Raw genomic sequence first — 60,948 nt, forward strand, 5'->3', positions numbered from 1 at the left:
TCTGTCTATTTCTTCTGCACTAGCTTCTATACTACTCCAGCTACTCTGAGAACTTGGCAATGCGATACTGCAGATATTGCTGACTTTTGTTCCTCATTTGTAAGTCGCTTCAGATAAAAGAATCTGATAAATTACTAAAGGTAAATGTAAAATGTTCATGTTCAATCAAACATTTGCTCAGCTTATTATCAGTCAGCACTATAGCTGCTCTAAACAAATACACAGACTGTTTATTTTGGTCCTGTTTTTGAGAAACCAGCAGTGCACTGCAACAGCTAGTGTAAATTCCAATGATTTTTCACAAATTAAAATTATTTACACAATATCTATAATGAGAATAAGATGGGATGAATTTGATGACAACCACCTAAATAAACACAAAAAATCTGACAATCTCCTAATGCAATTATGTGGAGTAAGTACTGTTTACTTGTGAATGGCACACAACACACAAATCTGCCCATCCAATAAACTCGCAAATATTTTTTCCCCCTTGTTTTGCATTTCTTCTAATTCCTCAGACAAAAAGAACTTTGAGACCAATATTTACCTCTCTCCATACACACATATTTGCATTGCAATGTTTTTTTAAATATTTAACTCTCCAAACTTATCCTCCTTTTTTTTTTTTTTTTTTTTTTACATTAATCTGCATCTCTGTAAAGGAGCTTTTGTTTTCCCAATGCCTCACCCCATGCTTTTCTGATTGGGTTTATTTGTCCATCAATGCAGAAAGACATAATGGAAGGCAGACTCTAATCACATCTACGCTTTCTTCAGTGTTTTTGTCTGCTTTCTCTCTCACTCATTATATCAATACTCATCTTCTAGCCTTCCCTAGCCACCCTCTGTGAGTGGAGGACAGGAATGGAGGGTGAGGGTGGGGTGGAGAGGAGCCTGAATGGGTTTATGAAGGGGGCTGGGGTTTGTTGAAGGGTCTTAGGACTAAAGGGTTAGGGTTGTTGCTGCCCCTTTAAAAGAGCCAAATGTACCATTAAGTCTTTGTCGGAGAGCTCTTGTACTATGCAGATTTTCCTTAATTCTATTCACAGCTCTCTTCTCTGCTAGACATTGAATAAGGCTACTGATTTGGGACGCTCTCTCGTGACCCCAAAATTTACCAGTGATTTGTGGTAAAACAAAGATGTTATTTTTCAAAAACTTTGTATTATCATCAGTTATTTGCAGTTGCTATTCATCAGCTAAGCTGGCTGATGGTAATGCTCGCTTAAATGCATCATGGTGATACATACATACTTCTCCATCCTATTTTCAAGGTCATTTACCCTATAAAGCACTGTGTTAGGGTTAGCTTTTCTTTTACTTTCCATTCTCTCTCTCTCTCTCTCTCTCTCTCTCTCTCTCTCTCTCTCTCTCTCTCTCTGTTTTGATGCATATTCCTCTTGCTCAATTAGATTTTTCGGTCTGCACTGAATAAAGTTTGGGGAGCTTAAGGCCCCACCCCTCTTGAAACTGAGCAATAAGTCCACTGTTATGCAAATACTTGTGTTTCAGACTATTAGTTTGTTTGTTCCTGAAATCGAATGTCCTTTTACATGAGCTGAATGTTTTTTTGGTTGAGGGTGTTTTAACTGGCAGTATGCCTTCAACTGTGAGCGCTCTTAACCAATTTATACCTCTGGTCCTGGTGGCTGATTGGTTAGTACAGATTTCCAGCTGTGCAAAAATACACAGTATAGTAACCTGTATATACACCATACCACTACACAGCACTCCTTGCTGATTGATGTTTTTGCCGCATTGCAACATTCCCTTATGCCAGGAACTACAGTATATGTTCTATGCCATTATGATTCTAATTGTGGCTGGACTGTTTTCTAATTCTGGTCTCCATAGGAAGCAATGTAAAAACAACCAATATGAGCATTTCAGATGGATAACAACATCTATTTTAAGTTTTAGTTGGAGTAAAAATGAGTTTAGGCTCAACTTGAACAGTTGTTGGCTGTCACAACCAAAGTAGTTTACGATATCAACGTAACTTACCTCGGTTCATACCTTTACATCATCCACCCACTACTTAAACTTGACGAGGGAGGAACTGTAAAGAAACGATCATTGCAATTCTCTAAATTATCAGGACTATGGAGCCACAATTTATTTTATTTTTTTTACTTTTTTAATACATTAAACATCACATTATCTGCTCAGAACATACGCCAATACTACTGAAAACACTGAAGACCGGAAAACAAAAACAGGCTTTCATTATAAATCATTGAACAGTTCTGCATTCAGAAAACGTGTGTATAGTGGAATGATTGTTAATATATTTTTAATATATGAATCGCTGGAGGGATTGTACTAATGATGCTCTTTAGCCGTGACTATATTCACTAATATTGCAAAGCCTCTCGCATCTTACACTTTAAATGAATACAAATTTATTGGCAAGACTTCCATTTGTTGTTGAAAATGAGAATTTCAAAGTAGCAAAATACACTGAACAAAATTATAAATGCAACACTTTTGTTTTTGCCCCCATTTTTCATGAGCTGAACTCAAAGATCTAAGACTTTTTCTATCTACACAAAAGGACTATTTCTCTCAAATATTGTTCACAAATCTGTCTAAATCTGTGTTAGTGAGCACTTCTCCTTTGCCAAGATACTCCATCCACCTCACAGGTGTGGCATATCAAGATGCTGATTAGACAGCATGATTATTGCACAGGTGTGCCTTAGGCTGGCCACAATAAAAGGCCACTCTAAAATGTGCAGTTTTACTGTATTGGGGGGTCCGGGGGTGGGGGTCCGAAAACCAGTCAGTATCTGGTGTGACCACCATTTGCCTCATGCAGTGCAACACATCTCCTTCGCATAGAGTTGATCAGGTTGTTGATTGTGGCCTGTGGAATGTTGGTCCACTCCTCTTCAATGGCTGTGCGAAGTTGCTGGATATTGGCAGGAACTGGAACGCACTGTCGTATATGCCGATCCAGAGCATCCCAAACATGCTCAATGGGTGACATGTCCAGTGAGTATGCTGGCCATGCAAGAACTGGGATGTTTTCAGCTTTCAGGAATTGTGTACAGATCCTTGCAACATGGGGCCGTGCATTATCATGCTGCAACATGAGGTGATGCTCGTGGATGAATGGCACAACAGTGGGCCTCAGGATCTCGTCACGGTATTTCTGTGCATTCAAAATGCCATCCATAAAATGCACCTGTGTTCATTGTCCATAACATACGCCTGCCCATACCATAACCACACCGCCACCATGGGCCACTCGATCCACAACGTTGACATCAGCAAACCGCTCACCCACACAACGCCATACACGCTGTCTGCCATCTGCCCTGTACAGTGAAAACCGGGATTCATCCGTGAAGAGAACACCTCTCCAAAGTGCCAGACGCCATCGAATGTGAGCATTTGCCCACTCAAGTCGGTTACGACGAACTGCAGTCAGGTCGAGACCCCGATTAGGACGACGAGCATGCAGATGAGCTTCCCTGAGATGGTTTCTGACAGTTTGTGCAGAAATTCTTTGGTTATGCAAACCGATTGTTGCAGCAGCTGTCCGGGTGGCTGGTCTCAGACGATCTTGGAGGTGAAGATGCTAGATGTGGAGGTCCTGGGCTGGTGTGGTTACACGTGGTCTGCGGTTGTGAGGCCGGTTGGATGTACTGCCAAATTCTCTGAAACGCCTTTGGAGACGGCTTATGGTAGAGAAATGAACATTCAATTCACGGGCAACAGCTCTGGTGGACATTCCTGCAGTCAGCATGCCAGTTGCACGCTCCCTCAAAATTTGTGACATCTGTGACATTGTGCTGTGTGATAAAACTGCACATTTTAGAGTGGCCTTTTATTGTGGCCAGCCTAAGGCACACCTGTGCAATAATCATGCTGTCTAATCAGCATCTTGATATGCCACACCTGTGAGGTGGATGGAGTATCTCGGCAAAGGAGAAGTGCTCACTAACACAGATTTAGACAGATTTGTGAAAAATATTTGAGAGAAATAGGCCTTTTGTGTAGATAGAAAAAGTCTTAGATCTTTGAGTTCAGCTCATGAAAAATGGGGACAAAAACAAAAGTGTTGCATTTATAATTTTGTTCAGTGTATATTATTTCTTTGTTTCATTCTTTATTTTCTTACATGCATGATGCATGCAGTGTCATGTAAAGTTCACAAAGTTGTAAGCAAACTGTTGTTAGCTGAAGGGTAACCAAGAGGAGCTGCAGATCAGAACAGTACCGTGCTAGAGAGAGAAAACAAATGACTGAGCTTGAAGTCACCTGTCCATTCCATATTCCATCCACCATTCTCACAGGCAAATTTATTTGCTAAAGTTCCTTGTCCCTGCATCCACAGTGTATAAATATGTAATCTTAAATAACTCTTGCTTTCATTTAGGCCACGTCCACACTAATATGTTTTTGGTTGAAAACTCTGTTTTCTATTAACTAACAACATCATTTTCTACAGTATGCAGAACTACAGAGCATTTTCAAAAGTCTCCACCTAATATAATATAATATAATATAATATAATACACTCACTCAGCACTTTATTAGGAACACCTGTACACCTACTTATTCATGCGATTATCTAATCAGCCAATCGTGTGGCAGCAATACAATACATAACATCATGCGGATATGGGTCAGGAGCTTCAGTTAATGTTCACATCAACCATAAGAATGGGGGAAAAATTTTATCTCAGTGATTTCGACCGTGGCATGATTGTTGGTACCAGACGGGCTGGTTTGAGTATTTCTATAACTGTTGATCTCCTGGGATTTTCACACACAACAGTATCTAGAGTTTACTCAGAATATGCCAAAAACAAAAAACATCCAGTGAGTGTCAGTTCTGAAGACGGAAATGCCTTGTTCATGAGAGAGGTCAATGGAGAATGGCCAGACTGGTTCGAGCTGACAGAAAGGCTACGGTAACTCAGATAACTGCTCTGTACAATTGTAGTGAGCAGAATATAATCTGAGAATGCACAGCATGTCGAACCTTGAGGCGAAAGGGCTACAACAGCAGAAGACCATGTCTGCCATTTTATTAGGACCATAGTGTTTAAATAAAGTTTTCAGTGTGTGTATTATAATATAATATAATATAATGTAGACTGGTAGTTGGAAAATGTTCATAAACATCAATCATGTCCATGCCTTAAAGTCAATTGTTCTACAAAAGTAATAAATTATAATTTTTTTTAAAAATGCAAATATATCAATTTGATGACAGGCCTTTCTTTAAAATAAATTATATATAAATAGAAATGAATCACTAATTATGTGACAAAGATAGTCAGATAAATAACTGCAAAGTCTGCTGCAATTTGTACAGTCATACCACAGCTAATCTACAAGCAATTATGTGCCATTGCATGTCAGCACACTGCAAGAGCAAAGAAGCCTTTCCATGAATAAGACAAACAGCGGTGAATCTATGGAATGCATGTTCAGACATTTGCCCCTGGCTCTGTTGATACTTAAGACAAAAAGTAAACTGTCAAGTAACTGCCCCTTAACATGTTGTCACTCACACTCATATGAGGGTTGGGAATGATGCCTGCACGGCTGTGATGAAGTAGAAGATATGCTGGGGGTGAGAAAGGTAATGTTCTGTGATGGATCCTTTCCACTGGAAAATAAACTCAAATGGCTGGGTTTTTGCATAGGTAACTATCGCTGAAGTTCATAACGCAAGTTTGGGAGGAGCTTGTTCACATAATCCCATTAATCAATCACGTTCAAGTGCTATATAAACTGTAGCTCGCTTACGTCTCCTATAACATTTTTGAGCATCCCCCCTCCTCCCCATCTCCACCTTTAGCCAGTCCATAGTTCCACGTACACGGGGGGAATCTAAGAGCTCTGTTTTGATTCGAGATTCAACTCAAACACGGACAGCACGCCAAATTCGTTTACCATTTTCGCTCTAAGATTATATGATCAAGTAAACTTGTGAAATTATAATTATGGATTTGTCAAGAAGAAGTGAGTTTTGGGCTTGTAAGTCAGCTCTTCTACAAATTCTCTCAGAATCAGGTTCAGAGTGAATTGCCTGAGAGTGTGTGTCATTTAGTGTACATCATTCTTCTTGCAAGACTGAAATGCAAAGTGACAGATCCTGAGGCACTCTTATTCTGTCTCTCGAAAGCGTGCTTGATTCAAGATGAATTCTGACCCTGCCAGGCACAGTTGTACCAGCCTTGTCTCACACTTACAAACCAATGATGGAGAGAAAAGACTGGCATGATTAAAATGTGTCCGTCCGTCCATCCATCCATCCATCCATCATACAATATACTTTATGTAAAATTTGCAAATGTCGATGAATGCTTCTTGTTGTTGTGATTAAAGTAATGTTCCTTGTTCAATACAAGTTAAGCTCAATCGACAGCATTTGTGGCATAATTTTGTTTAAAAAAAAAATTATAAAAATAAAATAAAGAAATAAACAATCTGTGTACAGTGAGGCACTTACAATGTAAGTGAATGGGGCCAATCCATAAACGTTAAAATACTTGCTGTTTCAAAAGTATAGCCACAAGACGTAAACAATATGGTGCCTCACTGTATTGGCAATTTTTTTATTTTTTACAGAAAAGGAGGGACGAGTCTAAATTATTTTTTGTGGTAATCTTCATTATGGCACAAATGCTAATTGAGCTTAACTTTTATGAACCCGGAATATTCCTTTAAACAAAAAGGTAGAAAAATAGCATCCTGTGATTTTACAAAATTGTAATTTCAAAGGTTATCTAAACATGACCTGACTTGTCCTGTACAACGTTCTCCCACTTTTCACTGGACTTGTTCTGGCTTTTACTTTTCTCCTGCATTCATTCTTAGAATGCCTTTAATCTTTTTGAAATATCTTCTGTTAAACTGCATGTAGGTCAGAATATGGCAAAAGAACACCTTGTTCCTTTCACCCAGGACCAGGACAAGACCCCTTTGAGTTGGAAACTGGTTCTGTTTTGAGTCATGCTGTTTGTTTGTGAACACCTTATGAAATCTTCCTATCCCCCTCTGCACAGTGGAGGCAATCCACTAACTGACACACAACTGTATTTCTCCCTAGAACAAGAATTTAAAGCTTCATTTAGCAGTATTATTTTTTAACTGTTCATACAGATATTGATCTCAAACAAACATAGCAGCACAGTTGCTCTGTCTGCACTTGCTCTTTGAATGTCTCTGTGCCAAATACATAAACTATGGGTATTTTCTCAACCACAGAGCCCCAGTTGCAGGGATAAGGCCAAACCACATTTATAAACATAAAATGTTAATTTTAACACTTGTCTTTCATGACAGCATTACACCTATACAGTCATGCTTTGTCGTTTGGGTGCCAAGAGACCTACAGTCTCAAAACAACTTTTGTGGTTCCATTTTTATAGATATTTATTCATATGTTCGTCTTAACGTGAGTTAAGTTTTTTTGTGTGTCATTTATCACATTAATCAGGTACTTCTTTCTCTTATATCGTCGGGCCCCTCTACACTCAGTGGTGGCAGATGGGGTTGGACTTTAAGGCAAAGGGCTTCCTGCTGCGATCCATTCTTACAGTTGAGTTGTGGGATCGTAGAAAGCAAAAAACCCTGCACAGGGTGAAGGACTAAGCGTGCAAAATCCAGATCCTTGTGGGGGCCCACTGACCAGGGGCCATTTGTTCATGTTCACCTTAAAACGCATTGCTTCACATTCCTCCTCCTCTTCATCCTCCTTCTTCATGCTGTCCTTTTGCACTAGTTCTCCATTTTGAGTCTTCATTCATGCTCTAATCGTTTGTACAATGGACTCAGGCTATGCCTCTTGCCATCTTTGATTGAGCTAAGAAATCACATCCTGTCAAATGTAAACCAAAGGCCAGCTCAATGTGTGATAATATGTGGGGCACGAAGGACCATCTGTCCCTCGCAAGAGAGGTAAAAGAACCAGCCTCAGAATAAATCACAGAATAAATCAGTAGTGTCTAATATTGGTATCAAAAACCTGCTCACCAAATGTAATGACTTCATTTATGCTACTTTCAAATAAAATTAAGCAGAAAAATGATATAAAATGGATGAATCTACTGTCAGTAGATTCATCCATTTTATATCATTTTTCTGCTTAATTTTATTTGAAAGTAGCATAAATGAAGTCATTACATTTGGTGAGCAGGTTTTTGATACCAATATTAGACACTTGATTTCAAAGATAATTTTGTTTCTATAAGTTTAAGAGTTTCTGTTAAACTCTCTCTTCATCCCCAATGGGCAATTAGTGAATGAGTTTCGTGGTGGCTCGATCCATGTGTCTAATCCTTGATTTCTTGCATACGTGTGGATTGTGGGGCTCCCAAACTTGTGCATTGTAGTTCCACCTGGGAGGAGTAAGGTTTATGAATGTAGCCTGAATTCTTAGCTGGGCTGCATCTTGTATGTGTATGTTGCTTTCCATCTTGAATGCATTTATACTTGGTCTTTTCATGATAGCTATCTGATCAGTAAAAACGCATGAAGAATACATGCCCCTTAAGCACTTGATTCTTTGATCTTCCATCCAAGTTCAGGTCAAAACAAACCCACATGCCGCATCCACCCTTCTTTCCTTGACAGCCAACACTCTATTTCCCCATCCAATGACACTCTTTCTCTTGCTACTATCTACAGCTCTCCATTTTTGCCCAGTGTGGCCCAGACACCATGCGGTCTGGATGCTGTCTGCTTTGCGCCTGCTTTAAAGGCTCAGTGAATCTGCAGGGTACTGGCTATTGTGCTTCCCTATTGATCCCTGACTGGCCATATTGAGGCCCAGCAGGATTTCAAAGGGACAAAAGCAGTAACTGCATTGTCCTGTCCACTAAATGAAGAAGTCCATCCTCCTACGGAGAACAGTCCCTGGAAATGTCAGCAGAGAGAGGGTCTATGGGGGAGGAAGCAAAGAAGGAAATGGTTAATTATTAATACACCAATACAGCTCTCCAACAATCGCCTTACTCCCTGCTAATTTCTACAATGACTATCGAATCCCTATAGAGTTGCACAGATGTTTGTAAAATAATAAAATATTTGCTCTGAATGAATGAGCCTAGAAAACTGCGTTCGATTTTGGTCTGTTTCTCACTCAAAAACGATCGTATCACTTCAGAAGATATGGATTAAACCACTTGAGTCGTTTGGATTACTTTTATGCTGCCTTTATGTTCTTTTTGGAGCTTGAAAGTTTTGGACCCCATTGACTTGCATTGTATGGACAAAAACACATCATATATCCTTCAAAATATCTTTGATAGTGTTCCACAGAAGAAAGAAGTCATACAAGTTTGAGACGGCATAAGGATGAGTACATGATGAGAGAATTCTCATTTTTCGTGAACTATACCATTTAATGTTGGCTGATATTATTATTTAAATGCTTTCCTTTTTACTTTAGTCCATAAAACCTCAAAATGTGTTTCTGGGACAAAGTGACTTAAAATCACAGTTGTTTAGAGCAAAACAAATGGAGTTTCTTCTGAGCACTGACAATAGTGGTGCATTATTGTGTTTCAATATTTTCAGACAGTAAGTGGAACACTATTTGTAAAGTAAACCTACAAAATAGATAAATAGTGGTAATAGTGAAATAAATAGTTGTATACAGTGGGTGTCATAGTAGAAATTTGAACCAAAATAAAAAATAATTCTCCAATTGTAAGTAGTGGGTGCAAGCAAATACCTATAGTACTGAAATGCACTTACATTGTCACCCTTTTCTTATGAGTGCTATTCCTGTGCCTCTGCTCCTCTAATGAACTCGCTCTCTCCAATAGCCTAATCCCTCCTTTCAGCTGGAGGGTCATTTGGTGCGGATGCACTTCCAAGCCTTTCCAAATTTTAATTAAACATTCCCCAGTTTCAGCCAGACTGCCCTTCTCCCTGCTGGCCTATTCAGGGCATTGTGAAGAGTAATGGCGTCCTTGTTTGGTTTAAACCGGTACCCCGGGCCCTGTGGCTCTTTGGTGAAGAGGATGCTGCACTTCCTCATTGTCAAAAAGTGGTGGGGAGGTTTAATGAGTCTACGAGGCGATGATCTGCCAGGACAATGCAGCTTCATTTATGCTGTGGTGTCACATAACTACACGTGTGCTCATTGTAGAGGTTCATTTAAAACTGCACTCTCTCTCAGCACTACTGGGCATCATTTCAGTACCTTAAGTACTCCAGTAATCAATATGAACAATATCATGATGTGCAGAATGCAGCCCATAAAAATACAGTTGTTGGACATTTACATTTATGCATTTGGCAGACGCTTTTATCCAAAGCGACTTACAGTGCACTTATTACAGGGACAATCCTCCTGGAGCAACCTGGAGTTAAGTGCCTTGCTCAAGGACACAATGGTGATAGCTGTGGGGATTGAACCAGCAACTTTCTGATTACCAGTTATGTGCTTTATCCCACTACGCCACCACCACCACTACCACTACCACTCACTATACATATGACATATTAACACTTAAATGAACAGTATCAACAAATTCACATCATATAAAACGTAAACGTTTTTACGTATGAACAGTTTAAGAGACACAAATCTTTACAAATCCTCAGAAGACTGATCAGAAATGAAATTCCTGGAACCTACAAGAATCCTATTGAAGATGAATGAGTTCAATATGCCGACACAAAACCAAGTGGGACTTTTATTAATCAGAAAATTAAAGATAACCTTTGTCAGAGAAAGACCTTTTTAATTGCATATTCATGTATGAAGAACATCCAGATGGGTCTAATAAAAGTATAATAATTTGCATTCTTTGTATGGCTGAATTTAAAGGGATCGTTCACCCCAAAATAAAAAATATTTTATCATTTACTCACCCTCATGCCATCCCAGATGTGTATGACTTTCTTCTGCTGAACACAAAGTTTTTGAGAAGAATATTTCAGCTCTGTAGTTCCATTCAATGCAAGTGAATGGTGATCAAAATTTTGAAGATCCAAAAAGCACATAAAAGGAGCATAAAAGTAATCCATATGTCTCCAGTGGTTTAATCCATATCTTCATAAGCAATATGATGGGCGTGGGTGAGAAACAGATATATATTTAAGTCATTTTTTTAAGGGAAACTGAAAAGGAGAATTTAACAAAAGAGCTTTCAAGCCAGGACCCCCATGGACAAATCCTGACTTTAATGAGCTTTAAAGGAATATTCCGGGTTCAATACAAGTTGAGTTCAATCGACAGCATTTGTGGCATAATGTTGATTATATGTTGACTCATCCATCCTTTTCTTTAAAACAAGCAAAAATCAAGGTTACATTGAGACAGTTACAAAGGAAGTAAATGAAGCCAGTCTTTGGAGGGTTTAAAGGCAGAAATATGAAGCTTATAAAATGTTGATTTCTTCTGTTTAAGCTTGTGTATTATTTGAGCTGTAAAGTCGTTTAAAGCGTAATTCTTACAGTTGTTTTAGTGTTTACGGTATTACATCGTCATGGCAATGAAGTAAAATTGGCTATAACTTTACACAGAAAGGTTAGTAAGTGATGTTATCACACTTAAATCATGTTAACATGCATATTGTTTATGTCTTCTGGCTACACTTTTGAAACAGTGAATATTTTACGTTTACGTTTACAGATTTGCCCCATTCACTTCTGTTGTAAGCGCTTCACTGTAACCCAGATTTTTGCTTTTTTTAAAGGAGGGATATAGTCAAAATGATTTGTTTGTGGTAATCAACATTATGCCTCAAAAGCTGTCGATTGAGTTTTGCTTGTATTGAACCCGGAATATTCCTTTAATTGGAGAAAAAGTTTAATAATTAAGAGCCTAATGAAAATGTTTGAACATAACCCTACACAAAGTTAGGTGTTAATTAACTTTTTACAGATTTTTTTTGTTGTTAATGTCAGTAAATGTAAATGTAATTCTACATCCCAGATCAAAACCAATGCTATGCAATAGTAATATTATCTGCATATGAGATTAAATCTTGCTAATATTATTGATCCTATTCTTATTTAAAAGCCCTACCACCAGCGATTTTAGTGTAGTCCTCTATCATGTGAATTCAATTCTAATTCATTATCATGTTTTAGTAGTTTTTTATGTATGAATTTTAATGTCTGTACTCTCCTTGCCATCTGCCCATGTTAATTCAATGGCTCACTATTCTAGAGGTGATAAGACTAAAGTCAAGCTTTTGTCCAAATCACTGAAAAGAACAGATTTTTCTTTTATCAATACAATTTCTTATCTCTCTTCACCAGCCGTCGTGCAGTACAGATACAACTTCTCCTTGACCACTTGGAAACTGGTTCTACTTAGAATATTTTTTGTGGGTCACTTGATTCCCTTCACACTGTGTGCTTGCCTTGTTTTCTCTTTAATTCGATTCAATGTGTTTGCTTTTAGTTTTTTTTTTAAAAGTTTTTTTAGGGTGGGGTGGGAGGGCGATAGACACTTTGCAAGGCTTGAATAAAACAACTCGACTGAGTCTCTTGGGGCTTTGCTTGACCGCACAGGTCTGCAAGCATATGGAAAGGGTCGGACAATCAAATTACCTTTGTCATTGTCATTTTCTTTAGGGTAAAGAAATAAAAATGGTCTTTTACACAGGTCTGAAAGGCCAGTGCTGGGGTGAGATTCCATGGGAGCTAATTAGTAAATTAAATAATTGGATCATCTTTCTCACATCTTTCAGAAGTTTCTCAGAGGACGCTTAATAGCAAGGAGTGATGGTATGTCCAAGGGTCGCAGGGGCATTTTCAAGAGAAAAGAATAATACAATAATTTCTCTGCATTATTCGAAACCATTGAATAGGCTCCCAAGCGTTTGATCTTATAGAACCACTGAAAATAATTCACCGAACTCTTTAGCCCTTCATTTATAGGGTACTGCATACCAGATATGGGAATTTAATTTACCATATGAGTAAATGGATATAATTTGGATAACACTAGGAAAAAATATTTATAAATGGCAATTGAGATATGTTTTAAAATACTCTCCTAGCTAGTAGCAAGTTCTCAGCTTGTAAATACCTTCTTTTCCCATTTGGCCTTTAGATGAAAATGTGAAAGGTGAATAGCCAAAGGCCATGGGTGGCCATTTAAAAATGGTAAAGGAAAGGTCTCTTTGTGTAGTTGTCCCCCTACCTAACTCCCCCTTAGCACTTTGTCTATGCATCTTTATAATGCTCATACACCAATAACCCAATTACTACACAAAGAGAGAAGCAGGCAAAAGGCCTGCTGAATGTCCTCTGTTTAGAAAAGTAATATAGTCTTTGACAATTCAAGACCCCAAGAATTCTATTAATGCACTGTTATTTGTATTTTTTGGAGTTTCTTTCGATTGCCTGTATGGAAATAAGAAAAGCTTAATTCCATTGTAGAATACATTTTTATTCTTCTGTATTTGGGTTATAGTGTTATCTCCCCCTTGCCCTAAATAGGATTATGGATTGTATTTCTTTCATTTTGAAATGTTGAAGAAGACAGTATCCCCCGCCCTCCTCCTTTTCTTTTTTTTTTTTTTTTTTTTAAGTTTAAGTAGTTCTTTTAAGGTAATGCCCACAAGCTTGGAGGAAAGTTATGATACAAAACACCATTAGTGATAAACTCTGGTAACATTGCTGATGTTTGTGAAATGAGGCAGATACTTATTTGATAAAGTCTGTAAAAGTACACTGGTTACCAGTGATGTTGAGGTGTTTTTGAGGGGTGAGTTCTGAATGAATAGGCCTGGTGACGTGCTCCCCAAACTACGAATCTTTGTGTCAGCATGGCAGTGGGCTTGACTTTGGGGGGCTCTTTGTTGGACTGGGGACAAAGCTTCCACAGAGCAAATCCCTTCAACTACAAAGAACCTGATTAGCATGAGAAAACGTTTCATTGAGGAACCATAGCCAGGCACGGGATGATGAAGGACTGCGGTTTTTAGCAGTTCTTGCAGGATGGCATCATGCATTGGAACTTGAAAATTCCAGCTCACGGCCACATGTAACCATGCAAGATTACATTATATTTAGGCACACAAACAAACATGCCCCAATGTATTAGGCCATACAAATATTTACAGCATATCAATTACATTTAGTTTATAACAACAAAAAATTAGGAATTGTCGTCTGTTTTTTGCCTTCAATACCACAATATGAACAGTGCATATGCACATTGCAGTGACAAACAGAATTGTGTACAATTACGCAAACATGACAGAACAAGCATCTATTTTGAGTATACACATAGCCATGCAGAATCTATCTTGGATTTAATCTTGATTGCAACAAACCTGTTTTACTTTTCTCCTTCAAATAAAACTCCTGAACAGGATGTTGATTCTCACTCTTTTGTTTTACAACAGAACTAACATTCATGATAAAAAACACAGATTAGTTAATTCTGTAAGTGTAAGTAATTTTAACTGTGCCAAATGACAAACAAATGGCTTTATCACCTTTGTAAAGTGTTTTTAAAGAAATAGTTCACTCAAAAATGAAAATTCTCTCATCATTTACTCACCCTAATGCTATCCCAGATGTGCATGACTTTCTTTCTTCTGCTGAACACAAGTGTAGATATTTAGAATATTTCAGCTCTGTAGGTCCATACAATGCAAGTGAATGGTGGCCAGAACTTTGAAGCTCAAAAAGGCACAAAAAGGCAGCATAAAAGTAATCCATATGACTCCTGTGGTTAAATCCATGTCTTCAGAAGTTATCTGATAGGTGTGGGTGAGAAACAGATCAATATTTAAGTTATTTTTTTACTCTCAATCTACACTTTCACATTCTTCTTTTGTTTTTGGCGATTCTGCATATCGCCACCTACTGGGCTGGGAGGATAATTTATAGTGAAAAAGGACTTAAATATTTAGCTGTTTCTAACCTACACCAATCATATCACTTCTGAAGAGATGGATTTATTACTTGTTGTATGCATTACTTTTATGCTGCCTTTGTGTGCTTTTTGGAACTTCAACATTTTGGTCACCACTCATTTGCATTGTATGGACCTACAGAGCGGAAATATTTTTCTAAAAATCTTTGTTTGTGCTCAACAGAATTAAGAAAGTCATACACATCTGGGATGGAATGAGGGTGAGTAAATGATGAGAGAATTTTAATTTTTGGGTGAAATATCCATTTAATGGAAAATGTGGTACATCAGCAGGGTTGGGAGGGTTACTTTTGAAATGTATTCCACTACAGATTACAGAATACATGCTATAAAATGCAATTTGTAACGTATTTCATTAGATTACTCAAGGTCAGTAACGTATTCTAAATACTTTAGATGACTTCTTCAGCACTGGTAGATTTTTTCACTTGTTTTGACTATAAAAACTCTGCCAGTACAGTAAGACAAAATACACATGTTAAAAATACATTCTCTGAAAAACCTAAATATCTTATGCAGTGTTATTTCTAAAACAAGATAAATCTAATTGATCTTGTTTTAAGGATTTTTAGATATTTTTTACAGGAAAACAATACAAAAATTATTATCAAGAATATGATTTTTGCCCTAATATCAAAGGTCTTACTAGAAAAAAGAAATTATGATCCAACGTGAATTTTCTTGATAAAAAATATGATCATGCTTGGTAACGTGCATGTAAAATGTCTAGAAATAGCATTTTAGCTTAGCGTAAAGCTGACAGTTTACACAAGGTTTATTTCTATTTCTTCTGCTTCAAACTTCTCTGTCTGCTCGTATGAATGTAACACATCATAAGAAAGTGTTTCACCGCTGTTCAAATGCACTTTGGATCACATCATTTATATGTATAAATGTTTTCCATCTGAAAGGACTAAATATTAAATGAAACAAATGACAATAAAATGCAAAGTAATCTCTTCAGTAATCAAAATACCTTTTGAATGTAACTGTATTCTAATTACCAATGATTTAAATTGTAACTGTAGTGGAATACAGTTACTTATATTTTGTATTTTAAATACGTAATCCCGTTACATGTATTCTGTTACTCCCCAAACCTGTACATCAGTATATTTTAAACAGTACATCAAAACACAATAATACACAGTGTTGGGCAAGCTACTCAAAAGATTTAGCAAGGTAAGCTACCAACTACTCAACAGAAAAATTTATTAAGTTAAGCTATAAGCTACATTTCAGAGAGAGTAGCAAGTAACACTACAAGCTACAGCATAGTACAGTATAGTGCAAAACAAGATACAAGTATGCAGTATGGTGCAATATAATATGCATGTAAAAACAAACAAACATGTAAATTCATATTTATTCATGCTACCTATATAAACCCATGCCCATTTGAACATAATTTCCTTTGCACATTCCTGTATAAAAAAATCTGTACATATACTATTTATCTTATCCTGTAATTCTGTGTCTTGCTGTTGTATTTCTGTATGTACTGGACGCTTTTGATTAAAGGCCAAATTTCTTGTGTGTGTGAGCATACCTGGGCAATAACAATGTGGTATCTGATGGTAATGCCATGGTACTTTGAGATATAATTACCATATTTATATTCTATTCTGTATTTATGTGGTGCTACAAAGCACTACAAAGAATACCATGGTACTACCATGGTAATTTGATATATGATTACCACATTCATAGATAATTGAATGTACATGGTGCTTCAAGGTAATTCAAAGAATACCGTGGTACTACTATGGTACTTCACTATATGACTAACTTATTCGTATACCACTGTATTAACATGGTGCTCCCTGGTAATGGTACATGTCCAAAAAACATGCTAATGCCATGGTACTTTTTTGATTATCTGTTTTTGTGTAGGTTATTAAGTCTTTTGATACTCTTTTGGTGGCAAAATATCTTTACCTTCAGTGCCATTCAAGCTGTACACATGTTTAACTTAATAAAGCCCTTTTTCATCACTGGCAAATGATAGAACGCATTTGCAGGTTTGGTTTCCATTGACTATAGATTCACTGCAACCAGCATTATCTTTTTTTTCTGTGTTTTAAAATATTCCGTGAGCATATTGGCAAGTAAATGAGTGCACCAAGTGATTCAGCAGCATACGTGTGAGTCATTTAGATTGAATCGCAAACCAATTCAGACTGTTTTGCTATAACCTGTGACCAATTCATTTGTGAGTCAGACATCTTTAGTTCTCATTCAAAACTGGCAATAGTAAACACCGGGTACAAGGCATGATGTAGCGGTGTAGCTTTTGTCAAAGCTACGCGCTATCTAATAAAAAATATAGCTTCGCTATTGAAAAGCTACTTGATTTAAAAACTAGTGAAGCTACCACCTCGCTGCTCAGAAATGTAGTTGTGCTAATAGCTTTGCTATTTGTAGCGAAGCTACTGCCCATCACTGATAATACATTAAAAGATATTCCTCCTTAGCCCCAAAAACTCAGTCCATTATTTTGTGTCCCTGAGGTTGAAAGGAAGTATCCCAGCAAGACAATTTCTCGGCCTAACATGTTTTTTATCCTACACTCAATACATCCTGTGGTCTTGGTGTGGCTGCCCAGCGAGTAGAGGCTATTGAGGAGTACATTATCCCTTAAGTCCCCTGTGACTCCAATAAGAGGATTCTAAACACTGCTGAGAGAATCCACTGCTCTAAGTTCCTGAGAGGAGGATTTTGGTCCACAAGTCATGTCCCTATAGCATAGCCCTGGGATTAAGTGGGTATATGCCCTGATGTTCCACCTCCTGGCCTGGCCTGTCCAGCATTGAGGGACAAAGGGACTACCTTTTGTCCCTGATGAAGCCCTTCTCAGCTGGGGGAGCGGAGGCTCTTTGTGTGCCCATGGGCAGAAGTGAAAGGGGCCACAACTAATGAGAGATGAGAATTACACGTCTAAAGCCTCTCATCTTTGACAAGCCCACTTGAATCTCTCTCTCATCAGGCCTCAGCGCTCCTGCAATAAGGAGATAATTACACTGCTGTTTGGAGAGAAAGGCACCTTAGGCTTGGCTGGAGGGAAGGAGGTCACAGGGTGACCCTAGCGTGCGGCCAGTGTGACCCCTGACAGTAGGCCGTAGAGATTAGTCTATGGTTTTCAGCACTCTGGAGGGCTGAATTTTCCCCTATAAGGACAGCATGCCACAGATAACATTAACATTAACCGCGCCAGGGGCTACAGGGTCAGTCCTATGCTGACCATTTCAACTGTTCCAGAATCAGTTCACACTTTTAGTGTAGGCTTGTCCTGTTTAGTGGTGAAACTGTCTCAAGACAAGTACATTTTTAGAGTTTGACAGAGATTAAACATAAGTCGGAGCATGGCCTTATGGTTAGCGCGAGTACTCTGACATATTGAGTCAAGCTGTGGTGCTAATGAATGACTCATGTTCGAGTCTGGCCTGGGTCATATTCCCATCTCGTTCCTCTTTCTACTTCTTTATCAAACAAATTTGGCAAAAGCGGATACATTTTTTAATTGAGCTAGATTGTAACAACAGGATGTCGTAAAAAGGAATCTCTTTAACACTTAAGCACATGCACAGGTATCGAATTGACATGCTTGATGCTTAGTTTAGCTGTTAAACAAAGAGGGGTCCATCTCAATGTCACACTTGTATCTGTTATTTTTTAGCCAACCGTCTCCTTAAACTTGTCCGGAATAAAATGCATTCAGAACAAATGACTTCACTAACTACATAAATATTTGGCCATTTCAGTAGTCATTCTATTGTTTGTAACTCCCTGAAGTAATAAAAGACTGACTTCTAATTAATAAAATTCATAAAGGCAGACGGCACGGATGGCGTGAAGCTCTCTGAGCTCTGAAACATCACAGATGCCCTGGCACCTCATTTATTATCATCAGGACCAATGGGCCTTGCTGCATTGTGCGTTCAACTCCAACTGAGCCAGTGCATTTTGCTTAGCAACATGTATCCCTGCAGGCCATTCCAGTTCAATGCATGCCCTGGACTATGACCTCCATCACATACACGTGCGCACGCACACACACACAATAAAATAAAAAATAATAAAATATTATGACTACACCTTCCAGCAGAAGGATGAATATTCACAATATAGTACTGCCTCTCATACCTGACTGTTTAATATAATATTTAAAAATTGGGTTTCTGAACTCCATGATAGCTACAACTCAATTATGATAAGTACTTAAAGTGATAGTTCACCCAAAAATGAAAATTATATCATCATTGTTACTCATCCTTATGTTGTTCCAAACCAGTATGACTGACTTACTTCCATGGAACACAGAAGGATGGGCAGAATTTTAGGTTTAGTCACCATGCACTTGCAAAATACACAGTTGTGCTCAAAAGTTTGCATACCCTGGCAGAAATTGTGAAATTTTGGCATTGATTTTGAAAATATGACTGATCATGCACAACAAATTCTTTTATTTAAAAAGTTTACATTCCCTTGAATGTTTGGCCTTGTTACAGACACACAAGGTGACACACACAGGTTTAAATGGCAATTATAGGTTAATTTTCCACACCTGTGGCTTTTTAAATTGCAATTAGTGTCTGTGTATAAATAGTCAATGAGTTTGTTAGCTCTCACATGGATGCACTGAGCAGGCTAGATACTGAGCCATGGGGAGCAGAAAAGAACTGTCAAAAGACCTGCATAACAAGGTAATGGAACATTCTAAAGATGGGAAAAGATATAAAAAGATATCCAAAGCCTTGAAAATGCCAGTCAGTACTGTTCAATCACTTATTAAGAAGTGGAAAATTCAGGGATCTCTTGATACCAAGCCAAGGTCAGGTAGACCAAGAAAGATTTAAGCCACATCTGCCAGAAGAATTGTTCGGGATACAAAGAAAAACCCACAGGTAACCTCAGGAGAAATACAGGCTGCTCTGGAAAAAGACGGTGTGGTTGTTTCAAGGAGCGCAATATGACGATACTTGAACAAAAATGAGCTGCATGGTCGAGTTGCCAGAAAGAAGCCTTTACTGTGCCAATGCCACAAATGACAACACCTTGACACGCCTCACAGCTTCTGGCACACTGTAATTTGGAGTGACGAGACCAAAATGGAGCTTTATGGTCACAACCATAAGCGCTATGTTTGGAGAGGGGTCAACAAGGCCTATAGTGAAAAGAATACCATCCCCACTGTGAAGCATGGTGGTGGCTCACTGATGTTTTAGGGGTGTGTGAGCTCTAAAGGCACGGGAATCTTGTGAAAATTGAAGACAAGATGAATGCAGCATGTCATCAGAAAATACTGGCAGACAATTTGCATTCTTCTGCACGAAAGCTGTGCATGGGACGCTCTTGGACTTTCCAGCACAACAATGACCCTAAGCACAAGGCCAAGTTGACCCTCCAGTGGTTACAGCAGAATAAGGTGAAGGTTCTGGAATGGCCATCACAGTCTCCTGACCTTAATATCATCGATCCACTCTGGGGAGATCTCAAACGTGCGGTTCATGCAAGACGACCAAAGACTTTGCATGACCTGGAGGCATTTTGCAAAGACGAATGGGCAGCTATACCACCTGCAAGAATTTGGGGCCTCATAGACAACTATTACAAAAGACTGCAGGCTGTCATTGATGCTAAAGGGGGCCATACACAGTATTAAGAACTAAGGGTATGCAGACTTTTGAACAGGGGTCATTTCATTTTTTTCTTTGTTGCCATGTTTTGTTTTATGATTGTGCCATTCTGTTATAACCTACAGTTGAATATGAATCCCATAATAAATAAAAGAAATGTGTTTTGCCTGCTCACTCATGTTTTCTTTAAAAATGATACATATATTACCAATTCTCCAAGGGTATGCAAACTTTTGAGCACAACTGTATGTATATATACACTGTATATATACACAATTGACTGGCATCACATTTGCAGACTGAAAAAGTTGCGGGTCAAAAGACTACACGTTATTCTGGCGGCCATACGTATCATCACTTATTTCAGGTGGGCATACGCAAAATCCTAAGAAGGATAGGTGGGCATACTGTCCAGAAGCTGTTTCTCTGATTTTCTATCATTACTTCTACAAGGCACTAATCCCTCGTTTGAACGAGCCTTGTGACGGCACAAGCACTTGTCTGCTTTCAGCATGCGTGTTAAAATGAGTGGAAGAAGAAATAGTTCCCATCCTGCACAAGTATTTGCTAATATAGCCTAATCCTTTTTATTTCACTTTGAAGTTTATGATTATTGTTCATGTTCATGGTAACCAAATAATAATATCCCTAGTTTAAAAAAAAAAAAAAAATCTATATTTTTGTGTTATGATTGATATTTCTGATACAACATCAGTATCAGAAGTACAGATGCTTAAGGATCGATCTGCCCATCCCTACTCTCTTCGCCATACAATTGCCTTGCACCCGCACATCTCTCACGTGCACGTGCAGAAATGCTGTCTGTTCGCGCTCCAATTGTCAATCATGCGAATGGCAGAGAAAAAGGCATTTACACTTAACTTGGATGTGTACATGGATTTATACAGTTAATCAGCCTGAAATAGCTGCGATAGCTGTGTGGGGTAAATGTGTAAATACTGCTCGTGACATGCGGGACGCGGGACAAAGCGCACTGATATATTGCTGCAGATTTAAAAATGTACACTTAAAAACTGATGTCATAAGATCCCAGTTACAGAATCTTCCTGAAAATGACCATCACCATGTCACAGAAAAGCCCGTGTTAGCATTAGAGCCACAACTTTCCTCAATGTGCTGCCTTAAGTTGGAGGTGTGACTGTGACAGCGCGCACAGCTGTGTGAACTTCTGCTGTCGTAAAAGTCCCATTCAATAATCTCTCAATAATTTACGCATTAATTAAAATGAAACCCAGTAATGTAATGACAGGAACGCTGCCCACTGTAACGAAGTAAATGTAAATTTTCATTTGAAATTTATTTGAGAGTAAAAAGTACCCAATTTTAAACCTACTCTAAAAGTACATTTTTTCCCAAAAAGTTACTCAATTAAATTTAAATGTAGCGCATTACTACCCACCTCTGGGTATGTTAGGGACTGACAGCCTCAGTCACCATTCGCTTTCATTGTATGGAAAAAAACGAATAAGACTGACGTTAAAATCTCCTTTGATGTTTCACAGAAGAAAGTAAATTACATGGGTTTGGAACGACATGAGGGTGAGTAAGTGATGACAAAATGTTCATTTATGTGTGAATTATCCCTCTAAGTTAGGAAGACAATCTCTGTCCACACTTTCTCACTCAATCATTTTTATTCATAAAAAAACTTGACAACAAAAAGAAAAAGAAAAATTATTACTCTCTTTCCCCCTTTCCTTTTCATGCATTCATCTCAACAGAAATCACTTTATCTTTCTCCTTCGCTCCACTAAATAATATTAGTTAATGAGAGGCGTCATGCTCAACAATACTGCATAACATTACCCCATCAACCCTGCTTTACCTCTGGTCCCTCAAGGCCAACTCTTTTCATTGTGTTCACTCTCTCCTAAAGGACAGCTGCAGCAGGACAAGACAACCATAGCAAATCCTGAAGAAAGCTTTATCAGAGTGGCCATGAAAGGGGCCAAACTAGATTTCCCTACCAGCCAATCAAACAGCCTCTCAGTTTTTACCCACACACAAACATTGCATTACAAACAGTCCCATTAATGTGAGTGTGTGCAACTGTTCTATTTGCACTCCTCCCTGCACAGCAGGGTTCTTGTATTGGGATGCAGCGTAAACTGATGTTGTGGCCCCTACTGTCTGAGTGGCACATGCCCGCTCAGGAAAGGGCATAAAGCTGGCGGAATCCCGGCATTCCACTATGCTCCCTCTGAATGGCATCTACTTAAGCAACAGCTCTGGGTTATGAAATAGGGCATATTTAAAAAAACAAATGCAAAAAAGAGCAGCTTAAGTTTGCATGATTGTATTTATATCTGTGAGGCCAACATAGCAGAGTGCATGTAATGCTGGCAAGGTTTTAACTATTGTGTGCTAAAACTGCAAAAGAAGGATAACTTGAACAATTAAATTGAATAATATATCCTAATTTGAATAGCCACCTTACCTTTTCTGTGTCTAAAATTTCAACACTAATCATGAATTTGATAGAGTGCCAGAATAGCCTCAAGAGGGACAGCAGCACAATAAGCTTCACACCGCTGTAAGAAAGGTACTTTTCATCTTAAAGCTGCTAAATTCTAAGACACTGTCAAAAGGAGCCGAACTAAGGCTCTTCAAGATCAGTGCATCACTTTTGTGGACATTTTGGACACAGTAAAAGACAGCCATTCTGACTGTCAATGGACACCAGTTTATTGTTGTGGTATCAGCGCAATGGGGGGCAAGCCTTACCAACCCCTCTGAGAGCCTCACACAAGAGATACTGCTGGTGACCGGAGAGAAGAGGGCTGGTGAGGGCGGATCCAATGCCTCAGCCCAGACACTCCCTTTTTTTCCTCTGTTCTTCCCTGGTTACATTGTTTAGGGGGCCCAGCAGGACCAGGACAAAAGCAGATCGCGGGCCAGGCGGTTCAAATTCCATGTGAAGCTGTTTGGAGTGTGTGCAGCAGAGAATTTGGGGGGGTGTCAGTGTGACGGATGGGTTGTGGATTGTTGCCGCTTTTAAGGATGGCGGTGTGTGTCTGAATAGGGACACGCTGCCTCCCTCTCTGTGAGTTTCTAGAGGCCAAGGAGGGTGTGATGGGGGTATTTGATTAAGGAATAGAGAGACAAAAAAAATTCAGGCATTTGGATGGAGGCGAGAACACAATAAGTGAGACTGAGTGAGCCTAATATTAGCGTGAGGCACCACATTAACAGCCTGCTGTGATGGGAACATATAGATGCTGGTTTAATTCTAAAACTGAAATATGAATATCCATTTGTGAGTTTTTGCAACTATACAACAAGAAAAACTACTACTACTTCTCTGACTGCTGATGACTTTGCCACATTTTTTACTGACAAAGTAGCGAGCATCAGCAGCCAGATCTCTACACCTAACACTCACAGCCACTCTCTTCCAACATCTCATCCTCTTTCTCCCCTCTCTCCGAGACTGAGGTCTCCAAAAAGCTTCTTTCTAACCATCCTACCACCTGTCCACTTGACCCTATCCCCTCACATCTTATGCAAGCTGCCGCTCCATCAATCTTACCTGCTCTCACACACATTATCATTGCATCTCTCACAGCTAGAAACTTTCCCAATACATTAAAGCAGGCTCGAGTAACCCCACTGCTCAAAAAACCAACACATAACCCGACAGCAGACAACAACTACAGACCAGTCTCTCTACTACCCTTCCTGTCTAAAACTACTGAGAGGGTCGTATTCAACCAGTTGTCTGCTTTTCTCTCACAGAACAACCTGCTCAACAGACATCAGCCTGGCTTCAAAAAAGGACACTCAACAGAGACTACCCTCTTGTCAGTAGCTGAGACCCTGAAGCTGGCGAGAGCTAACTCCAAATCATCTGTCCTCATACTCCTTGACTTGTCTGCTGCTTTTGATACAGTGAACCACAAGATTCTCCTGTTCATCCTCTCTGACCTGGGCATCACAGGAACTGCACTTGGATGGGTTGAGTCATACCTCATTTGCAGATCTTTCAAGGTCTCCTGGAGAGGAGAGGTGTCCAAGTCACACCAGCTGACCACTGGTGTTCCTCAAGGTTCAGTGCTTGGACCCTTCCTCCTATTCACTCGGACCTATCATTGAGGCACATGGTTTTTTCTACCACTGCAGCTCTACCTGTTGTTCCAGCCTGACAACCCTACTGTCTCAGCTCGTATCTCTGCCTGCCTCTCGGACATTTTGGACTGGATGAAAAAATGCCACTGTAACAGTTCAAAGATGGCAAGGAGGAGGCGGGACAGTAAACAAAGTTTTAATGTCAAACTTAACTTAAAACAAACAAACACAGACACACATGCAACGTGCAACTCTCTCTCGAACTGGTGCCTCCGGCTCCCGTTTATCTCACTCTCCTGCTGATCAGCTGATTCAGTGCTAGCCACACCCTCCTCCTCTTCACACTCCTCCCCCGCCCGATTCAGGCCGAGGTGCCACTGGTCTGACTAACTCGCCCCCCATCTCTGGAGGGGAGACACTGCCCTTCCGGCTGTTCTGTCAGCTGGCGGTCCACCCGGCCTACTGTGAACATGAGGGAGAGGCACGGGGAGGTGTGGGGAGAGGGAAAGGTCAAGCGGAGACGCAGAGAGAGCGAGAAAAGAACTTGCTCGCCGGCTCCCGGACGCACTGTAACTCGGTCCTCAACCGCTCCTTCACCTTCTGGTTGGACGCCAGCTTGCTCCTCCCCTTCTTCGGTGGACGGCAGTGGTTCCTCCAGCTCTCGGCGGCCGGCAGGGACCCCTCCGTCCCCAGGCAGACAGCAGTGGCTGCTCCCCTGGCGGATGGCAGTGGCGAGGACTCCACGACAGCTCATCCCTACTCCCTCCCGGACTTCGGCAACACTGTAACAGTTCAAAGCTGTGCAAGGGGGAGGCAGGAACCGGCTGAACAGTAAACAAAGTTTTAATGTCAAACTTAACTTAAAACAAACATAAACAAACACAGACACACATGCAACACGGTCGTGTGCGTCGCTCTCTCTCGAACTGACGCCTCCGGCTCCCCTTTATCTCGCTCTCCCTCTGATCAGCTGATTCAGCGCCGGCCGTGCACCATCACGGCCCGGGCACGCCCTCCTCTTCGTCACAGCCACCTTCAGCTCAACCTTGCCAAGACAAAACTCCTTGTGATCCCAGCCAACCCATCTGTTGACCACAACCTCACTATTCATCTTGGTTCAACTACACTAACACCAACCAGAACAGCTCAGAACCTGGGAGTGGTGGTAGATAACCAGCTTAATTTTACCACCCACATCTCATCAACCACCCGGTCTTGCAGAGTCGCGCTCTACAACATTTTCTGTCTGAATATGCTGTAAAATTCCTGGTCCAATCTCTGGTCATTTCAAGACTGGACTACTGTAATGCTTTGTTGGATGGCCTCCCAGCTAACACAGTTAAGCCACTGCATATGGTCCAGGTTGCAGCAGCTTGTCTGGTTTTCAGTCAGCCAAAAAGGGCTCATGTCACCCCACTTTTGATTTCACTTCACTGGCTACCTGTAGCTGCCTGCATCAAATTCAAGGCTTTGACTCTGTTCATTAGGACAGCCAATGGAATTGCACCCTCTTACTTCAATTCAGTTCTCCAGGTCTATGCTCCAACTCGCTCTCTGCAGTCTATGAATGAGCAGCGCCTAGTGGTCCCATCACAAAGCGGCTCAATGTCTATGTCACAATCGTTCACTTTCTCTGTTCCACTGTGGTGGAATGAGATTCCAACCTTCACACGATCTGCTGATACCATCTCAACATTCAAGAACCAGCTGAAAACACATCTGTTCTGCAAGCACTTAACCAACCCACACTAATTGCACCTACTATTGAACTTAACTAGCACTTAAAATTGAAATATAAAAATTAATATATACACACACACATAGTATATGCTATATATATTTATATATATATATATATTTCTGTCTCTTTCGTCTGCGCTAGCACCTATACTACTCCACCTTGAGAGCTTGGCAGTACAACACTGTAGATTTTGTTGAACTATGTATGACAAATTGTTTGCTATATTCCACATTTGTAAGTTGCTTTGGATAAAAGCATCTGCTAAATGACTGAATGTAAAAACAAAATACAGACCAGAAATAGGAATAAGAGAGAGCTAAAAAAAAAAAGAATATTATTATTAAAACATAAATAAATCAGCTTTGCTTCACATATGCCCATTTTCCTGATGTCTTGACCACACTGTACTAGTGTGGGAATCACATAATATTGGATATTTTGAATATACACAATCTCAACATGTATCATGCCACTTTCTTCACATTTGATGCATGGACAGACAGTGGTAATGAGATCGCATCCATCTGCATGCATACGTAATGGAGCAAATCACGGATGAATAAGATAAGCTCGCCATTGCTTAATATAAGAGTGCTTCTCTGGCCTTGTCCTTAGTGCAGAAGTCAATGGGAGAACACAACGGCATGCATACCAATAATGAACTCACATCCCAAGAGCCTGGGAGTTTTTGTTCTGGGAGCCTGAGCACTGTTTGAACCTCCGTGGATGTCTCTCTCTGAGAAGAGATGAAACCATCAGCAGCCCAGCAGCTCTGCAGGGATGACAGTTAACAGAGCAGGACTCCTCAGACTTGTGATAGTTTGATGGGCGGTCGATTAGCATTTCCTGCTTGTAATCTTTTGTGTGGCAATGAAGGGAAGGTATGTTTGCCGTTTTGCCAAGTGAAAGTGTGGCACTCACTCACTTTACCCCTGTGGGGGATCTTTACAAGCAAAAAAAAAAAAAAAAAAAACCTGCCTGAGCTCACAGACTGCACTTAGATTGGAATGGAGCTACATGTTTTAGCATACATGTGCAGGAGATGCAAAGACACAAGATATTTCATGAGAGGAAGTGAAGTCTGTTTTTAAAAGTAATGGACAGAATCAACAGTATAAGTGACTTACCCAGAGTAAAGTGAGGGAGTCAAGGGTGCATTAGAGAAATTCCTGACCAACAATTTCCCAACAAGCTTTTGATTCTGAATAGGACAATGTATACAAACATAACAATTGTCATCCTTCTCATCTGACATTGCAAATGTGGTCAAAGTGTGAGAGAATGCTGACAGCCCACTAAACAGTATGCCTTGAACATGGCAGTTTGACAGGCAGATGATTAGCATTTCTTCCTTGTTCTCTTTTGTGATGCAGTAAAGGGAAAGTATGTTTGCTGTTAAGAAGAGTGAAAATGTGGTTCATACTGACTGTCCCTTAGTGGGGGGTCTAACCCATTACAATAACCCCTGACTGAGCATATAGACTGGACTGACCACTCTTGGCACACAAGGAAAACAAAATATTTGCATCACCTAGTGCTCTAAGGCATTCAATGTGGGAGGAAGGTTCAGTACTTCTGAGGGAATCTCCAAGGCATTTCCTTTTACTGGAGATTCCTAAGAGCAAGGTGCAAGGGAGATTAGAGAGAGGAGGGGGATAAGTGAACAAAATATCTCTATATTACAATACTATATCTCCACATATAGTATTTTAACCTTTTAAAGGAGCACTTAGACACTGTGACTAAAAATGTTTCAAGGAACGAAAACCAAAAACAAAACATTTTTTTTTTTTTTGCAGAATGTAACCAACAATGGAAACAAAGTCCCTTTCAATCGTTCCGGAGTGAAAACGTTATTTTTTTAATGCTAATAACTAGTTAATAACCGGTTAATTACATTCCAATAATTTTCGGAACAACATCACTGCACGTTGTCGACAGGGCCTTCTGTGACATGCTGAAGACCTTTTTAACAACTGCATATAATTACTACATACTGTATACGTACACGTTAATCCAGATAAACTGAAAAATATTAGAGGTAAAACCTAAATTTCTCAGTTGTTTCCAAGTGTTCACTGAATTGTTGTTAGCTATGATGCATTAATACAAATGTGATGCTGCTATATTTTGACTGAGAAGCAGATCTGTAATTAAAATTAAATTATCCATACAGTTTCCTTTTTTATTTAGGTCTTACTTTGTGATAATGTTCAGTTTTGTAAGGCTTATTACAGCTAAAGAGCCAAGAGTGTGTGTGCTTCATTCAGTGTTAATGTATCAGTAAAAAGTTGATTCAGGCTCCAGAAGAACATGGTCTCTGCATGTGCTCTTTGTGGGTACAACAAGGTTTAAAAATAATAATAATAATTCTGCATGCATAAGGTGACGTTTAGACCAAATGCCCTCTCACAATGCATGTATGCAGGAGAGAGCAATTAGGGCTATTAATTTATTTAAGATGGCCAGATATATTTAAAATATTGGGGATATATTGAATATTAAAAATATGTTTATTTAAAAGGCTACTGTATACTATGCTTGTTATGATTTCTATGCTGATAATTCCCCCACATGGGAAAAACTGTAATCACTTATTTTGGGTGATGCAAATCACTTATTTTGAGCTTGTTTTTCCAGACCAGGTCGCTTGTTTCACTTGTGAGATTTGGCAAGACTGTATAAGGGTGTATTATGTGCAGTATTTAGCATGGAGTACTCCCATTTTAAAAAGAACATTATTAACCATTCTTTTATTCAGTTCTAACTGTTACCATTTGGAAAAGAGGCTGCGAAACATCGGAACCGGAACAAAAAAATATAGTTTCTGCTCAAAACAAATCGAAATGAAAACTGCAGCTCACTGGATGTTTCTTGTTTTTGGCACCATTCTGAGTAAACTCTAGAGACTGTTGTGTGTGAAAATCCCAGGAGATCAGCAGTTACAGAAATACTCAAACCAGCCCATCTGGCACCAATGATCATGCCATGGTCGAAATCACTGAGATCACATTTTTTCCCATTCTGATGGTTGAGCATTAGCTGAAGCTCCTGACCCGTACCTGCATGATTTTATGCACTGCACTGCTGCCACACTATTGGTTGATTAGATAATCACATGAATAAGTAGGTATAGGTGTACCTAATAAAGTGCTGAGTTTTTGAAAAGTACCAAAAATAAATGAAGGCCTGGTAAAAAGTTTTATATTCCGTTTTAACGAGACAATTAAAACTGAATTTGAAAATAATAATAATAATAATGATAATAATTTAATAAATATTTTCAATTTTCACCTTTCACTGAAAATCAATCCCCGGACATGAAATTGTATAAAGTACAGCTAACATTAGACAATAACAAAATAACAACCTTGCAGATCACTACTACAATATATTGTGCACTACTATTTTCTTCATCTATGTTTCCAGATAGCACCCTTATTACCACCCTTTGCGGCCTAAGACAGATTCCATAACCAATATCCATAACCACCAAGTTTTACAGAATAAAAATCTGTCAGAAATCCTTATTGATTTCTGGCAGAATATCACATCAATGTTGGTCAGCAGGCTTCCAACACAAATCAGCATTATCCAAGACTGCCACCTGGTGGTTGAATATGCAGAGCCCTTCTCTAATCACTGGATCATGCGACTTTGATATGTCCAATGGTCTTTTATTTCTGCATCACTAAGTTATTTCTTATTATGTGTTTTATGTAAAGTGTTTCAATGCCAGAAAGTATTAAAATTATATCTGTCTATACATTAAGACTTTATTGAGAAATAGTACAAGGGCTTACAGTATGTGTAGAACTTTTTAAATGAGGCAAAGTGGTTTGGCTTTTATTTCACTTCTGAGAGGAAAAAAAAGATGACTTCATATTTTCTGTACTATTAGGATGTAACAGGAAGTGGTGTCTTGGGGCCGGTAGTGGTCAGTGGTGAGAAACACTGGGGAGGAAATGTGCTGTGTGCCATTCTTCTATTTATTTTATGGCTCTTTCATTTTATTCAGTGTGGTGGGAAAATAGGGACTGAGGAGGGAGGGAGGGAGGGAGGGAGAGAGGGAGAGAGAGAGAGAGAGAGAGAGAGAGAGAGAATGCCAATTACTTCAAGTCTGCTATGGAGTGCTTTGGCCTTGCTCCTTTTTTTCCATAGCAACTTGAATTGTGTTTGAGGGCATGAGTCTATGGCAAAAAGTTAAATATTTCCCTCTATATCGCGACTTCAACATCAGTAAGATGATAGATGCCGATTCTGTAGATTTCTGTTTTTTCTACAAGCAAAATAAAAATGAAGAAAACAAATGAAAAACTTCTCTTTTACAAAATTTTATGTTGAGCAGTTTTAAAACATGATACATTAATGTGCCCGAGGTGTGAAAAGTCTGAAAAATTGAGCCATTAAATTCTCCATCAATTCCACACTTACGCCCACCCTGCCATGCTAAAACTCCCACGCCTGTTCTGATAGATGGTGCGTGGTGAGCTACAGTAACTCAAAACTTCTCACACTTCTACTCAGCTTCACGAACTTGTCATTATTATAAATGGGGTCTATTTGGTTCCATCAGTGTTGGTAGAGCACAGGAAGGGGAAAACTTCTTGCGTGGATACTGGCTAAATTATTTGTGTTCCACAGAGGGGGAAAATAGGTTCATATTTTAACCATACATGACACCTCCACAACAGGGAATGGCACTCATTTTTGTTGCAATTTGGAGAAATGTTAAAAAACCCTATAGCCTGCAAGCTGCTCCATATATCACTCTAAAATAAAAAGCCACGGTAGTAAACAAAAGCATCAAACTTTCATTTGAATTGGAAAATAAGACTTTGTCTCAGAGGCCATTAAATAATTCCTAGCCTTGCTTCAAATACAGAAGACCATACTTGCAGCATTGCATTGGAACGACGTTTACAGAGTTTGAATATATGTTGCGAAATGAGTGTGAATTATTTTTTACAAGCTTTCAAAAGCTACTATGCTAATCACATACAACACCACAGCAGCATCCTAATGTAAGAGTTACAGTACAGTAGACTTCTAGATATAGTTTATGATCTGCAAATTGTAAGAGCAAACATTTTTAGATGTAGTTGTAGGGTATGTTTGGCATGGAATCTGACTGGACGGGTGGCTTATCTGTTCAAAATCAACTCACTCTCATGGCAAAATCGTCAGGATTTGTACGACTTTTCTAAATTTGGCTAATTCGTATAATATCGTGCTACGACTTTAACTACAGCCAATGACATCACTGGACATCGTTTCCATCTAATACGTGACAATTACTTGCTTCTGTCACACACAACAGCTTCCTATCATGTTTACACACTCTACTGATCATTTAAGTTCAGATAAGGGTTTTGGGTAAGGGCATAATATTAACAAGTATGTCCTTGTCACCTCGTGCGCGGAACTCATGCTTACTTCCGCATTAGACATCCGGGAATTTGCACGTGATGAAGTCGTATGAGTTTATGCGAACAACATCGTGCGAGACAATACGAAATAGCCAACTAGTAAATTATGTATGGATTTTCATGAGATCGATTCCCCGTTTAGCCTTTGACCTCCACTTATTCAGTTGTATGCACCCTTTATATGTGTACTCTGTCTGACTTCAAGTTATATCAACATGAAATACAGTAGGAAGGTATATTAAGGTATCTATTCTAGAAAAGTATGTAAAAGGCTCAGTTTGTTAGTAGTGTTCCTGATCCCCAAGCAGTCAAGATAAAACAGCTTAAAGTCACTATGAATGATGCTGATGAAAGCTGCAAATGCCTTTGAAACCAAACCCTCCTTCATGCCATGCAAGGACTGAGAGTGTATGGGACCCTTGTTCTGTTAGATACCAATATTTGTTTCATTTCAGTCTCTCTCTTTAATTCCCACAGAATGATATTTATTTTGCATAACTAAAGAGCAGAATATTGCATTTTAAATTTGCATTTTTGCAACTTTTGATGTGATTCTTAAGTCACACTTTCATGAAAGTGTGCTCTAAATTTCACATTAATATTTAGTGACAGCCCTCCCTGCCTCTATCACATCTGATTTATGGGATGAAGCTGCAAACAAATATAATTGGCATATTTGATCATATAAATTAATGTCAGATTTGCCTTTCCTTTATTCAAGTTAGAACTGGTTTTCTTTTCTCTGTTGATATTATTCTGCCATTAAAAAGTGGCCAGTAATTAAACTAGTTAATAAACTAATAATGTATGAGCATGTTAATGTTTTGCAAGATGGATTAATCTCCCTTAACATCAATTATGGGGATTAATAATTATATGACAACAAGAACAAAATTCGAAATACTATTTTCTACCATTTGGGGCATAAAGACATTAATACACGATTTTCTATAAATCTGTTCACATTAAGACATTAAATTCTCACATCATTTACTCACACTTATGCCGTCTCAAACTCTTTTGACTTTTTTTTTTCTTTTCTGCAGAACACAAACAAAGATATTTTAAAGGATGCATAAAGGGTTTTTGTCCATACAATGCAAGTGAATGGGGTTCAAAACATTCAAGCTCCAAAAAAGACATAAAGGCAGCATAAAAGTAATCCATACAACTCGAGTGGTTTAATCAATGTCTTTTGAAGCTATGCAATCGCTTTGGGTGAGAAACAGAACAAAATATATGTCCTTATTTATTATTAATCTTGACATCTGGCCTGACTGGAACACCGTGGAGGATTCAAGATGGTGACTGCATGTGGTTGCCAGGTACTCAATCCCGCTATCATTGTACATAAAAAAAGCTGTATATCAGTTTTACGCAACCCTCCCATGTTCATATTACTCAAAAAAATTAATGTAATCAAGGTAACTTAAATTAACTGATTTGATTTTAACTCTTGTCAGCTTTACTTAATCCATGTGTGTTGGGAAAATATGAATATTTTTTGTTTGGTTAACTGAAACTGGCCAGAGGGCTTCTAGTTCCCAGCATATTTTGCATGGGACTTGATTGAATCAAGTTCAGCCAAAGAGTTTAAACTGCATATAGATTACTTTTATGTTGCCTTTAGGTCTTGAAAGTTTTGCACCCCACTGAGCGCGTTTAAATGAATGTTCTTACAACGATTATGCTTAATAAGCCGACAATGCATGTGGTCATGTAAGTGCAATAAACAGCATTTTATTTATCACGTGAGATCATAAACGGTGTAAGAATAAACCGGTCGACACGTGTAGATTTTTGCCCATTACGCCGATTTCGCGTGGCATGTAAACATCTTTACCGGTGTTCTCACCAGCTTATCCAATGTGCGCACATGTTGAGCGTATGTCTCTTCACGGTTTGACGTCAAAAGCAGAGAATAAACGCGATTATTTCAAATCTCATGTAAACACTGTTTTCTTGCTTTACCAGAATTTTTAAATAATCAGCTTTTTGATTTTTAACCCTTCCAATAATCAAAACAAACAAGTTTTGACCCCCCCCCCCCCAATTTATACCATGATCAATGAAAACATGTAAATCAATCAATGTTTCATGTTCAAGCCAAATCTACGCCCTTGCTTTGTCTGCATTCTCAATAAGCAGCACTATGAGAATCTCACAGCTGACACTGAACTGGTCTTGAGTTACTCAGACAAAACCGTATGTTTTGTTGTACACCACAGAACAGCTAAAATATAAAATAGGCTACAGTGAAGTGGAGAGAAAACATGTATTTTTATTCTGATTTAAAGTTAAGATTCATCTTTGTTTGGTTACCCCATGTGACTCTACCCTCCCTAGCAACCGGGCCAATGAAGGTTTCTTAGGAGACCTTGCTGGAGTCAAAGATTCATCTTGTTATTTTTATAATTATTATTTTGACTATTGTTTTTATTCATATTATTCTGACTAGCATATGGGAAGGGAATGTTTCAGTCCATAAACTAACGAATACATTTATGCTGCGACCTTAATCACTACATCTACTCAATTCATAGTGGAATGACACGTACAGTATGATAACGACGTAACAGTACTGACAACAATATGTTCATAGGTGACGTTGTAGCATCTCCAATTGGAAAAATAGCCTACTTGATTTCTGTGCACTGCTTAATATGTTTGTGAACTACAGCAATCCTGTTCTGCAATGTAAGCGCTTGCACTTCAGACAGAGACCCCAGCTCGCGTGCAAACGGCTCCCTTGCGCGGTACAGTTCAAACAGCAGCTTTGCTGCATTCCCGGAGCGCTTCATCTCAGCTATGCGCCGGGCTGTACCTCTCCTAAACACACACGACGAACTCAGCAGCATTCTGTGGTACCGTTCCCACAGGTCAAGCACTCTGTATCCGTGAATAAGCCCTGCTTCGTTATCAATGAAAACCAAATCTCCGCTGATTGTTTTGAGAAGGTTATTGGTGGCCCTCTCCATCACGCGCGCGTCCCACTGGAGGCTGAAAATGTGACTTACAATCCGGTCAAAGTTGGCTGTTAGGTAATCAAACAAAATTAGATCCGTCCATTGGATCAGTTCTACTAGATATGGTATTGTCATGTTTGATTGACTCCCAGGGGAGGGTGGCAGACCTCTTCCTTGCAGTTTTCGAAAAGGTATTGGAATGAACGCTTCAGTAACATTTGGGAGGAACTTCGTGAGAGACACAATTGCACCTGGAGTCCATTCTAACGCCTCGATATGTTCGCTAACACTTGCCCATTGCTCACTGCACAGGTTCAGTTTGGAGAGAGCCAGGGGCGGAAGATTGGAGATTCCGAGTAATTTTGCTAGATAATAGGAGAGTGTTTCGCCCAGCACTTGATCCGCGTCGATGCCGTATCGCACACATGCTCTGCTGCCGTCGGCGAAAATGGCCAGACGGTTAGTGGGTCTGCCGCAACCCGCTTCCAGTAAAACTACCCGTGCGTCCCGAACCTGCTCCCTCCACTTCCTCTCATACTCCTCGTCGAAAACCGTAGTCGAGAGACCGTCCAGCCATGCACTCCAAAACACTCGGTGCTCAATAACGTTATCCAGTTGTGTGTTTGACGAGGGGACATCAAAACTTTTTTCATCGCGCGCTCCTGCACTCCCTGGTCGGTTGGCACTGTTTATTTGCTCATTTGCAACATTGCATACAATTCCGGGGGCTTTAAGAGGCTGTTCGGTGCCCAGTTGGATAACTACGGACCAAAAATCCAACTTCACATTTACTGTCCAGGTAACTATTCCAAGACACAAACACAGTGACGCGCACAGTTTTACCTTAGCCGTCTTCATGATTTAAAAACGCATTTTAGTCCACTTTGCTCGCTGCAATCGCTTTCCATTGAACTCTTCTTCTGCTCTGTCGTTTAAACATCACCATAACGAATAAAGATACACGTAACACACATTTCTTCTCACTCTGCCTCTCCTAAACACTGTCAATGAAGCTACAACGCAACACGCTAATCATGTGACCAAATCATGAGACTTGACAAATGACATTTCAGATTAAATTTGGATGTTACACTAAAATGAGGAGGCTTAGACTGTTCTGGTAAATGCAAAGAAAACTATTCGGATTTGATAAATGTTATAAACTTATTTCTCAACAATAGCTATATGTACCTTTGAGTTATAAACGCCTCAGAGTGTGGTCTCTAACTCAGTGGTTCTGCTTCAGGACCCAGATTTCACATTGGACATCAAGTGGCGACCAAACGCAACTGTGGGTCTCTTTCTATTATCGTGCATAGTTTTGCTCATTGTTTTCAAGTATAAGGGCATCTGCTAAGTGACATTATTTTTGCTGTTGATGTCAACAAAAGATACATGAAGTATCTTTTCCCTCCTTTTAAAAGTTAACAAGCCAATTTATTTATATGATCCTATTACATCTAGTATCCAGTTTATTTTCTAATATCAAACATCATTCAAACAGATACACTGGAGGAAAGCTTATATTATAAATAATTTGTCCATGTCTTTGAATGTCCAGACTTTAAAGCCCTTTATGTACTTGCTCTTATATTTACAGTGCAAAGACATATGAACTAGGCACAGGTAAGACCATGGATAGCTTCTCATTACTGTGGTTAGGTTAATGTAACTAGTCTTTCTAATATATATATATATATACACACACACACACACACACACATAGGTCAGCCACAACATTTAAACCACCTGCCTAATATTGTGTAGGTCCCCATCGTGACGCCAAAACAGCACCAACCCGCATCTCAGAATAGCGTTGTGAGATGATATTATTACAAAAATACTCAAATCAGCCCATCTGGCACCAACAATCATGCCATGGTCAAAATCACTAAGATCAAATTTTTTCCCCATTCTGATGGTTGATGTGAACATTAACTGAAGCTCCTGACCCGTATCTGCATGATTTTATGCACTGCGCTGCTGCCACATGATTGGCTGATTAGATAATTGCATGGATGACTGTTGGTGCCTGATGGGCTGGTTTGAGTAATTTCTGTAACTGCTGATCTCCTGGGATTTTCACACACAACAGTCTCTAGAATTTACTCCGAATGGTGCCAAAAACAAAAAACATCCAGTGAGCAGCAGTTCTGCAGATGGAAACAACTTTTTGATGAGAGAGGTCAACAGAGAATGGCCAGATCAGCCTGACTGGTTCATCTCAGAATGCTATTCTGAGATGCGGGTTGGCGCTGATTTGGCGGCACGAGGGGGGGCAGCATAATATTAGGCAGGTGGTTTTAATGTTGTGGCTGAAAGGTGTGTGTGTGTATATGTGTATATATATACTGTATATAGTAGCCTAAACCCATTTAAAAACTTTAAAAACAACTGCCACAGTTTAAATAAAAATTAGGTCTTATAGATTCAACCTTATAGATAATTTAATATAAAACTGTAAAAAAAAAGAAAGAAAAATACCACAGTTACTGTTACTACTGTAAAATCATTATCTATTTTAGTAAGGATAATTATGTGTAATTTGTAAATACCTTTATTTTGGCACATGGGACAGGGTTGTCTCTTTTTCACCTCAGTGCTGTTTAGTATTTCGGGGCTGTCTACTGTTTGAGAGGTCTGACTTCCTCCAAAGCGCTTTAAACTAGAAAATTTTCACTAGAATTCAAATCGGTCACATCCGTTTTGTGGCCTGCGCCGCGATATTGAGGGAAGCCAGGTTTATGTGCATGCGCTCCAGAGATACAGTAGGTAAAATAAGAGCAGATGCACATTTCAAATGAGAAGCTTATTTAGCCCAAATAAAGTGATGAATGTCATTAAATTGTCCTTGGTGAAAAAATTTTTTGTTTTTCATTATAAAAAGAGACCTTGTACTGTTCTTTCCCTGCTGTCTGCAACCCTATCCGAACAGACCTGTGACCCATTTTTGGGTTGTGACCCAGCAGTTGAGAAACACTGCTCTAACTGACATCAGTTAGCTACATGGCATGTTTTAACCTGGTAGCTGACAAGCAACATATTTAATTCAACAGAGATATAAAATGTACTGATGTCACAAATTTTTTTTTTTTTTTTGGGGTGTGGTAGTATCTCAACATTACCAAAAATTGGTTTGGTGTGGTAGTAGCTATCACAATATTACCAGTTGTTTTGTCATGCGCTAACTGATCTAGCCTACTTTCATTCTGTTTTGACTTGTTACTGCTTACTTTAATGCACTGCCAGACGTACAGCTGGTCAGCTCATGTTCCCAAAATGTCTGGCATGGAGCATGAAAAAGCTGCAGGTGTTGTGCTTAAATCCTCCCCCCAACACCATTCTGTCACTCTTCACTTGAATGCACACACTGATTTTGGAGCTCTGCACCTGTGGAGAAGACATGGATATGTTGTTTTTTGGACACTAGATAGTGGTGTGCAGGTCCCCAGCAGGGGATACTGGTATGGTGTTACCTTACAATACCAGATAAAAATCTCAGAACTGCTAGTTGTAATTCTGTAATTTTGTGTATTTGGAATAACTTGAAAAAATGAAAAGTTGCTTCCCTTGATTACATATTGATGTATACGAGAACCAGATTCAGAGACTACTTTTGTTTTTTTGTTTTTTTACATTTCTGCATTGAAAAAGGACATGCATCTAATTTTAGAACATAATATATATTTATTTAATAAATATATACAAACACCCTTTATTTCAGCTAAAAACTATAGACTCGGTGTTACCTCATGATAACAATTCTGCATTGACGAGCAGTGAACCCCTTAAACTCTGGAACATTTTTGCTGACGCCTGTAATTTTTCACACCCAAATTTAAAAGCTCACCTTAGACACATAGTATAAAGTGGACAAATAATATAAATAATATTTTATGTTTACAATCTTATGATGAACATCATTTGTTTTATTGATTTATTTTATTTTTTGTTGTCCTTTGCAAGCATGTAACTCATGCTCTGTTTGCTCTATCTCCCTGCAAAAAGTGTTAAATCATTCTACTAGATGGCAGCAAGTAATGAAAAAAGAGATTTTCCTTTATTGCATTTGTTTTTGTTGCCTTACAGTAATGATATTTCATGTATTTGTTCTAAGGATCTTTCAAACTATGGTGTTTTGGCAACAAAATACAATGAATGGTCACATATGAATAAGAGCATTCATTTGATATATGACTTGTCTATTTAAGTGCTATGTGAAATATTTATATTCATATTTCAACATCATTACCTCAAGGTGGCGCTAATTTCGACATGGAGGTTTATGCCTTATAAGGCAGGTCTTATTTTGTTATTTTATGTAACACAAATGATGGAGTCACTTATGACAACTTATGAGGTTGTATAAAGTACAAGATGAGGAGGGATGCAAGCACTGATCCCTGAGATACCCTGGCGGTTAACTGATGTGACTAGACAGCTTGAAGGATCTGTCAGTAAGGTACAGAAGACTCACACCAGTGAAGTGCAGTTCCCATGATGCCCATTTCAGAGGGGATAGAAAGGAATGATCTGGTGATTCGATGTGTTGAAGGCAGCAGACAAGTCCAGCAGAATGAGGACAGATGATCTACAGGCAGCTCTTGCCAGCTACAGATTTACAGCAACAGAGATTAGTGCAGCCTCTGAGGAGACCAGTGCAGACTGTTGGCCATTCAGCAGGTTGTTTTGTGAAAGTAGAGACCTGATTGAAGTATTTTCACCAAAACGACAATAAAAATAAAAACTTCAATAACATACTTTTTTCCACTCCAGACTGTTTAATCAGGAGCAGGCCGGTCAACTTAACCAGCAAGACCCTGCTGCTTCACTAGCAAAACCAATTTGGTCAACTATTTTCATCAGAAAAACCATTTTGGCTGTCTTACTTCAGCAGAGTTTTCTAAAAGACTCATTTTGGAGCCCTCCAAGGACTACACTGTGACAAAAACAGGTCAGCAGTCCTAGAAATGTATTTTACTGATGATTTGATAATGCAAAAAAAGAGGAAAAAGGTGATGTTTGGTGATGGTGCCAAAAAACTATATTAAAATAAGTTATCCTTTTGTACCTACTGGATAACTTCACATTATTTAGATAGTTGCACAAAAATAGGACATGCAGTCCATACTCCATTCTGTCAAAATGAGTTTGATAGTCCATACTAATCGTTAACTTTGTAAATGCAACAGTGACACAGGTGGTATTATAAAGGAGCAAAGCTAAAAGTGACTACACAGAGTGTGTGCGCCAATGTGGCAAAGTACCTAAGTGTCGATTCCCTTGATGTTCCTACTCATTGGAAATGCATGTTTTAGAAAATATTGTCCAGAATGCCCATCAATATTTTAGAGAGGCCCTGTCCCCTTCAGACTGGCCTTAAGCAAAAAGATGGAAATTAGTGCTGTTCATCAGCAAGGGTTCGTTGATGTTACTAGTTTGGTAGTCAAAAACAACCAGAGGCAAGTTTAGGTTTTCAATAAATTATTATAGTCCCCTGCTGTCATAAGTTCTGTGGTTGCACAAGTATAATCCATTTTCATTTAGACTGACTGGGAACTGGATAAACTGTGCATGCACTGTTATCCTTGATGTTGTTTTAACCCAAATAAATTGAGTGCAATAAACACAAATCCTAACATATTCCATCATTTGAGTTAGGTAGATGATTTGTATGATTATCTCATTCTACTGTAATGTTTTTAGTTCAATCAATTTATCTGAGCTTGTTTTAGTCCGTTGTCAATGGCAATGACATGAACCTTGAGGCGAATGGGCTACAAAAGCAGAAGACCATGTCGGGTTCCACTTCTGTCAGCCCAGAACAGAAAGCTGAGGCTGCAGTGGGCCTACCATCTGTGTACCTCAGCAGAAATCAAGATTCATCAGACCAGGCTACGTTTTTGCAGTCTTTAACTGTCCCGTTTTGGTGAAACTGTGCCTACTGCAGCCTCAGCTTTCTGTTCTTGGCTGACAGAAGTGGTCTTCTGCTGTTGTAGCCCTCAAGGTTGGACGTGTTGTGCATTCTGAGATTTTTTGCTCACTACAGTTGTACAGAGTGTTATCTGAGTTACCATAGCCTTTCTGTCAGCTCGAACCAGTCTGGCCATTCTCTGTTGACCTCTCTCATCAACAAGACATTTCTGTCCACAGAACTGCCGCTCACTGAGTTTTTTTTTTTTAATTTATTTTTTTTTTGGCACCATTCTGAGTAAATTCTAGAGACTGTTGTGCGTGAAAATCCCAGGAGATCCACAGTTACAGAAATACTCAAACCAGTCTGTCGGGCACCAACAATCATTTCATGGTCGAAATCACTAAGGTCATATTTTTTCCCCATTCTGACTGTTGATGTAAACATTAACTGAAGCTCCTGACTCGTATCTGTATGATTTTATGCATTGCACTGGTACCACACGGTTGGCTGATTAGATATTTGCATGAATAAGCAGGTGTACAGGTGTACCTAATAAAGTGGTCGGTGAGTGTATGTTGAATCACCTACATCTGATGCAAACATCATTTATCGCAAGATCTTCAGTAGAATGAAATGTATATTACTTTGAATCTAAACACATGTGAGACGAACAATATCACCCTAAATTTGGCCCCAACTAGCTTAACAAAGCTGTCTGAACAAACTATTTAATGTTGAACAATGTTGTTGATTTGCCAGCTCCCAGCATGCACTGCAGTATGAATAGATCTGTATAATTAGTTTGATTGGCTTACTTTTTGCTGTTTGCAGACTTTATCTTTGCTGTTGTTGTTTGTGTTTATCATAACTGTTAGTTAATGGTTGTGTGGTGATGTTCAGAGTTTATCTTTTTTACTTAATGTTGTTTGTTGATTGTCATCATTACTGAGGTTTGTGTGTCAAGTGTTGAGGTCTATGAGCCTCCCTCACTAGATAGTACATGCAGTGTTTGCTTTGCAAGATACTCTACATTAAGTGGAAAAGATTGTTCTGTGTACTTCGCATAAAGTATGCAGATTAAGTGCAACAGTACTAAAAGCAAGTTAATGAATTAATTGAAAGATTGTACTGTGTACTTCGCATAAAGTATACAGATTAAGTGCAACAGTACTAAAAGCAAGTTAATGAATTAATTGAATTTAGTTATTTGAACTAAACAGGTAAAGTCTACATTACTTAAACTAAATAGTTTTGTCAGTTGTTTGATCTGTTGCCTCAACTACACATTGATATAGAAATAGAAAAAAATATATTTCTATATCAATGTAACTTGATTCAAAGCAGAAAGACAACACAATTAAGTTAAGTTGAGTCAACAAAAATTCTTTATCTCAGAAAAATTTCATTTTTTAGGGCAACGAGCTTCCATAAAATGTTTAAGTTAAATGAACTTGTCTGGGCTTAGTATACATATATGGATAAATTCTGCTCCTGAACACAAGTAAACGTTTTGTGATAATCCAAAATATAATTGCAATCATTTTCCCTTTAATTAGCTAATATAATCCCTAAGATATTTGACTAATAGAAACACCAAGGGCTCTATTTTCGTGAGTGCGCAAAGTGCAGTGTTACGCGGTATGACGTGCGCAACATCTTATCCAATTTTCGTGAGAGGGCTAATTCTAAGTGCAATTTTCTTGCCAGCGCAAAGTGCAAGAGGGTGGGAGTGTTTGTGCTACTGTGGGTGTGGGTGCACAAACTATGGGTGTTTTGTATGTAAATGAAGTGCTGCAAAACGCAATTTGCTATTTTCCTAAGAATTTGGTCGTTGCGCCAAGACAATTCAGTACTTCCTCTTAACTCAGCACAAAGTCCAAATTCAGTTCCTGTATTTGCAGTTTGGAGATTCCACCAGCAGGCTGTAATGAAGTAAACTCTTAATATAGTAGAACATTTAATTAAGTCTCACTGTTGTAGCTGTTTTGATAAAAAAAAAAAAAAATGAGATTGTGCTAAAGCTCATGGCTTATTTTTCATGCCGTTAATGCAGAAAAGAACGTAAATCCATATTTCTATTCTTTTAATTCACTGCATACAGTCCATTTACACTACCAAATTCCTATGAATGTGCTGTCTTTGTTTAAATCGCTGGTGCTTGAGGGAATGGACTATATAATAGGACGCAGACGATGGAATAACCAGAGAAAACTTCAGAATTAAATTTCACATGGTCCAGCCTTTATGCGCGTTGCACGGGCAATTTTTATTTTTTTATTTTTTTTAAACCCACTTGCACCCAGACTTACCGCATGTTTGTATGAAAATAGCAAAACTTTATGGCCATGCCCACTGACTTTGTGCTTATGACTTAAGGCATTGTATTGCGCTTAACGCTTGCGCTCTTAAAATAGGGCCCCAAGTGACATTTGGAATTGGAAGGAAATTATAATTTGAAAATATAGCCTTTTATAGGTTCTGTCCTTTCTGTGGAATTTTATTTGTATTACAGATTGCAAATTAAATAACGGAATTAAACTCTCTGTTCACCCAGGGTACAAATAGAGTTCTAAATCAAAGTTCAGGAGCAACTGTAAATTCACTGTATTGTAATCAAAACCATATTATTCATTAAATAAATATCATGCCACCTTTAAGTCTGCGAGTCTTTCTGATATAACTTGTTTTGACTTGCAGAAGATTGGCTTTTGGTGAGTCAAAGATCCTTATATTCAAATATAATCTGTGTGATATGTCAAACCCTTACTGCGGCACAAGAAATAAAACCATGGCAACAATGAACAAAAAAGTGCAGTACAAGAAAAAGTACTGTACGTATTCGTATGCTGCTTGCCTGCTGTAGGGCAGGGTTTCATTGTTTCTTGCTCTGAAACTATATATAAAATTATTTCATATTACAATAGGATTAGGTTTTTGCAGGTATATATTTTTGCATTGAGATCTGGTCGTAAAATGTATTATGGAATCCTGTTCTAAATATAAATATTGATAAGTTAGGTCAGCTATTGTTTACCAGCAGGATCATGAAATAGCATTTATGCGTAATAAATTTGTGCCATGTGTGTTTTGAAGGGATAGTTCACCCAAAAATGAAAACTCCATCATTTTTTCACCATCATGGACCTTCAAAATGCTAGCCAACATTCACTTGCATTGTATGGACCTACTGAGCTGAAATATCCCGTTTGTGCTCAGCAGTAGAAAGTAAGTCATACACATCTGGGATGGCGTGAGGGTGAATAAATGATTTTCATGTTTGGGTGAACTATTCCTTTAACACATTTCTTAATCATCACTGTCAAAATAGCAAAGTTTTTCTTCCTGACTTCAGAATGTGTATACATGGGACTTGGGTTTAGAGCATGGAAACTCTGTATCCATGGTAATTCACAAAACAAACAGGGACATGTTTTCCTCTTTAGTCTGTCCTGCTCAACCATTCTACCAACTGACAACTTGAAAATACATACGTCTTTGAAAACGTAGGAAAAAAAAGAAAAATTAAAAATTAAAATTAAAAGTTGTCAGGCTGAAAGTCAAAGTGTAAAGAATACTAGAATGAATGAGTCAAATGGAGAAACAGATGGGGGAGGGGTTATAGAAAGATCCCCAGAAAGATAGAATGTAAATGAAAAAATGGCAGAATTTTCAGAGTGAGTCATTTGTATAATCTCTCTCTCTCTCTCTCTCTCTCTCTCTCTCTACATTCTACTACAGTTATATCAGCCTTTTTTTCCAATAGAGCTTTAAATGAGAACTTCAAAGATTATAGAAGTCACATCCAGATACTTCTGTTTCAGAGAACAGCTGCATTTAAAGTTGAAATTATTTCCAAATTCTATCATTCTGTTTCAAGCTGTTACAACAACTTGTTTCAGATCTGTACAGACAGGACAATTCTGAAGTAACTAAGTAACTGTCTAACTATTGAAAAAATCTGACACTGGTGGGAGAATGGGTTAAAGATTTCACCTTGCTCTGTATCGAAGTTCTTACATCATACCAACAGTTCTGGAGAGCACTGAGCAGTGCAGCAGACTGTAAATTGAGGGAGACAATACAGAGAGAATAAGGAGAAAGAAGTGAAAGAAACTGTCTGAGAGAGAGAAGAGTGTGAGTGAGAGACAGAAAAAAATAGAAGACAGAGCGAGTTGCAATAGCTCATTTGACACAACAGAAGTCTTGGCAGAAGAATGCTCTCTCCTGCAGGCCAGCTGGCTGTGAGCGCATGGATTTGTATGTCCCCTAAGTGTGGATACTACTCTTGTATGCTCCCTATACTTTATCTTCAGCTTTTCAGCATGGGGGTACCTTGGCAAAATGCTAAGAGCTTTGCAAGAACTGTCTGAGACTGGAACATTTGCTTTCAGGTGTGATGACTGTTTCTCTAACACAAACACACTGTTATAGAAATGTAGCGTGTAAAAATACATTTTCTACCACAATATTCCCTTGCACAGTGCCAGTCCTATAGCCTTTTGTACCCAAGCAAAACTCCATGTTGGGGTCCCCCCTCAGTGTGTTCATACCCCCGAAACGATTACTCAATTCAATTTGATGGAAATTTGTTATAAATCTGAAATGCGTAAATCTTAAAAAATAGCCTAAAATATATTTTGAGTGTGTAAACTATAAGAACCAAATTATAAAACAGATCAAACATAAAAAACCATGAGCAAGAGTAAATGAACGATGACTGGAAAGACTGATATCATATTAAAATAGCAGTAAGACCAATGAACAGTGAAATAATTGAAATTAAAGGAATTTTTCACCCAAAAATTAAGGTTCTCTCATCATTTACTCACCCTCATGTCATTTGAGATGTGTGATTTTCTTTCATAGAAGAATATTTCAGCTCTGTAGGTCCACACAATGCAAGTGAGTAGTGAGCAGAAATACTCAAACCAGCCCGTCTGGCACCAACAAACATTCATGCGATTACCTAATCAGCCAATCGTGTGGCAGCAGTGCAGTGCATAAAATCATGCAGATACAGGTCAGGAGCTTCAGTTAATGTTCACGTCAACCATCAGAATGGAGAAAAAATTTGATCTCAGTGATTTGGAGCGTGGTATGATTGTTGGTGCCAGATGGGCTGGTTTGAGTATTTCTGTAACTGCTGATCTCCTGGGATTTTCACACACAACAGTCCTAGAATTTACTCCGAATAGTGCCAAAAACAAAAAACATCCAGTAAGTGACAGTTCAGTGGATGGAAATGACTTGTTGATGAGAGAGGTCAACAGAGAACGGCCAGACTGGTTTGAACTGACAAAGTCTACGGTAACTCAGATAACCGCTCTGTACAATTGTGGTGAGAGGAATAGCACCTCAGAATGCTATTCTGAGATGCGGGTTGGCGCTGTTTTGGCGGCATGAGGGGGACCTACACAATATTAGGCAGGTGGTTTTAATGTTGTGGCTGATATATATATATATATATATATATATATATATATATATATATATATATATACTGATTTATGTTTATTTTTTCAAGAAATCTGAAGAATCCACCAATATTTCTCTAAATGTGCAAGCTTTGAACTAAAAGTTCTAATGGATATTGTTTATTGAAGCATTGACATGTCATGTCAACATAGCTTGCATGATTCAACAGGTATGTGCTTCTTAATTACATAATAAAACACACATGTGGTGTTTTGATTTAGCATGTTTTGATGTGTACTCCTGATGCAAATTAAGAAATGACTTTCATTGTGGCATTTCTATCAGAAAACTGTAGTTATATATTGAAGCTGGACACCTGAAGTATAAACTTAAGATAAAGACAAGATTAAATAAGCATTTTAAATGTATTATATAAAATAAAATAAAAGTACATACCTTTTTGCACTCTTATTTCACATGCTTGGCACTTTTTGTTTTCCTTTTTTCTGCTCCAGAAGGGTAGCTTTTTTGGTGCCATCTCTCATTAGTCTACCTGGTACACAACCCAAAGATAAATAAAATAATTAATAATAATAAACATTATAAATTGTTATAATTATAATAATTTATTAGGAAACATGCAACTCCTCTAAAGTTTATATTACTTTTATATTTGCATGTTTATATTTGTGTATTATATATTATATTTTCACTGCCTTCACATTCCAGATTCCATTTTTAAACCCAATGGTTGTAAAAAATTGTGACTTTTTCCTGACTGAAAAAGGCAAAGTGTACTTATTTTGTGCTTCTAAAGTGACTTATTCTCCCCGATATGCTGAACAAATCACAATGAACACTTCATTTGAAGAAACCACCATTCACTTAACATCAGTCAGTTCATGAATTCTAGAAAGGCATGAAAAACATAATGTTGCTGAGATGTACTGCATTTCATTTAGCTATCAGGGCACAGGAGGATAAGTGTCCAGGCCCACAGTGGAACGCCATATATCGTACCTGCTGTGAGTATGAGCAGATTGCATGTAAGTGTCCATCTCAGGGAACAAAAGTGGGCTACGCTGTACCCTGCTGTTGAAATGTTCTGGATGAGTGTGACTGCTGCATCCTACACCACGGTAAGAAGGAACAGTCTACACGCTATTCTAGAGGAACACAACTCTATTTAAACTAAGTTTACAACTTTAGATTTCCTGCAAGTGTATTTTTTAAATACTTGAGCAGTACACTGAACACACTATTTGATTTAATATAATAAAATTATAATTTACTGTAATATATACTGTATTAATCTATAATGGAGAGAATATTATCTGACATATTTAGATTTTTATGCTTTCTATATGCAGTCTTCATAAATTAAAACATTTCTAAAGAATAAAGAGTTTTTTATCCACTAAGGTTGCAGCATTTTTGACAACTGCAAGAGTTGCAACAATGGTACCTGGCAGGCCAAGGATGATTTCTACATCAGAGGCATGTACTGCACAGTGTGTCGTCAAGGGTGGTCTGGTGGAGACCATCTCAGTGAGTCTTTCAGTCCTTTCCAAATCCCTTTTAAAACATAAAGAGTTTAATTTGATTGCTTTTATGGATAAATAATTTTAAACACCCTTTCTATGTGCCAACTTTAGCATGTGGAGGGGATAAACAGAGAACGCAAGGCCACGAGACATTAGAGAATTTTCCAATCAATACCAAATGTGAATGGACACTACAAGTTAGCTGAAGAGCAACGGTGGAACTCAGGTACTGTAACTGTTGTTACCAAGCAGATAAATAACAATTCATATAACCGGTTTAATTAGCTTTTAAATCCACAAAATAAATTCTGTTGTAATTATGTGTGATATGGTACACCTTTTCTGTGTTCTCAATACTGTTTCTAAATGTTCACACGTGTTTAGGTTCTCAATGCTTAGCCTGGAATCTGCCCATAGTTGTCGATATAACTATGAAGAGGTGCGAGATGGGGACAGTCCGAAGTCACTTGTAATTAGCGGATTCTGTGTAGATGAAAGCCCTTCACCAATAAGAAGCTCTGGGAACTCTCTGCATAGTTGTTTTGTGTCAGACGGCTACAATATCTATGTTGGATTTTTTGCTACATTCCAGGAAGTCTCGGGTACAGAATCTAGTAATAGTCGGCTGTATAAGTTATACATACAGTGGTGTTAAAGAACAGCACACAATCAAGAGTGCTGTTGTTTTGAAATTCCAAACTGTTGGCACAAGACTGCATCAAAGCCATGCTGATATTCAGCTGTTGACCAACAGCACAACTGCCAGTGTGATGTTGCTTTTATACAACAATTCAACAATGAAGTAAATAATATTGAATAACTTAGGTTTCAGGAACAAATGGCTAGTTAGTTTCCTTCATTTCTGCTCTTCCAGAAGAAGCATCAGATACTTTGACATCATATATCAGTTTCTGTGAGGATATGTGCATTCCTACTAGGACTTATTTAACGTTTAATAAGGAAATCAGAGTGGCTAAAAGAAGATACTCTGAGAAACTGAAAACTAGGACTTAACGTTTAATAAGGAAATCAGAGTGGATAAAAGAAGATACTCTGAGAAGCTGAAAAACAAGTTTTCAGCTAACGACCCTGCATCAGTGTGGAGTGGCATGAAACAACTTACGAATTACAAGACTCCTACCCCCAACCCTGTGGTGGACCAACAACTGGCTGACAACCTGAATGTGTTCTACTGCAGATTTGAAAGGCCCAAACTCACACCCCACACCCACTCTGACCTTCACTTCACACAAACACCAACACCTCCTGCAACCCCCCTCCAACCCCCTCCTGCTACTCAACCTGCACTTAAGATCTGTGAAGAGGAGGTGTGCCATGTCTTTCAGAAACAAAAGACGAGGAAACTTCAGGCCCAGATGCTGTTTCACCTGCATGTCTTTGATCCTGTGCTAACCAGCTGGCCCCCATCTTCACACAGATCTTCAATAGATCACTGGAGCAGTGTGAAGTCCCATGCTGCTTCAAATGCTCAATCATTATTCCTGTCCCAAAGAAACCAAAAAATCACAGGACTTAATGACTACAGACCTGTCGCCCTGACGTCTGTGGTCATGAAATTATTTGAGAGACTGGTGTTGGCCCACCTGAAGAACATCACTAGACCCTTTCTAGATCCACTTCAATTTGCTTATTGAGCAAACAGGTCTGTGGATGATGCAGTCAACATGGGATTGCATCATATCCTGCAACATCTGGACAGACCAGGGACATATGCAAGGATCCTTTTTGTAGACTTCAGTTCGGCTTTCAACACCATCATCCCAGCTATACTCCAGAATAAATTACACCAACTCTCTGTTCCCATGTCTATCTCTCAGTGGATTACCAGCTTTCTGACGGACAGGCAGCAGCTAGTGAGACAGGGGAAACTCACTTCTAGCACCTGTACAATCAGCACTGGTGCCCCCCACGGATGTGTGCTCTCCCCACTACTCTTCTCCCTCTACACCAACGACTGCATCGCCAAGGACCCCTCTGTCAAGCTCCTGAAGTTTGCAGACAACACCATTGTCATCGGCCTCATCCGAGATACGTATGTGTATGTCTGAATGTATGTATGTGTGTGTCTGTGTGTGTGTGTGTGTATGTATGCATGTATGTATGTATGTATGTATATGTATATATATATGTATATATATTGTCTTATTGTGTATTCTGTATATACTTTATTTTCTACTCAATTTTTATTATAGCTTTTTTATTCATTATTATTTATTATTGTCTATGTCTTGTTGCTGTTTTGATTGTTTGTGTACTGGAAGCTCCTGTCGCCAATACAAATTCCTTGTATGTGTAAGCATACCTGGCAATAAAGCTCATTCTGATTCTGATCAAGTAGGCCTCCGCTCTCTGGTTTTGAACTTGAATCTGTGTTTTTGAATGAATCTTTCTCGTTCACTTCCATTGTACTGGCAGGAAGACGTAATCTGGCAGTTTGGATTACTCAGACACAGTTCTTTTGAACTGCTGATTTCAATGGTGGATAAGGGAAGAATTGCACTGCAATTCTAAAAATCTTTTAAGCATTATTTAATGTAATGTTTGTTGATGTTAATAACATTTATTATAAAGGGATATCTATAGTTTACAGTGAAGAAATTATGTAGGTTCTTTCTGAATTATCATTAAAAAAAAAAGTCCTGTATGACTATGGTGATCCATAAAATATCATGGTTTATGTTAAGTCCTGAGTTTTTCTTGATCCAACGATCCGGGTGGAAATTTAAAGAAGCCAAAATCTCTAATAATCTGTAGGAAGCTGAAGACTGGCAAATGGAGTGGTCGTATTTTTCTTGTTCACCAGGTGAGGGCAGCACTAACATATTTACAGCACAGCATGAAGAACACATTTTCCTATTCACTAACATTTTTGAAATACTAACGATAAACGCAACAGCTGCAGATGGACAAACCAGAACCCTTAAACGCCTACCCCTGGTCTTAAGTGTCCCGGGACCTCATTCTACCCCCTGTACCTCATCCAATTTTTGGAGTTGTGCCCAAACCTCCTTATCATTCATTCATTCATTCATTCATTCAATCTCTTATAAATAGTGTAACACACACACACACACACACACACACACACACACTCACACACTCACACACACAAACCAAATTTGCACGATATACACTGGCAGCCAAAAGTTTGGAATAATGTACAGATTTTTCAGAAGGAAATTGGTACTTTAATTCACCAACGTGGCATTCAGCTGATCACAAAGTATAGTCAGGACATTACTGATGTAAAAAACAGCATCATCACTATTTGAAAAAAGTAATTTTTGATCAAATCTAGACAGGCCCCATTTCCAGCAGCCATCACTCCAACACCTTATCCTTGAGTAATCATGCTAAATTGCTAATTTGGTACTAGACCGATATACTGGTACTGATATAATCACTTGCCATTATATCAAACACTGCTGAAAGCTATTTGGTTCATCAAATGAAGCTTATCACTGTCTTTGTGTTTGTTTTGAGATGTCACAGTATGCAATAGACTGGCATGTCTTAAGGTCAGAAAGAAACCGCTTTCTCTAGAAACGCGTCAGTCAATCATTGTTTTGAGGAATGACGGCTATACAATGCTTGAAACTGACAAAAAACTGAAGATTTCATACAAAGGTGTACACTACAGTCTTCAAAGACAAAGGATAACTGGCTCTAACAAGGACAGAAAGAGATGTGGAAGGCCAGATGTACAACTAAACAAGAGGATAAGTACATCAGAGCAGAGCATGTGAGCGGAGCGGTGATAATTCCACCTGAGCGGTGAAGATCCCACTCCGCTCGCTCAGGCCGCTCAGCGCCGCTCGCTCAACCCAGAATGTGCTTCGTGATATGCTAGTTTGGGAATCTGCGAAATAAGCAATAGGCCTGCAGGAGTTCAAACATTGTTTTAGTGAATTTGCAAACCATATAGCCTAAATAAATGTAAAGTATAAATCGAAGCTAAGAATGAGGAAATCGAAAGGGTGTGGAGAGACCATGAGAATTAGTAAATATTCCTTTGGAATCGTACATGTCACATTGCCAGAAAGCACGAGGATGTGCCACGCGAACATGGTAGTGCAGCAAAATGTGAGCTAGTAAGCTACACTACTATTCGATAATAAATTAATAGAGTAGATAGTAAGGTATCTTGTAGTTTTGCAGTCATGTCAGTGCAGCTGCCAGCTAGATGCATTTAGTAAAGATTTCTGCTCTCGCATAGAGAATTTCATTGCAAGAATTATCTCATTTAATAGACCGCCTGTTGCATTCGATTTCTGCTTCGGGAAAAAGTGGCACACAACTGCTGGTCAGTTTCCCAAAGCCAAATCCACACCTTAACGATAAGTGAAATGTAAAAAAACTGACTCTAGATTAGTGGTTGCGGATAACATCTTCCGACATCGCTTGTTGCATTCATGTGCAGAGAAAAAATCTATTTATGATTGTACATTAGAAAAAAAACCTTTTCTTAAATGAAGGCAGTGTAATTTGTGAATTAAATAATTTGTATTTGTTTTTAATTTGAATTTTATTGTCATTAAACATGATTTCATCTAATATATATATATATATATATATATATATATATATATATATATATATAGATATATATTGGACAAAATCTCACTTTATGTAGGACAAATATTTTTTATTTGTTAAATCCATGGTTAAACCCTGCTGTACATATAAAGCGCTCATGCACAACACATGATCGTTTGATGCATATAAAGTCCAGATTCACTTTATAATGCTTTAAAAATAGCAAGGAACAACAAAGGAGTCACATGGTATCTACTAATATAATAGTTATTATATAATTAACCACAGTCCTTTAGATTGCATATGATTCGTACATATAAAATTGTAGGGAATATTAATAAAGCAACAATACTGAAAAAGAGAAAAAAACATTCACTGCTCTTTTCTGGATAACTTAATATACAAAATTAGGATGAGAAATTGCTCATTTTATTTTACAGACTTAAAGTCTGATAGCATTAAATCGGAAACATATTAATATATCAAATCTACAGTATAAGCATTCTGTGGAGACAACTGAAAAACAATTATGAATTTCACTTTTACCTGTAATATTTTCCTGGTACCAGTCCATGTTTTCATTATTGCCATAAACGACTCGAACAAACTTTAAAGTTGAAAAGATTGTGTTTTTCTGGGTCAGTTGTGTCACTCAGATCCAGTTTAAACTGAAAAGTGCAATATGTGTGTTGGTGAGTTTCCTTGGCGACATCACATGTAGAGGCATATGTGATGACTTGTTTAAAGTAAATACAGGTAATTTAGAACTGTGAAAAAAAAAAAAAAAGACCCGACTATCTAACAGCCGTTGTAAACCAGTCCAAAATAAACAGCGAGATTTTATATACAAAAACACAACAATACAATCACATAATTTCAAATGTGTACATTACTAATCGTTTGATAATTTAATAAATGTCGGCCTATAGTCTATATTTCACCCAGAGGGGCACCTCAGCCCATGTGGGCAAAGGGGCAATTGCTCGGGCCACTGTAGCCACCTTCCTGTGTATGTGCTCGGAACCAAGTATACTACAGAGAAATTTGATGTCAGAGCGGGATTTCAGTCTGCTTGGGCCGTGAGCAGTTGAGTGAAGCACACACACATGGAGCAGGTTATTGAGCGGAGTGTCACACCGCTCCGCTTCGCTCACATGCTCTGAATCAGAGTCTGTAGTTTGAGAAATAGATGCCTCACATGTCCTCCGCTGACAGCTTCATTGAATTCTACCCGCTCAACACCAGTTTCATGTACAACAGTAAAGAGAAGACTCAGGGGTGCAGGCCTTATGGGAAGAATTGCAAAGAAAAAGCCACTTTTGAAACAGAAAAACAAAAAGAAAAGATTAGAGTGGGCAAAGAAACACAGACATTGGACAACAGATAATTGGAAAAGAGTGTTATGGATCTTAACCCCATTGAGCTTTTGTGGGATCAGCTAGACTGTAAGGTGCGTGAGAAGTGCCCGACAAGACAGCAACATCTATGGCAAGTGCTGCAGGAAGTGTGGGGTGAAATGTCACCTGAGAATCTGGACAAACTGATAGCTAGAATGTCAAGGATCTGCAAAGCTGTCATTGTGGAGGATTTTTTGATGAGAACTCTTTGAAGTAGTTTAAGAAGTTCTGAACATTTTTTTCAAATTGTAATTTTTCATGTTATTAATGTCCTGACTATACATTGTGGTCAGTTGAATGCCACTTTAGTGAATAAAAGTACCAATTTCTTTCCATAAGAGAAAAATCTGTATATTATTCCAAACTTTTGGCTGCCAGTGTGTGTGTGTGTGTGTGTGTGTGTGTGTGTGTGTATATATATATATATATATATATATATATATATATATATATATATATATATATATATATATATAGGTTGAAGTCATTAAAACATATTATATATATATATATATATATATATATATATATATATATATATATATATATAATATGTTTTAATGACTTCAACCTAAGTGTATATAAACTTCTGACTTATGTGTGTGTGTATGTGTGTGTGTATATATATATATATATATATATATATATATATATATATATATATATATATATATATTATCACACACACTACCGTTCAAAAGTTTAAGGTCACTCACTCATTCTTTATTTTTATTATTTATTTTTTTAACATTTTAGAATAATAGTAAAGTCATCACAACTATGGAATAATAGAAATGGAACTATGGGAATTATGTTGTGACTAAAACAATCCTAAAATAAATCAAAACTATGTTATATTTTAGCATCTTCAGTGTAGTCACACTTTGCCTAGAATTTGCAGACATGTACTCTTGACATTTTCTCAAACAACTTCTTGAGGTATCACCCTGGGATGCTTTTTTAACAGTATTGTTTTTTTTAACATCTATATGATGGGCACTTAGTTGATGCTTTTCTTAATTATTCGGTCCAAGTCATCCATTTCAAAAACATATTTTTTTTAAATAAAATAAATTAATATGTTGGCACAATTATATTTTTGTCTACAAAACTAATTTCAAACATTTAAGCATACGCCTTCAGCTAATTTTTAAGATCATGAGAAACATTTCAGGCAAGTGACCCCAAACATTTGAATGGTAGTGTGTGTGTGTGTGTGTATGTGTATATATATATATATATATATGTATGTATATATATGTACTGTATATATATATAATGGTTTAAGTACAAAAATTATAGGGTAATTAGAGACCCAAGGTATGAAAGTGTTTTTTTTTTTTTTTTATCTCACTTCTAATTCTTTGTTTATTACAAGACAATTGAGTACTATATTCATACAAATAAATATTTATCAACTATGGTAAATTATCATTATTCCATATGCGTGTACACATACTGTACATATTAAACATGTTACTTCTTACTCAGGGTGACGTTGTTGTTTCAGTGATTGGCTTGGTTTACATTTGACATTGCTATTTGATGAAGAAACAACATGGAAGTAAACTATAGCAAGTACAACACATGGACAGTATGATATGACTATTGTCATTTGGGTGGATTACTGAAATTATGTTAAGTGTGCATCTATTTAGACTAAATAAGTACCTGAGAAAATACTTATGTGTAACGTATGTGTAGCTTATGTGTATCTTATGTGTTATGTGTAGCTCAATATGTTTTTGACAGCCAGTTGTGTCTCATGAAATTTCAGTGTGAAAATAATGAATCCTGTTCTAGATTTGTCCTGATTTGTTGCATTATCTGTTTGATATATGAAAAATAAAACATCAAAATATATAAACATATATTTTATTCTATTATTTTCTAATCGTCTTTAATATATTTGGAAAGTTTGACACTACCTGGGCATCTTGTAGATCCATTTGTGATAGATATTCGTGCCAGGTCTCTAAAGACCCGAATACTGTATGTAAGAGTGTTTGGGGAAATTCCCATGCATTTAAGGGTTAAAAATAGATTATTAAAATAGATTTAATACATTTTACCAAAGCTGGCACTCACTCTACAAAAAATCTGATATAACTCAAAAATCAATCAGAAATCTCACTCTGGAAATCACTGAAACTGGCCATGGCATGCTGCCATATATACCCATCTCCACCATATTAGTCCTCTTATGGGAAGGATGAAAAGACAGAGGGACACGTTTGCCACAGATGAGATATGAGAAGAGGGAGAAGGAGGATGAGGAATGGATAAAGGAGGACCAGAGATGGCAGCTCGTCTGCAGTGGGGCTCTGGTGAACCAGCTCTGGGTCGTGGTGGCTGCACATTGTGTGGCGGAGCCTGGAGGGTCTAAATCTCTCAGTGGAGATGATCTGAATGTAGTGATGAGAAAATATTACCTCAGTGACCTCAGAGAGAACAAGAGATGCATGTACAGGTAAGAGCTTTCAGATTACACTCTCATCCTGGCTGAAAAAGCACTCAGGCTTGTAATTCCTGTAGAAGCACCTACAGTGCAAGACAAGTACATTCAACGACTAATGCAATTCAAGCATGGACACATGTTTTTTTGTTCATTTGCCTATTCATTTGAGGTTTGCAAGTAATTATCTTTGCATTTTAATGAAGGCAGATGCTTCTTGCACTTACTGCAAATACAGATAGATGCTATTTACACCCTGGTGCAAATAGTGGCAGATACTATTTGCACACCTAATTAAATACAAAAAAACAGTATAGGTGCACCCCACAGACACCCTACACAGTATAGGGGAGTCCCACACAGGGCTGTCCTTTGGGCGGTGGAACCGGTGCGGTCGCACCGGGCCCTGCACTTCGGGGGGCACTGTGGCGATCGCTACCCACCTCCCCTGGACGGCGAGGCGTTAGACCTCGCCATGGGCCCCGCCCTTTGCTTGGGATGGCCCTGGTCCCACAGACACCCTATACTAACCCTTACCTCTAAGCATACCCCAAACCTTTTCTCACAAAAATGAACCATAGTATGGCTCTGGTATTTTGTTTCAAAATCATAGTAACCAGAAAATTAAACATGGTTACTATATTAACACCATATTACTGTAGTAATTCAATTGTTAGTTGCATTAAACTATGTTTTCTGCCAAAAAATGAATGATTAATACAATATTACTATAGTAAAACCATGGTTAATTTTCATACTGGTTAATCTCCTGAGACTTTCACAAAAAGAGCGATACAATCTACACACAACCAATGCAGAGCTGCGGGACAGAGCCATCACCCCTCTCACCTGGACGAGGATCCCTGACCTTCACCATGAGAAAATCACTGCTAGGAAATCAACCTTTATATTCATTTTTTATTTATTATTTTTATTAGTAGTAGTAAAGGAAATAGTAAGAGTGGAGATAGGAAACAGGATGGGAAAAAATGCAGATTCGAACCCAGGTCGCAAAAACACCTTCACACTACCATAACACCCCACACCACTGCAGCAACACTAATGTTACAGTTTGTCGTAATTTCCAACAGTCTATTGGAGTGCAAATAGCCATGCTGTGTGGCAGGTGCTATTTACACCTAGTGCAAAAAGTCCCTTTGTTAAATTATTTGCATGTCATCTTTAATTTTGCAACAATTAAGAACAACTGACATTAAGAGAGTGCAGCCTTTTCTACAAATCCAACACCATGAGTTCTAGGAAAGCCCAAGGCCATACTGAGGATATTGGATACTAAATATACGCATAAAAACTAAGCACATTCTTATCTATAAGCTATGATTAGGCTTTGCCATGACTTGGTTTTGCCTGTAGGATTATTTACTTATTAAAGGTGCTGTAAGTGATTTTAGCCGTTCTAACTTCCACAAGACTGAGCCGTTGATTTAGCCATGCCCCCTCTTTCCAAAACAACGTACCGATAAGGTTGAAAATGTCACAAAGCCTGTTCCCACGGTTGTCAAACACAACAGTAGCGAAATAGAGCCCTCAACTGACAAATAATGAATCAGAATATGGCATTAAGCCTTAATCATTCGCTGCAACGACAACACTTTGAGAACCCGCAAAATGATTTACAGGCAGAAAGCTTCATTGTCTGTAGTCCGCGGACACATTTTTGTTTACTGTTTACAAAGTCTAGAGTTGTCACAGAGACCGGTGAGATATCTCATAACTCTTATTTCGGTGATATCTTTCAGGGAGTAGGAACATTTTTTGCATACCTTTCCATGAAAAAATCACTTACAGCAGCTTTAACTCACCAAACCTTTTCAGTTCTGGTCTTTTACCTACTGTGTCTGTATCTCACCTGTTTCCACACAGATCTTTCAGATCTTGATCCATCCATACCATGATCCACACCTCTTGGACTCTGACTTTGCCCTACTGAAGTTGGTGGACAAAGCTTGAATCAGTGAATATGTGTCCCCTGTTTGTCTGCCACATGTACAGGGTGGGGAGATCACTGCAAAGCAGGCTCTCCTCACTGACTGGCCCAAAATAGGCTAACACAGGTCAGCAGCTCTCACAGACTCAGCGGAAACTTGAACTGGGGTGGTAGAATTAGCTGCTGTGGTAAAGTGTGAAATGCAATACAGCATACAAGGGGTCCCAATCTGTATGACTGATAAGATGCTATGTGGACGGAAACATCCACTCAGCCCGTCCATGATCTGTCCTTCCCAAACTGAAGGGATCGTCCTTGCACCCTCCACTGATACCCAACTGACTGTAGGGCTGCGGCCTTTTTATCCCACCGGAGTGGAAAACCATGATTCTCAACATGCTTGGGAACTGCTGGGGCTGGTGAGATTCGGCTATGATCCCCAGGCCTGTAATACAAATTTCTACACCATTTTCACATGGGTAGCCAACTTTAAAAACTGGATTGAAAGGAACATTACATAGAGCTCTATATCGAATAGAGATTTTCTGTACAGGTTGTTTCAGTGTTTCAGATCATGGAGAGTAGACATGATACATGTTGCATTTTGCCTTTGATATTTCTAATTCCTTTGACAGGACTGATTTATGATGTGGCAATATGAGGTAAAAATAATTTTTATGAAAAGTACAATGATGATAGAAAGTGTGTAACTGTGATTTCACAGCTAGTTTATGCCATTGCGTGTGCGTGAAGATTTGTTTGTGCATGATAAAATGCAGAGGAATCATCCCACTTGAATTCCGTCACTAGGCTTGCATGTCTTAGCTTGTCATTGGTCTCATATCAATCCTGCTTTTCACAACCCAGTGCTCATACTGTTTACACAATCAATATACTTAAACTTCTTTTTAGTTCAGCCCTTGCCAACTAAAACTGGAACAATGTATTTATCAAAACGATGAGGTGTTCAGTGTTTTTATTAAACAATTTGACTTGGACTTTTATTAATTAGTTTATTTTTGTTATTTTAGAAAATGCTTCTTTTTATTTATTTATTTATTTATTTTATTTTATTTATTGTACGTTTTTTTTCAGTCAAATTTATTGTCGCTCTGTAAGTGTTTTACAACCATGATTTTTACATGATCACACGGGAAGTCGGAATGTTGCTTCTGAATGTTCCAGTACTCGGATATTATGCAAAGTTACTGAGAAGCGGCATCTCCCATCAGACATTTTTGCGTGCTGCCACTGGAAGCGCTTGTGTCTGCTGCGTGGGAGACCTGGGGTGTGTCTCATCTTGTCCTAGCTCCCTATGTCGAGAATCAGTATATCTTGAACACGAATTTGGGCACTGGCAAAAATGTTGATCCACTGAGCATTGGGACACTTATGACTCAATTACCTGCAACAACATTGCAAGGTTACACTTTTAAAAGCAGCTGGTATTCATCAGCAACATCGCTGTATAAATGAAACTCATTTGTTTTCATTGTAGATTTTAAAACGTACATTGTTATATTGAAAGACAAATGACCTAAATGCAGAAATAAACATACAAGCAAGTGTATTTTTCATCTCTTTCTATCAACTTGTATATTGAAAAGATTGTTTCCCTTTCATGAAAATTATGGATGAAAGATTCTCTTTTAAAGAGAAAATAAGGTTTTGACATCTTATATTTACACTTGCGCCCGTCATCTTTGACTTAGACTTCAGAAGACATAATGACGTTTTCGCTAAGGGAATATAGAGAGCAATGATGCTCCCTGGTTTTTATGTGCATTCTGGGAATTTTTAGGAAGCGAACGTTTCAGTGCACTGCAATGATTTTGCGATTGAGACAGCCCTAGAAATGTCAGACTCACTGATCAGTTCCCTGAATACTAAACTAGAGAGCTGATTGAGATGCACTCTCAGGTTCTCGTCCCGCGTTGAAACCTGGAAGTAATCGCTTTCAAATAATCAGTGATGAGCACAATTCAGGGGTTCCATTATCTCTCTAAGGATACATTTTTACTCCACTGAGGGTTAGGTTTAGGGTTGGGGTGGGGTTTGGGGGGTAGATTTAGTAAAATATGTATTCCTCTTTACTGTATTACAACTTTTAAAGCTACAAACAACTAGCTTTACAACCTGATTTTGGTGCCTCCTCGGCAGGCACTTCATCCACAAACTGGAGCTCACATGTGCCCTTACATTCAAAAACACTTCACGCTTCGGCCACTGGGGGCAATGCTTCGAATTTCTGTTAGCACAGACTAAATCAAATCACTTTTATTGTCACACAACCATATACACAAGTGCAACAGTGGGTGAAAGTCTTGGGTGCAGTTCCGAGCAACATAGTAGTCATGACAGTGATGAGACATATACCAGTTTACAATAAACATCAGATTAACACAACACTGTGTAACATAGATTTACATATCTAATATACACATAATTACACAACACAATAATAATATATAATGTACAGTATACAATACACACAATATAGAATACACATACACATAATATAGAATACACATACAATAAAAATAGTATATAAAGTATATATCAAATATACAGCAGGTTGTATTGTACTGTACTGACATTCAGGCTGTCGCTTAATAGTCAGTTGCCAGTGTGTTGATAAGAGAGAATATAATTTATGACAGTCCGGTGTGAGATAATAAGATTAATAAAGTGCAGTGCTGATGTACTGTATATTGATCGTAATAAATCAAGAGTTCAAAAGTCTGATTGCTTGGGGAAAGAATGTGTCATGGAGTTGGCTGGTGCAGGTCCTGATGCTGCGATACTGCCTGCCTGATGGTAGCAGTGAGAGCAGCCCATGGCTCGGGTGGCTGGAGTTTCTGATGATCCTCCGAGCTTTTTTCACACACCGCTTGGTATCTTGGAGGGAGGGAAGCTCACCTCCGATGATGTGTCTGGCACTTCGCACCACCCTTTGCAGGGCTTTGCGTTTGTGGG

The 60,948-nt window shown here is 38.5% G+C and overlaps 2 pseudogenes; one reads left to right on the forward strand and one right to left on the reverse strand.

Annotated features, from left to right (window-relative positions):
- Window positions 1-34,005: 34,005 nt before the first annotated feature.
- Window positions 34,006-35,612, reverse strand: LOC127452218 (four-jointed box protein 1-like; annotated as a pseudogene).
- Window positions 35,613-44,835: 9,223 nt separating this feature from the next.
- Window positions 44,836-58,493, forward strand: LOC127449837 (inactive serine protease PAMR1-like; annotated as a pseudogene).
- The last annotated feature ends 2,455 nt before the right edge of the window (window positions 58,494-60,948 follow it).

The sequence above is a fragment of the Myxocyprinus asiaticus genome, chromosome 2, assembly GCF_019703515.2.
Source record: "Myxocyprinus asiaticus isolate MX2 ecotype Aquarium Trade chromosome 2, UBuf_Myxa_2, whole genome shotgun sequence".
Lineage (NCBI taxonomy): Eukaryota > Metazoa > Chordata > Actinopteri > Cypriniformes > Catostomidae > Myxocyprinus > Myxocyprinus asiaticus.